Genomic DNA, 72,089 nt, shown 5'->3' with positions numbered 1-72,089 from the left:
CAAACGAAGGGAGAACCGATTGCCCCCTGCCGGAAGGTAAGTTGTTACCAAATTATGTGTTAGTATTACATACTTTAATCTATACTAATATGCAAATCAATATAATTTTAGCTGGTTCTTCGTTTAGTGATGAACATATCATTGAACAAAGTGCAGGCAACTTTACTATTGAAACAAATGAAAAAGATGTGTGTTTCAAGTGTAAAGACTATGAAGAGAAAATATGTGATCTAGAATCTAAATTTAAAACAGTAGAAGACAGGAACGAGCGGTTAGCTGATGTAAATAATCAGCTAAGCGAAAAATTGAAAATATTTTATGAAAAAGAAAAAGCTCATATTAAGCAAATACAAACACTTGAAAAAGCAAATAACAAAATTAAGGAAGAATGGCCACGAAACAAATTTATAGAAAATATAAAAGAGGCACTGAAAGGCATTTTATCAAGCAACCAAATTGATCTCATTTTAGAAATCAAGAAAACAGTAAGATGGTCAATGCAAGAACTTTCTGCAGCATTTACATTAAAATATTTCAGTCAAAAGGCTTACAAATATATAATTTTTAATTTAAAAATTCCTCTGCCATCCATTAGAACCCTACAACGTTATGCAAGCAGGATTGACCTTAAACAAGGCATTCTAGATGATATTTTATCATTCATTGGGTCCTTTGCTCAAACATTGAGTCCTATGGATAGAGAATGTGTATTGTCGTTCGATGAGATGAAGGTGTCTCGTATATTGGAATACGATCCATCGGCGGATGAAGTGGTAGGTCCTTTTGACTTTTTACAAGTAGTAATGATGCGCGGGCTTTTTAAACAATGGAAACAACCTATTTTTATTGCTTTTGATCAAAAAATGACCAAAGATATTTTGATTGACATAATAACAAGGCTCAGTGATAAGATAATAAATGTTGTAGCGTGATATGTATATGTGATATGTTGTTCCAAACATAAAATGTTGGAAGGAGTTAGGTGCTAGGGATGACATCGAAAAACCATATTTTTTACATCCTAAAACTCAAAATAATGTATATGTAATCCCAGATACTCCGCATCTTCTAAAATTGTTGAGGAACTGGTTATTGGATCATGGGTTTGAACATAACGGCTAACACATAGAAACCAGCAACCTTTTACGTATGGTAGCTCAAAGAATGGAGTCCGAAATGACTCCTTTGTTCAAGCTTGCAATGGCACACATAGATATGACCCCCCAACAGCGTCAAAATGTTCGTCGAGCTGCAGAATTGCTGTCTCGCACTACCACTGTAGCTCTTCGAACTTATTACCCTTACAATGAAAATGCAAAAGTTTTGGCTGATTTTATTGAAAAGGTTTAGTGTGTCCAATTCTTACACGTCGTTTGCAAAGTTAGACTATAAAAAAGCTTTCAAAGCGAGTGACGATCAAATTGGTGCCTTGAGAGATATGTTTGAAACTGTATCAACTATGACCATACCAGGAAAGTCAAGTTTGCAAGTATTCCAAAGATCCATTATGATGCAAATCACGTCTTTGCAAATGGTTTTTGCAGATATGAACAAAAACATGATATACAATTCATCTGCACACATAAAGTAAGCAATATTTAAGTATTTAGAGTTTTGTATTCAGTAAAGTTTTTTTTTTATTTTTCAGTTAAACCAGGACGTATTAGAATTTATTTTCGCAAATAAGGCAAATGGGAGGAGCCTATGACCATCCTTCTCCACTAAGCTGTGTATATCGAATACGTACTATTATTTTGGGGAAAACACCTAGTATTTTGCAAAACCAAACCACAACAGTTGAGGCTATGAATAGTGAGCACGATCAGTATATAACAACAGAAAGCGCTGTAGCTGATCCTAAGCCTGACGAATTTTTCGTATCAGCTACCATGTTTGATCAAGCCGAAATCGATTCCCATTTACCAGATGAGAGAGCTATGGAAGAAGCAAATAAATTTTTGTTTCAAGATGCTAGTGCACTTAGTTCCGTCAGTGATACTAGTGTAGAATTGCCTGCTCAAGAAGCCGACGGATTATCATATATTCTTGGATGGTTAGCAAAAAAATATAATGCTCAGTTTTTACACTTAAATCTCGGTGAACACACATTTAAGAAAAAAGATGAGCACAGCTACAGTCAGCCTCCATCTTTTGTTCAACATTTGTCGTGTGGTGGATTAATTGAACCATCTGATGCATTTTTGAGACTGGGGAAAAAAATGGAACAAATATTTTTGAAAATGAATCCAGAAGGAAGTATTATGGGTGGTGAACGTATAACAGAAAGAATAGCTTCAAAGATTAAAAAACACGTAAATGAACTTCCTCTGGATATAATTCGCTGTTTTGCAAAGCAACGAGTGATTGTGCGTATGCGATACTTAAATTTAAAAGCAGCAGCTGAACAGCTGGAACGAAAAAAAAGAAAGTTTACACAGCATAACCAAAGAAGCAAAAAAAATGAAAAAAATCACAAGTTAGACAATATGTTAATCTTCAGTAACAATGTTATAGTATTTTAGTATAAGTTAATAGAATTTTATGTACTTATATACTTTTGTTTTATGTATTATTCCCTACTTGATGTACCTCAGATTCCTGTATTCCAATACAATTACAAGGGTGGATTGATGAATAGACAACCACTTACACAAAAAACCTTGTTTTTTTATTAATTTATGCAAACATATACCATTTTTTTGTAAATCGGATCAGATTTTTGTAAATTTCAATAAAACCTAAACATGATTTAAGTAAATGTGCTGAGCGATTCCATAAATTTCCATGCCGCCGAATAAGTGTATCACACGTCAGCAACGTATAGGAGAAAAATATGACAAACATATTAGTTCTTCATAAACATTCATTCAATGATAAGGGATACTTAAACGGAATTTATTTAAATTAGTTCACCTAGATAATTTTTTTTATTAAATATGGAACCAGTGATGTCTTGGTGATACCGGGGTCCCCCAGCGGTAAGAAACATGTTAGCATGCACTTTAGGACCCTTTCAATAACGGCCACTATATAGGATTGAATTAAACTTTTTCGAACCAATAAGGTTTAAAACTAACTTTTTATATGAGCTTGAAGTGGCATTATTCTTATTCATCTTCTTTTGTGAGTAAAATTTTAATGTGTAGATCAATGATTGTGTGTGATTATTTGGTATATAATGGAAGTCATACCCTGACTATAATGTGAGCCATAAGCTACGGTTAGACTGTAGATCAAACAACGTTATTCTGCCGCACATCTCTCTTGAATACGTTGCTTCCCACCCCGTGGGTGATCCTCTATTATCCTTCGGGACATACATGCGGCATTTTTAAAATATTTACACTGCACTTCTAACAGCAGTAACAACGACAAGTGATATACCGATTAGTGGTGGGTCATACGATTCATTTCACGACCCGACCCGGAGTCGGGTGCGAGCCAGTCGGAATCGGAAACGGAATCAAATCCGACCCGTGGGTGCAACGAGTTCGGGTCGACCCGAATGATGAGTAGGTGCGAGAGAGCATAAGAGATTCCGACCCGTTGGTGCAGCAAGTTCGGGTCGGGTCGGGTCAGATTGAACCTATCTTGCCACGACCCGACCCGAACTCGCTGCACCAGCGGGTCGGGATGAGCCCACCTTGGCCCCACCCGACCCGAACTCGTTGCACCAATGGGTCAGAGTCGCTTATGCTTTTTTGCACCTACCGGAGTCGTTGTACCTACTGAACCTACTTGTACTTTTCGGGTCGACCCGAACAACTCCGGGTCGCTTACTGATGGCTCCGACCCGAGAGGTTCGGGTCGACTCGCCCATCACTATTACCGATGCGTTTATTTTGAATGATTACTCGCAACATTTTTATAATTTAGCTTCATGCAAATAGTAAAATTAGCTATGTTCAAGTAGACTGGACCAAGTGTAACAAGACATCATGTACCGGGTTTCTCTTAGCATGTGTGATGGGAGATGTGTAACCAGACCAACCAATCCTCTTGTTGTCCTACAAAGAAGAATAAAAATATTAATTCCATAATCACAATTGAATCTGCACACACGCGCAGAGCTCGCATATCAAAATATAATATCAATCAACAATGTGAAAGTAGTGGCGGCTTCAACGATAATTGGACTAGTTACCGCTTAAGGCTCCCGGCACCCTAAATCCTTTACTGTGTGAAGTAGCATATTACACTTCTTGGTCGCTTCGTATATCATGTTTATTACGTGCCTCGTGAGCAAAGCGCGATTTTTAGCCAAATGACTGAAACCAACAAGCGTCCGATTGAGCGGTCAGCACGGTTACATCAATACGTCTAGATGACGGATTGACTTGTAAACATTGGGTTTAATGCACACCTGATACCCACCTGATTCCCCATCAAGCGCTGAACTGGCCAGAGTCAGTTATATTATCAGTCACCTAATGCTGAGCGCACCGTAGGATCCACTCTCTGGTCTGGACATCGGTCGACCGACCTGCTTATGTCATTGTATGATTAGTCCATTGTCCGATCAGCCGGTTCACTGCCCGCCCGGTCCGGCAACCATAGTGGCTTTCCGCACTTGCTCCTGCACTCAGTCGTTGCTCCTCAGATAACCATGTTATGTTATAGAATCGACGTTAATCGTTCGATCGTGGGCCATTCATTGAAATCCTACATTCACTTTGTAGAACCAGCATACGCGTTTGAAAACTTTGCCCTCTGCATTATTTCTCACAGTCGCCTTAGCAGCTGATTGTTGTAAAAGAAGAATTACGGCAAAGCTGTAAGGATCGACCATATACCGGGTCTCTATGATCGGCTATGCTGAGGTAAAATATAGAATTATATTCACTGTGGGATATGTTTTAGTTTATTGAAGAAGTACGCAAAAGTTTTGTCTTCCGTTAACTTATCTCTGTTGTTTATGCTAAGCATCAGCTGATTGGCGGCGATTTTGACAGACAAATTGTAAACAAGATATTCAAAATGGGGACCTGTTCAAGAGCTCTGTCGTAACCTGTATAGAGCCTAATAACCTTGGTTAAGCGGATAATCGGTGTGAAATACACGGAGGCGAGAGCGCGTTTAGATTTCGACACAGTTATGGCACTGACACAGTTACACATGTGGAAATGTGTGCGTTCATTTTCGGCCAGCTCGCTCAATTTGATCTGCTCGCAGCGCTGTGCTGATGTCGGTGTCTCGCTTGCACTGCTGCATCGAAAGTTCCTCTGTGTGCTCTCGTTCTTGCTACCACACGAAATCGTCAGTACAGCTCAAGGATCGGCAGCGAGCGGCCGCACGTGCGTCAGCCTAAGTCCTGGACGATTCATGTTATGATTTTGTAATGTGTTTAAGTGTTCAAGTGTTGTGCGAATTCAAATGAAGCTGCGCGAATGATTCGTAATGCATGTTATGTACATCGCGCATGATGGAGCGATCAATTTTATTTTAGTCAAATATTGTGTATCAACTTACGTAAATGTGTGAAATCGTGTAAAGTTGTGTAAATGTTTCAATAAAGTGATGAAAAAAAAAATCTACTCGTGTTTGTTATTTTTGTTTAGCTTTAGATAACAAAAAAAAATACGCAGCAAGTGTGAGCGATCGCTGAACGAAAGAAACGCACACAGCGCAACACGAAAGAAACAAACACAAGCACACGAAAGGATGCTCGCGCATGGGCGCGAGCATTGAGAGAGCGCACCGTGTATTTTATATGGGAGCGGGAGAGAACCGTGGTACTCGTTCCCGCCCCCTTTTTTAAGCCTAGGAAATCTTCCATCGGCTTAACTCTAGGTTTTTACGCACACCATGATAAAAATTACCCGCTCTTTGTCCGTAGGGATCAGCACAGCGCTGCGAGCAGATCAAACTGAGCGAGCTGGCCGAAAATGAACGCACACATTTCCACATGTGTAACTGTGTTAGTGCCAAAACTGTGTCGAAACCTAAACGCGCTCTCGCCTCCGTGTATTTCACACCGATTATCCGCTTAACTCTAGGTTTTTACACACACCATGACAAAATATCCCGCTCGTTGTTTGTAGTGGTGGTAACCGTTCCCTCCCCCTTTGTTAACCCTAGGAAATCTTCCATCGGCTTAACTCTAGGTTTTTACGCACACCATGATAAAAATTACCCGCTCTTTGCCTGTACAAGTAGTGTTGGGTCAAGAGCGAAAGAGGTACCTCAATCGCTCCGCTCTTCTTATTGTGCGCGCTCCCGCACTGCCCACAGGAAAAACAGGTAGCTCCGCACGGAGCGCTGCACACAGGAGCGATTGTGCGATGCGCTCCCAGGAGCGATTGTGCGATGCGCTCCCCGGAGCGATTGTGCGATGCGCTCCCAGGAGCGATTGTGCGATGCGCTCCCAGGAGCGAGAGAGAGACAGAGAGTGAGAGAGACAGAAAGAGAGACAGAGAGAGACACAGAGAGAGAGAGAGACAGAGAGAGAGAGAGAAGCTGCACTTCATTCCTCGCTCTTCTTTTCCACCCTTTTACGCATGGCGAAAGCGCAGTTCGCTGAAATACACGCGCAAAGCTGAAAACAATACAATTTAATCATCGTTGGCCCAAGGCATTGGGTAGAGCGAGAAACATAATTCTTTGCCAGTGTGCACGTGCATAGATGGCCGGTGCACGAGCACACCGAAACTGTGCGGAGACATTTTCTGCGAGAATCGAATGCACAGAACGCTGCGCTTGACCACCATCGAAAACCCGTAACACAACCACAAGCACACAACACAGACAAAAATTTAAAGGCCCCGAAACACAATATCAACACAGCGGTCCGTAGCCGTAAAAATTATCAGGAAAAATCGGCTGGTACCAAGCACGCGTCTCTTTAAAACAACTATGAATTGTGAAGGTCGTAGGTAAACGACGCTCCAGTGAGTTGAGGTTTCTCTTGAATTTGGTTGAGATGAAACGTGTCTGTGCTTGTACTCGGAGCCACTGCTTTGCGATTGTGCGATTGATCGGCATGTGTGTGGTATGTATGCAAGCGATTTATGGACATTTGATTCGCCCCGACTTCAACTCGTTGCACCAACGCATCGGAGTCGCTAATGCTAACTGATGCTAATGCTAAAAGGCGGTTTGTCAAAATATGCTCAGTACTACACCAACTGACTTCCTATAACATGGTACGAAGTGTGCTCGCACAGTACAAAGTGAAGCACTGCACGAAATTTTCTAAATATGCTTGCACTGAGCGAAGTGTGCTCGCACTATGCGAAGCGTGCGTAAAGTGCGGAGTACGCACGCACTGTGCGAAAAGTGCGCACACCGTGCGGATTGTGCTCGCACTGTGCGAAAAGTGCGAAGTGCGGGCACAGTGCGGAGTGCGCGCACAGCGCGGAGAGCGCGCACAGTGCGAAATGTGCACTGCACACTGAGATGTGCGTGCATGTACGCACAGCACACTTCATTGTGCTACTTTACCCAACACTAGCTTGCATAAATCATAAGAAAATATTTTCTTTCAAACAGGTAAGTAAAAATAATTGGCGCATTCCGCTCACAATTCGCAAGTTAAGGCCTGGATTTATGCAAGCCATCATTTTCTGTGCGAAGCTTTCCTCCTGGGAGCGCATCGCACAATCGCTCCTGTGTGCAGCGCTATGTGCGGAGCTACCTCAAGCGCACCCCACACTTTAGATAGCGAGAGCGGTGCGCTCCGCTCTTGCAAAAGAGCTACTTGACCCAACACTAGTTACCATTTTGCACCACGAATTATATCCTATAATCGGATATAGGGTAAATGTACCAATAGTGGTGCAATTTGTGATGGTACAGATGTATTTTAATGGATTTAAAGTGTCAGAAACGACAATTTCTGAATATTTCAACACATAACAGTTGGAATATGTTTTATCTTCGCAATCAAAACAATTTTTACCATAAAACACATCGAATCTACGAAAAAATACATATTTTTGTGATTGCTTCGTTGTACCTATAATGGTGTTACCATAAAACCATAAAACCATAAAACACATCGAATCTACGAAAAAATACATATTTTTGTGATTGCTTCGTTGTACCTATAATGGTGGTATGGTTCCTATAGTCGTCGTATTGCGTTCCTATAGTGGTGGTAAACAAAGATGCCTCAAAACAGTGTATAGTATCAATATAACTTAGTTTTGAGGCTGTTTTCGTATGAATAGCATGTATTACTGCCATAATAATGATATCTTTCGTAATTTGATCGTAAAAAATGTATGAATTTGGTTGATGAAAATATTGACTGTGTTGTGTCCGCACAAATGTAACAAGGGACGGTGGTGTGTACGGCACAAACAGAATATATATTTTGTCACTATCTTTGGTATGGGTACAATTAACATTGGTAATAAATAATATAAACAACACACACGCAATGCGGGGAGAGGACGGCTGGTCCTGCTCGCGCCGCGATCCTCACTGAAGACGTCACCGGATGACAGCCCTGCTGTCAACGGCGAGCCCTCAGGATGAGGCAGCGGTCTGTCCACAACATCTCCCCGTTTTAATTAGGCCGGTACGGCTTAAGCCGACGCAGCGGTTTTAATGTAATTAAAACCGGCGTGGCAAGCGTACGGCTCAAGTGGCGCTGTGTAAAACGGGGGAGAGTGATGACCGGCCTCCGTGTCTAACGCTCGAATGGGATGAGCGTTGCGGGCTGCAACAGGGGGCAGCCGATGTGCTGCGGTCGCTCGTTCCGTTGCAGCCGCTGTGGTGTTGTTGTTGGTGTTGTTGTTGATGGTGCAACAGTAGCGGATAATCCTGCCGCTGTCGATGGCTGTTGCACCTGACGCCGATGATGATGAGGCAGCTCTCCCGGATGCTGCTGCCGATGGGGCGTCACTGTGCGGCTGAGCAGGGGGCGGCCGTGGTGCCGCGCGCGCTTCGACCGCTCAGCCGGAACCGCTGCACAGGGGCGACCGTGATGTCGCTGCCGGTGAACTGCTGTGCAGGGCGCGCAGGATGATGATGACGTTGACGATGATGATGAGGGTACACAGGGGGCGACCGTGATGCCGCGCACGACGACTGTGACCCGGGACACATACGATGTTGCTGCACAGGGGCAACAGTGGTGCCGCCGTCGAGATGCACCTGTGCAGCTGGAGCGCCGGCGATGAAGATGGACAGGGGGCAGCCGATATGCCTCAGCACTGTGCCTGCTCACCGGGCTCGACGATGATGCTGGTGCAGCAAGGGCGGCCGTGATGCCGCGCACGACAATACTGCACCAGTGTGTCCGATGACGCTGCAGCGGGCGGCGGTGATGCCGTGTGACGACGGTCCAAAGCGGAATGTCCCCTCGCTTTGTCCGGTATAGTGCTGCAGCGGAGTGAGGATCCCTTCAGGGCTTCACGCAAGCCCAAGCGTGCCCATCCTGCGCGATGGCGGTTGCGCGATGGTGGAACCGCGATGGTGACCTCCGTGCTGCGTCGGTCCTTTGTAGGATCCCCCCCTACGCGAGGAGGATCCCATCCTCGTCGCCACTGTTGTGTCCGCACAAATGTAACAAGGGACGGTGGTGTGTACGGCACAAACAGAATATATATTTTGTCACTATCTTTGGTATGGGTACAAATAACATTGGTAATAAATAATATAAACAACACACACGCAATGCGGGGAGAGGACGGCTGGTCCTGCTCGCGCCGCGATCCTCACTGAAGACGTCACCGGATGACAGCCCTGCTGTCAACGGCGAGCCCTCAGGATGAGGCAGCGGTCTGTCCACAACATCTCCCCGTTTTAATAGGCCGGTACGGCTTAAGCCGACGCAGCGGTTTTAATGTAATTAAAACCGGCGTGGCAAGCGTACGGCTCAAGTGGCGCTGTGTAAAACGGGGGAGAGTGATGACCGGCCTCCGTGTCTAACGCTCGAATGGGATGAGCGTTGCGGGCTGCAACAGGGGGCAGCCGATGTGCTGCGGTCGCTCGTTCCGTTGCAGCCGCTGTGGTGTTGTTGTTGGTGTTGTTGTTGATGGTGCAACAGTAGCGGATAATCCTGCCGCTGTCGATGGCTGTTGCACCTGACGCCGATGATGATGAGGCAGCTCTCCCGGATGCTGCTGCCGATGGGGCGTCACTGTGCGGCTGAGCAGGGGGCGGCCGTGGTGCCGCGCGCGCTTCGACCGCTCAGCCGGAACCGCTGCACAGGGGCGACCGTGATGTCGCTGCCGGTGAACTGCTGTGCAGGGCGCGCAGGATGATGATGACGTTGACGATGATGATGAGGGTACACAGGGGGCGACCGTGATGCCGCGCACGACGACTGTGACCCGGGACACATACGATGTTGCTGCACAGGGGCAACAGTGGTGCCGCCGTCGAGATGCACCTGTGCAGCTGGAGCGCCGGCGATGAAGATGGACAGGGGGCAGCCGATATGCCTCAGCACTGTGCCTGCTCACCGGGCTCGACGATGATGCTGGTGCAGCAAGGGCGGCCGTGATGCCGCGCACGACAATACTGCACCAGTGTGTCCGATGACGCTGCAGCGGGCGGCGGTGATGCCGTGTGACGACGGTCCAAAGCGGAATGTCCCCTCGCTTTGTCCGGTATAGTGCTGCAGCGGAGTGAGGATCCCTTCAGGGCTTCACGCAAGCCCAAGCGTGCCCATCCTGCGCGATGGCGGTTGCGCGATGGTGGAACCGCGATGGTGACCTCCGTGCTGCGTCGGTCCTTTGTAGGATCCCCCCCTACGCGAGGAGGATCCCATCCTCGTCGCCACTGTTGTGTCCGCACAAATGTAACAAGGGACGGTGGTGTGTACGGCACAAACAGAATATATATTTTGTCACTATCTTTGGTATGGGTACAATTAACATTGGTAATAAATAATATAAACAACACACACGCAATGCGGGGAGAGGACGGCTGGTCCTGCTCGCGCCGCGATCCTCACTGAAGACGTCACCGGATGACAGCCCTGCTGTCAACGGCGAGCCCTCAGGATGAGGCAGCGGTCTGTCCACAACAGACTGAAGTACTGCATAACACCTGTCGTCAACCCATACTCAGAAGAGTTTGCTCGATTTGAAGTCGATTTTTCACTCAGCCAGATAAGCGAATTTTGGCCTTTTGTTTCACAAATTACTTACAGAAAACTAATTTTTGTGGCTTATTTTAATGAAAACAGTACGACATGTCAAAAATGTCGTCGAAAAAAATCTAAAATTAGCTGTTTTTATTGATTTTAGTACTAGGACCACTATAGGAACATGCTGTTTGGCGTACCTATACAGGGTTTTCAATGATATTATTGACATGTTCAGCGAGTTGTTGATTCGTTCGGGCATATAATTGACACTTTCAGCGAGATATTGAATTGTTCGTAAGCAGGCGTTGACAAGTTCAGCAATTCTGTAGTGTTGTCATTTGTTTCGTGTACACACTGTGCCGCAGGGTTCAATTTTTCATTCTGAAAAGTCCTAAAAGTAGCTAATAATCATTCCCCAAGCTGTTTAATTCATGAATTAGTTAAAACAAACATATTTTTACGAAAACCGTTTGTTTACCTTCTGATGAGAATGATCCAAGCTGCAGTCCAAGGGGTACGAAAGTGACAGCTCTATAGTATCGCCGAACTTGTCAACGCCTGCTTCCGAACAATTCAATATCTCGCTGAAAGTGTCAATTATATGCCCGAACGAATCAACAACTCGCTGAACACGTCAATAATATCATTGAAAACCCTGTAATGGCACTATCGTAAAAAACATTTAAAAATAGGTAAATATGGTCAAAAGCCAATGAATTTGAATAAAACAATATCATTTGATAACAATTATGCTAAAAAACTAATAATTGCGTTGTTATGTTATTATAAAAAGAATATAAGTATCGTTATGAAATCCTAAGGATTTTGGAAAAATGTCGATAACTTTCACAAAATAATGGATTTTTCGGTCACTAAAAACGGAATGGCCCCATTTCATTTTTAAATCCTTTGTAAAAGGCTAGAGAACATTTCACACTATCATAAATAACTTAACTACTGTTAATGTATCGTATGAGACGCATTTTAATGCAATACCATTACTATTGGTACTAGCACCACTATAGGTACGTTTACCCTAAATATGATTACTGTTGAAGATAGAATGTACATGAAAAAAACTATCGGATTTCTATTCGACATTCTGCTTAAGGCACTGTCAGATTCCAGAAACCGCATATCTTGGAATTGGCGTTATATGCTGTAAAACGAAACACATTTCACATTCCACTCTCGTCTTTCAATCGCATTATAGGAACATACACACTGATTAAACGTTCATTTAGTAGGCACTGAATATCGATGGAAATCACTGAGGCGATATGGAAATATTCTCAATTTATTTTAAAGTTTACCGAGAAATTGACCAAGCAATTGTAGATAATTTACCTGCTATGATTGCCTAAATTATACGGCTTCACAAAACAAAGCGTCACTTCATCCTTCACACACAAAAACGTACCACGACAGCTGTCTTGAAAATAGCGACCTCTCGATTCAAAAGAATACAAATGGCAGATGTGGGTGATTCGTCAAGATGATCTAGTTGGCAACACGGACGATTGGAATAAACACATTTTCTAGGTGACCCCGCTGAACACACCGAACGAACTAAACAATTCTAAGGCAGCGCTCTAGCAGCAATCGAACAGATTGCTCGTGCCGTGTTCGATTAGCAGCAATCGAACACGACATCGAACATGAAAAATGTATGGGATTTGACATGTTCAATTTGCTGGTTATCAAATCGAACAAGTCACATCCCATATATTTTTCATGTTCGATGTCGTGTTTGATTGCTGCTAGAGCGCTGCCTAAGGCGACGCTCTAGCAGCAATCGAACACGACATCCGACACGAACAAACCCTTACCGTAGCAATAGACGATGCGCAATCTCAGATTGCGCATATATTTATCTGTCAAATGTGTCGGTTTGATATATTTATCGGTCAAAAAAAATTATATATCTCGGACATTAAATCTTGAAAATTTATGCGCAATCTTGGCGCAATCTGAAAATGTATGGAAATGACGTTTATAGCTCATGGTTGGCTACGCGAAATGACATATTTTTTGATAACATGAATATATGCGCAATCTAAGACTGCGCATCGTGTACGGTTATAATCATATGGAGGTGCACTGTCAGACACAAACAAACAAGACAAACATGTCAAATCCCATACATTTTTCATGTTCGATGTCGTGTTCGATTGGTGCTAGAGCGCCGGGTAACGTTTGCACCAAGGTACATTAAGAACATTAGGTAGTGAAAAAGGGCTTACCCGCAAAACAAATTCAGGCAATCTGTGAGCTCGCATGAGACCTTGCACTCCATTCAACTTCATAGCCCCAGAAAGGTGTTATAAATGACAAGGTGAAGTTGTTCAGAGCAAAATGACATTTCTCGACTTGACATTTCTCTTCCGGGGGCTCCGTTATAAAAATCGTGGAGGACTGGCGCGGGGTAATGAAATTTGTATACAGAGAGTGACAGATGTCCCCCACAATGTCGCCCAGCAAAAGCGATAAAAATCAACCTTCTAAATACATTATCCTTGAGCCCCAGTGCTTTTGCCTTTAGGCCCGTGTCTGTGCTCCATCGCATGCGATTTTATCGCACGTGCTGTCAAACGCTTTTTCGTATAAGATAGCGATTATTTGGATGATTTTAAAAATATAACGATTATGACAAATTAAGTTGAGATTGTTCCTACAAAATACCATACATTTGGTTAGACCGATAAAATCGGATGCGGCGTCCGACAAAATCAATTTTGTTTAAATTCCGTTGTACGACGAAATCGCACGTTCGACGTTATTTGTCAATTCTCAAATAAAATTTTGACAGGCCTTCCGATACAGTCGTTGACACCTAATTTTTGCATTAAGGCATCAATTTTTGACAGTGCGCATCGATTTCTGCCTCGAAGGCATCAATTTTTGACAGTGCACATCCAATTATTTTAAAGTTTACTGAGAAATTCAATTTAATTTAAAGTTTACTATTTTTGTCTGTAAGTCATCAAATTTTGACTCTAGTAGGAATAATGACAACTTTACAAGATAATCAAGCAGATTTTTAACAATTGTTATTCCATAACTCATATAAAATACAAAAACTATGTGTTTGGATTTGAACTTGTCATACATTTTGTTTAGGAGAATTTGCTGCTTGGGTCATATTTTGACAGCTCAGTGAGGGATACAGTTCCGATCCGCACGGAATGATCGATTCCGCGGTGACGCTCATCACTACCATTTTTTGTAAGGAGAAGACAGACGCTTCGTGAACTCGAGAAGAGAAAGACGTACTTGTGCGCAACACTTAAAACACCACGGATTTTGTTTAGCCATTTTTTCATTAACTTCACTAAAACTTTGTAATTTGTAACACAACGTAGGACTAAAATAAAACTAGCAAACGTAATCAAACCCGTATAAACACTATGTAATTTGAGTGTTTCTTGAGAAAAAAAATATCAAATTTTAGAAATACTAAAGCTTTTGTTTACAGCTCAAAATACGTGCCAATTTTTTCGTTCCAGTAAAACTTCCAAAACTGGCAAAACAATTGTTTTAATTTAAATTCTATTAGCAAAATTATTCACTACTTACCTTAAGTTCAATCATTTCAGAACACACAGTTTCATAAATTACTTAAAATTTTGTAAAAAAAGCGATTGACTCACAGTCAAAAATTGATGCCTTCGAGGCGAAAATTGATGCGCACTGTCAAAAATCGATGCCTTCGAGGCAAAAATCTTGACACGCTGTCAAAGTTTGGTGCTTTCGAGACAAAAATAGGTGAGTTAGAGTCAAAATTTAGCGACAACGACTGTAAAATCGCATCCGATTGAGCACAGATACGGGCCTAAAGGCTAAAGCACTGGGGCTATGAAGTTGAATGGAGTGCAAGGTCTCATGCGAGCTCGCAGATTGCTCGAATTTGTTTTGCGGGTAGGCCCTTTTTCAATATTTTTTAATATAATTTTTTTTGGCAGATAATTTATCAAACCGATCCGTTTGACAAATAAATATAAGCAATCTGAGATTGCGCATCGTCTATTGCTACAGTTAATACACGATGCGCAGTCTCAAGCTACGGCTAGATGATAGCTACTTGTATGCGGCTACAAATGACAGCTACCAATTTCTTTTGCTCTTAATGTCAAATGTAGTTGCGGAATGTAGCTATCGTTTGGGAGCCCAGCTATGCTAGTTTGGTTAGCAGTCATACTGCGCTTGTCATTTATGATGGATTTGTGTTTATACTTGTAGCGATTGATTGGTTCGTGTTTTATTTCTTGTTCACAAATAATTTCTTTTATTAATTTAGCTCAATAAAACGATTAAGTTCCTCAGTTAGCTGTCTCGAAGCGAATACCCGATGCCGTCACAAGCTCGTTCCGTCTACGGCGGCTTGGATGATGATGGAGGTGCATGTACGGCTGGTGCGCCTGTACATCGATGTATATAGTTTGGCAGGTGTGCCCATCAAACAGTGTACAGCAATTATCCGCAGTACGCGATACTCGATATACGCGAATTCGCAGTACGCAATTCCTCTAAATTTGACAGCTCCATTTGTTTTTTGCAAATATTTTAAATATTTGAAATACTTTATGCTCTTTTTGAATTTCCTTAGTGTTCTTAATGCATTTTGCATTAAATTTGTGCAAAAGATACCTGTTTTATAACAAAAAACTTCAATGCAAAACTCTGTAAGCGAAAGGCCACGGGAGTGACAAAATGCTGACAAATTTTTCAAAATGTGAGCTTTTGTCACTTTTTTGAGCTTTTGTCAAAATTTTGTAACCTGGAGCAGCCAGGAAAAAAAGTTGACAAAAGTTGACAAAATCTGGCGATCGTGAAAAAGCGTAAACAAACAGCTATTTGGCGCAGTTGTGACCCATTGTTATGATAATAATGCTAAAATGCATGATTCTAATTAATTTATGTACCTAGTAAGTGCTTTTTAAACAAAATATCGATGATATTCAGATGTTGGAGCTTTTTGTCGCTCTTGTGTATGTTTTTGGTGCGGCCACGAGAAAAGCTCTTTTTTGCAGTTGACAAGCAATTTTGACAAAGTTGAAAAATTTTTCAACATTTTTTCAGCTCCGTGGCCACGCGCTATGTGACGCTATATTTCAACCCTTGAACCGGTAGTGTAAACTATTTTTCCATAGGAATCCGCTATACGCGAAAACTCGAGATATTTTTTTTTTAAGGCACAAAAAGATGTTATGATTTATTCATATAAATTTGTTGAAAGACAAGATGTTTTTAATCCTCGCTAGGTTTCCTACCGTTTTGGCGCTTACACTAGGTACATGTTACATGAGATGTATCTTTATAGTTCGTTGGAGCTGAAGAACAAGCAGTACTTCGCAAAAAATTTTCAAGGCTTGTGAGCCTTGTGACTTGAGATCAATTCTCTATCGGTTAATATTACCGAATTGTAAAAAAACTCGAGATACGTTATTGCGCTCGGTCCCGTGCGATAGCGTATATCGGATAATGACTGTATACACTGCTGGTGTGCATACACAACAGTTCGTTTGCTCCTTATGTTTTATTGTTTTGTTAAGGACGACAATAAAATTGATCAAACTCAACTTCTACCAGCTATTGCTTCTGAAGTGGCTACTTTAATGATACTTCTTATTGAAGAGGAGGAAGAAGAAAATCAACAGGAAATCGAAAGGCGCTGCTGGATGACCGATCTCTTCCTGGAGTGGGAAAGTGTGTGGAGCCGGTTGTTTGGCTTCGTGCAATTTCTTTTTTGGTGCGTCTGTAGGTGTTCATCAGGTTTTTTTTCCATTTTTCCTGGGCGTTCTCTGGTTTTTCGTCTAGCACTGCTCCAATTTCTCGCCAAGCCTGGTGGCGTATTTCGTGGTTTTTATACTGCCGCTCGGAATCCTTCCACAGACATGGATATGTTCCAACCAGCTGGATCAGGTGCAATACCTTTTCCGTTGCTTGTATTGGCTAAAAACAAAGGAATTATAGGACTATAATGATTATTTATTTGGGAGAACGAATAAACTTACGTTTTTTTTTTTTATTTTTGTATGAACCAATCAGTGTTTCCATGTCGAATTAATCTGTCGATGGTACCTTTGACCGGAGTACCAAATATGTCTGTCTTGGATGTTCCTAAGAAAACTGATAATCATAGCCCCAAATGTGTGCCCAACAAAAACAAGATATTTTTTCAATAATTATTGATTGAGACTATTGAGACACACTGTTTATAATTTTAAATTATTTTATAACCTTTTTTTCATATTAAATTTAAATTTTTGAAATAATTATGCAATTTAAAAATAAATTTTATTTTTCAATGTCACTTTCCAACACTTCAATGTATGGTATAAACATGAGCGATAACAGATATGTCACTGTGTAGCCGCTAGTAACCCGCATACATCGGGTTACGAGCGACAACAAGCTGACAATTCTAGAACAAAGGAAATCAGTAGCTGTCATTTGTAGCCGCATACAAGTAGCTATCATCTAGCCTTAGCTTCAGATTGCGCATTTATTCATTTAATCAAAACATATGTCATTTCGCGTAGCCAACCCTGAGCTTTAAACGTCATTTCCATACAATTTCAGATTGCGTCAAGATTGCGCATAAATTTTCAAGATTATATGTCCAAGACTTATAATTTGTTTTGACAGATAAATATATCAAACCGACACGTTTGACACATAAATATATGCGCAATCTGAGATCGCGCATATATTCGTTTTATCAAAACATAAGTCATTTTGCGTAGCCAACCCTGAGCTATAAACGTCATTTCCATACATTTTCAGATTGCGCCAAGATTGCGCATAACCGTAGCAATAGACGATGCGCAATCTCAGATTGCGCATATATTTATCTGTCAAACGGGTCGGTTTGATATATTTATCTGTCAAAAAAAATTTATATACCTCGGACATATAATCTTGAAAATTTATGCGCAATCTTGGCGCAATCTGAAAATGTATGGAAATGACGTTTAAAGCTCAGGGTTGGCTACGCGAAATGACTTATGTTTTGATAAAACGAATATATGCGCAATCTGAGATTGCGCATCGTGTATTAATACGGTAAATTTTCAAGATTTAATGTCCGAGATATATAATTTTTTTTGACCGATAAATATATCAAACCGACACATTTGACAGATAAATATATGCGCAATCTGAGATTGCGCATCGTCTATTGCTACGGTAAGGGTTTGTTCGTGTCGGATGTCGTGTTCGATTGCTGCTAGAGCGTCGCCTTAGGCAGCGCTCTAGCAGCAATCAAACACGACATCGAACATGAAAAATATATGGGATGTGACTTGTTCGATTTGATAACCAACAAATTGAACATGTCAAATCCCATACATTTTTCATGTTCGATGTCGTGTTCGATTGCTGCTAGAGCGCCGGGTTACCCGGCGCTCTAATCGAACACGGCACGAGCAATCTGTTCGATTGCTGCTAGAGCGCTGCCTTAGAATTGTTTAGTTCGTTCGGTGTGTTCAGCGGGGTCACCTAGAAAATGTGTTTATTCCAATCGTCCGTGTTGCCAACTAGATCATCTTGACGAATCACCCACATCTGCCATTTGTATTCTTTTGAATCGAGAGGTCGCTATTTTCAAGACAGCTGTCGTGGTACGTTTTTGTGTGTGAAGGATGAAGTGACGCTTTTTTTGTGAAGCCGTATAATTTAGGCAATCATAGCAGGTAAATTATCTACAATTGCCTGGTCAATTTCTCGGTAAACTTTAAAATAAATTGAGAATATTTCCATATCGCCTCAGTGATTTCCATCGATATTCAGTGCCTACTAAATGAACGTTTAATCAGTGTGTATGTTCCTATAATGCGATTGAAAGACGAGAGTGGAATGTGAAATGTGTTTCGTTTTACAGCATATAACGCCAATTCCAAGATATGCGGTTTCTGGAATCTGACAGTGCCTTAAGCAGAATGTCGAATAGAAATCCGATAGTTTTTTTCATGTACATTCTATCTTCAACAGTAATCATATTTATATCCGATTATAGGATATAATTCGTGGTACGTTGCATACACAGAAAACTACACTGAACTTCAGTAAAATTTAGTTAATTTTTTGAGCTGAAGGTTCAGAAATCCTTTCAGTAAAACGAATGTTTACTGAATCATTCAGTAATGCTCGGTGCTCACCAAAAGGCCAGCTCGTTTTGCTGAAATCACAGTTAAGCCAATACCATATTAATGATTTTTCAGTAATTGATTGCGATCGTATTTAGTAAATCGACTAAATACTTATTTCAAATTGAGTATTTTATTGATGCGCAGAGATCGCCAGTCGCTCATTTCATAGTCACACATGTGTTTGTTGTTGTACTGGTTTTATACTGTATTTTGCCGCAACAAGTGTAGCTGAAAGCGAAAGCGCTCACAGACACCACGAAATTTTCTCAAGCACAGTGGATTCTAGCAAAGGTGTTACACCAACATGGCTGCCAATTGTTTGAAATTAATCGCGTAAGCCGAAATCTTACCTGTAATTTCACAAGGGTGTCTGTAAGCGCCTACCAAAATAACTTTTTTCACATCATGAGCAAGTAGGCCCCGCATTGTTTTTTTTTTGATGTTCTGACTGACAGGTTAATTTGACAGAATGAATTGATGCAGTTTTCAGTAATTTGTTTTACTAATATTCAGTGAACCGCTCATGGTACAATCGGTCTCATGGTACAGTCGTCAACTTGTACGACTTAACAATATGCCCGTTATGGGTTCAAGCCCCAAATGGAGCGTGCCGCCGTACGTAGGACTGACTATCATGCCAGGGGGGGGGGGGGGGGGGGGGGGGTAATAAGTCACTGAAAGCCAAGCCCACTTGTTGTGGGACCGACAACGGTTGTTGAGCCAAAAGAAGAAGAACAAGAATGTATTTCAAAAGGAAACATTTTCTTGGCATGGATTTCTGCTCATACGCGAGCGATTTCAGAATCAGAAAAATTATGAATACAACATCATAATTCTGAAATAATTATCAACCATTAGTATGACTTCATAATCATTACTTCATTGTCGTCTCAAACACATATTCATAGCAATAAGCTGTAATTTTGATAATTTATTTACGCTGCATATCTCAAAGGTCTAGAAATGGTTTTAACAAGTAGTCTTAACAGAGTTCTGTAGATGGGCCCTTTCAGTCTTACGAGAGTTTTATTATTGTCTCATTGGGTCATACAAGACATTCAAATGTAAAAAGGAGGCTTAATGAAATAACTGTTACGACAACGTTAAAACTGTGATAAGATTTAAATTGTTACTTGGGATTGGCTCGGCATTCGGACGTGGGCAGGCCCGTAGGCGTCATGTGGATTAGGCATGGGCAAAACGATTCTTTTCACCGAACGCGAACGAACTAGTTCGCTCACCAAAAAGAACCGAACGCGAACGACGATTCTTTCGTTCTTTGTTTCATGAGGTTTTTATTCATAAAGAACGCTCGTTATCTTTTTCATTTACCCACCATAGACGCATACTGTAGCCAAAGAAGTACTCATTCTGCGGTTGAAACCAATAATTTAAAAACATTAAACACTCGGCTGTCTGGTCAACACAATCCATCGCAAAACCGACCAAAAACTGTAAAACATGTAAAGCATGTAAAAAACTAATACGAGCAAAAATGTCTCCTGCATATATTGTACCCCATGCCTTATACACACTTAAGGATTCTATTTAAAAAAACTACTTAAATATGGATCAACATGATGAACGCAATCAATTCAGTTCAGTTCATTCGCGAACAATGACTAATCCGTTTGAACGGGCTCGATCTATTGAATTGTATAGGTATAATATCCATACCAACAGAACACAGATCGATAACCAGTTCGAACGCGTTCGATGAATTCAGTTGTGTAGGTACGATTTACACACCAACAGAACACAGATCGAACACCAGTTCGAACTAGAGATGAGTTCGCCGGATCGCTCCCACGGTTCCGCTCCGATTCCGGCAAGTATGATTCCGATTCCGACTCCAGAGAAACGGAATCGCTAGTTCCACCGGAATCGTCCGGAATCGCCCGAAATCGCCCGGAATCGTCCGGAATCGTCCGGAATCGCCCGGAATCATCCGGAATCGTCCGGAATCGACCGGAATCGCCCGGAATCGACCGGAATCGCCCGGAATCGACCGGAATCGCCCGGAATCGACCGGAATCGACCGGAATCGCCCGGAATCGCCCGGAATCGACCGGAATCGACCGGAATCGCCCGGAATCGACCGGAATCGCCCGGAATCGCCTGGAATCGTCCGGAATCGTCAGAATAGTCGGAATTAAATTTCATTTCATGTCCAGTGGCGCGTTAAACGGTGGGCGGACTGGGCGGCTGCCAGTGGCCCCGGCGATCTAGGGGGCCCCGTCATTGTGGATGTTCGACTTCGTATCGATTCTACCCCCCCCCCCCTGGATGATACTTTTACCATCTATTTCAAATAGACTTATTTTTAATTAATTAATTTTTCCCATCGCTTCAAGCACTGTATCACGAGGGCCCCTAACTGCAGAAAACTGGGGCCCCATACTACTCAAAGCAGCACATTAAATGTTCTAAGAAATCTGACAATATTTGCATCAAAGTCGCAAGCGAAGATCGCTGCGACTCGCGCGCACAGCTCAAATCAATACCTCATCATCGTTGGCGCAAAGTATTGGACAGAGCGAAAAATCGTCAATTTTTGCTGGTGTGGGTGGCCTGTGCACGAGACATCCAAACCCAAAACCACGCAGAGCAACTTGCTGCTAAAATGGAATGCACAGAACGCTGCGCTTAACTACCACCGAAAACCCGTTACACAACCCGCTGCGCAAAGCGATCGAAAACTTCTCAATCTCTAACTGCAAACATATTTCACTGCCCATGGCTGTGAAATATTTCGCATTCAAAATTGCTGCAAATTTATAAATGAAATATTTCGAATGTTTCAGCGCTGAAATTTTAGGATTGAAATATTTCTTCGATCGGAATCCAAGCGTTTTCCCTGACATTTCTGCTCGTTTTCTCGATCGCTTTTGGCAGAAAGCGATCGAAAATCCGAGCTACAAAACTGCTCGATTTTGTCGTGCGGGAACACAAGCATACAACACACCCAAACAAAAATTTAAAGGCCCCGAAACACAATATCAATACACCGGCTCGTAGCCGGTAAAAGTAGCAGGAAAAATTGACTAACACCAAGCAAGCAACGGTGCTCCAGTGGGTAGAGGTTTCATTCGAGAAACGATTCCATCGATATCGATGTGTGCGCTTTTCAATTTGGCTTGGATGAAACGTGCCTGTGTTTGTCTGGGGGCCCCTATACTTGTTTTGCAGATGTGTGCCGAAAACAGACAGCTGTTTTCACGCGAAAAATGGTATTCACATCTCAAGCCTGAGATCGTGGAGCGTGCCTGCTTTTTAGCGTGAAGACAAGATAAAAAACCGTTACCGTTAAAGCTATACTGAAGCCAAAACTCAAAGGTGGTTTACGGGGCCCCAACGATTATGTGGACTCTTCGATGAAGGGGCCCCGGCGGTAAGGGCCCCCGTCGGTAAGGAGGTCCCGTCAATAAGGGGCCCCGTCAATAAGGGATCCCGTCCATTTGGTATCTTGGAGTGGATGGTCGGTGCACGAGCTCACCAAAAAAACGCGAAGACACTTGCTGCTAAAATCCAATGCACAGAACACAGAACCGAACGCTGCGTTTAACCTCAAAGAAAACCCGTTACAACAGCCACAAGCACACATCATACACAGACAAAAATTTAAAGGCCCCTACACAGAATTTCAATACACCGGCTCGTAGCCGGAGAAATTAGCAGGAAAAATTGACACCAAGCTCGCGTCGCTTTAAAAAGCCTAGGAAGGTCGTTTGGTCAACGGTGCTTCAGTGGGTTGAGGTTTCATTCGAGAAATGGTTAAATCGATGTTATTGTGTGCGCTCTTGGCTGGGATGAACCGTCCTGTTCTTGTATACGGGGCCCCTGCTACCGCTTTGCGATTGTGTGCCGAAAGCAGACGATTCCGGGCGATTTCAGTCGATTCCGGTCGATTGCGACTGTTCACGTTCCGGCCGCCGCGCATCTGTCAATGCTGGCTGTCGTACATTTGAGCCAGGAATGTCGCGCACTGAGTTCCTCAATATCGTTCGACATGCAATCTAGCTTCTTGTGTTACTGTTTGTATCTATTTGTATTAGGTTATGCACTGAATAAATGACATGAAATGAAATGGAATTCCGACGATTCCGGACGATTCCGGGCGTTTCCGGACGATTTCGGTCGATTCCGGTCGATTCCGGACGATTCCGGTCGATTCCGGGCGATTGCGGGCGACTCCGGGCGATTCAGAACGATTCCGGGCGATTCCGGACGATTTCGACGATTCTGGACGATTCCGGACGGTTCCAACGACTCCGCACGATTTCGACGATTCCAGACGATTCCAGGCGGTTCCGGCTTGTCGGATTGAACCTACCCTTCGGAAGTGGGTCCGAAATTTGTTGGAATCGCCCGGACCCAGTTTCGCTTTTTTTTGCTAAGAACCTCGTTCGTTCGTGCACTTTACCGAACTGTTCGAACGGTACGATTCTCGTTCATTTTACACGTGCCTAATGTGGATGCTCGCATTCGAAGTCGGAATCGTCCGGCGTAATTCGGAGTCGTTTGGAATCGAAGTCATTCGGAGTCGGAATCGTCCGGAGTCGGTCAAAGTCGCTCGGAGCTGTCCGGAGTCCCTCGGAGTCGTTCGGAGTCGGAATCTGCATATCGTTCTGCATATCGTAACTCGTGTGATCGAAAGTGTCCCGTTTTGGGGGTTTACTACAACGCCGTCCACGCGCTTTATCGACGTTATAACAGAATCTACCGTGTGTGTGTGTGTGTGTGTGTGTGTGTGTGTGTGTGTGTGTGTGTGTGTGTGTGTGTGTGTGTGTGTGTGTGTGTGTGTGTGTGTGTGTGTGTGTGTGTGTGTGTGTGTGTGTGTGTGTGTGTGTGTGTGTGTGTGTGTGTGTTTGTGTTTGTGTTTGTGTGTTAATGTATGTGTGAATGTGTATTGGTGTGTGTGTTTGTTTCACAAGGATGTCGTTTCGGATAAATTTGTTAGTAGTTTTTTGTGTTCTGGGTTAGGTTTTTGATGTAATAAGCAGGACCACCGCCCTCGCGATCAGTGTTTTTTCGATATATTAACAATTTTACGGTCTTCTTTCGCCGTGGTCTTCTGAGGACGTCCGGTTGACTTGCGCGTTTCGGTTGTCCAAGCACGTTTCGGTTGTCCGAAGCGCGTTTGCCACAAAAGTGCGCGATCGTTCCATCACGAACTCGATCGTTCTGCGCTTAATGCCAGCAGCCGCCATTCGCTTGACGATATGGCGCTGATAATCGGTACAATGTTTACCTCGACCCATTGTTACTAACATTGCTAGCTTGGACCGTCAAGAACGCACTGGTTAAAAACTTTGACACGACTGATCCGGAGCTCTGCCTGCGTTCTGCTTCTATACGCGATGAATTAAATCGTTGTAGAGCAGCGAAAAAAGCGTATGGATAAAAACTATCAATGGGTAAGCGAGTGAGTGTCTACTCATTTAAATCGAGAACAGAATACTGCCGTGCTCATGAAACAAAACGCCCATTGAAAAGAACAACTGCGCGCCAGCTCAATGCACGCACAAAGTTTCCCATGCACACACAACGTTCAACGCAGAGATGCACGCAGGCCTTTCAGTGGCGTGGAGAAACACCTGTGAGGGAATGCCGAGTTCATTGCTATTGTGCGCGTGTCCATTTTGCATCGCTGCACATGCACATTTATCAACCAGCACACCTGCGTTTTCGTCCGAGGAACAAGCGCTGCTGTCGATGTCGATCACACACACACACACACACACACACACACACACACACACACACACACACACACACACACACACACACACACACACACACACACACACACACACACACACACACACACACACACACACACACACACACACACACACACACACACACACACACACACACACACACACGCACGCACACACACACACACGCACGCACACACACACACACACACACACACACACACACACACACACACACACACACACACACACACACACACACACACACACACACACACACCTAAGTAACGTGGTAAAACAAGTGCACGGTGCGTTGAAAAAACCAGGGTCCTATCTTAATGTCCGATACTGTACCTACGTAATATATATAAAAAAAGCTGCGCGTGCATCCTCAACGCTTCTGGAGCTACGCAAACAATAAGCGCAAATCTTCCGGTTTCCCAGGTTTGATCTGCTACAATGGGAACCGAGCTTGCCAGATATGTGCGAATTGTTTGCTACACGTTTTGAGGACACTTTTGTTCCTGACAACATGCACCCCGAGGCCCTTCATGCTGCAGTTACTAACACATTTGCTGATGCACTTCAACCCATGCTACCGATCATTTATATCTCGTCTGTCACCCGCGCCATAGATCGCCTAAAGATGTCCTACACCGCTGGCCCTGATGACTTCCCGGCAGTGATCCTGAAAAAGCACTGTTGCGTTGATTGCTCCGTTACTAATAAAAATCTTCGCGGAATCGCTACGTTCATGCACCTTCTCTGTCTCTTGAAAGGTCTCATGGTTAACAACAATCCATAAGAAAGGCTGCAAGAATGAGGCTTCTAACCATCCCGGCATTACATAAAGCGTATGACGCTGCGAAAGTGCTTGAGCTGCTTGTATATGAACCGTTACCGGCTTCTGCCCGCAATTACTTCAGTCCGAATCAGCACGGATTTGTCCGCAACTTATTAACAACCACAAACCTTATGCAATTCTTCAGTAGCTGCCATTAATCCATTGATGCTCGCTTTCAAGTAGATGTCATTTACACCGATTTAAAAGCCGCCTGTGACCGGATAACTCACGCCATATTACTAGCAAAACTCGACAGACTTGGCCTTCCAGATCCTCTAGCTACATAGCTGTAATCATACCAAATGGGCCGTACTTATTCCGTTACGATGGGGCCCTATCTCTCTAGATCCTTTCGTGCTTCATCCGGCGCCCCGCAAGGCTTCAATCTAGGACTTTTACTATTTGTCCTTTACATAAATGATGTTTCTACGATCCTTCCGGACCCGCTCTACGCGAACGATACCAAAATCTGTCGCCAATTCCAGGGACCAGACGACCATCGGATACTCCAGGCTTCACTGGGAGACTTCGAAAACTGGTACACGCAAAACTCCTTAACCATTTGTGTCGATAAGTATGTTACCGTTCGCGCTCTCCAGTGCATTTCGACTACACACTAAACGGGTAAACTTTGCAAAGAGCCCATAGTGTCAAGGACTTGGGCGTTTTCGTTGACGCGAAACTCACGTTTGAGCAACACCTTGATCACGTTGTGACAAGATGCAGTCTATTGTTAGGATTAGTCGTTAACATGACTCGCGAGCTCTCTGACCCAATCTGCACCAAAACTATAGATCGAACGGTGTGGCCTGAATTCTTCTGGTTGCGTAGCTATGGCATGATCTGATTTGCTGAGCGTGTTACAATGAATGTGTTGCAATGGTGTGATTTGGCTTTACAATGTGTCTATAGCTGATAGTGTTTATTATAATAAGTTCTGTATATCAGATATGCTACATTCATTACAATACGAACATGTTATTTTAATTCGTATTCAGCATTCAGCTCTTGCACGGTTTTCGATTGCTGACTTCTCTTCACTTGCTTATGTCCGAAAAAGTTTAATCAGTCCTGCGGGGAGACGGTTTGAATGAGATTCGATTCACAGTGCTGCCATAGAAAAGACCGACCAAGATACCGTCTCCAATCCGACCGCCGAAACAAGAAAAAAAAAACAAAAAAAAAAATTCTTACGCGAAATAAGTATTTCAAACTTGTAAATGTCTCCCCCGTTGCCAAATACCGCAATGCTATTAGAAGCCTTTCTTGATGTGATCGCTTCTCGCATTTTTGAATCTATACGGCTTATTTCTGGACCGACCAAGACATAAAGACGATCGAAATCTTCGTGTTCCATCCGTATAAAAATGTTTATGATGAATTTTGCCGTGTTGTTTGATGGACTTCAATTATTGATCTAAATTTTATATCATATGCTTTAAAGATAATCAACGCGAAAGCAAACATCACCAGTGATATATGGTATCATTTCATAAAATCTGTGGGAGCAGCTAAGTGCCGTTATTGTCGACAAGTACTGTCACACTTGAAGGAATCTACATCAAATTTGAAACGGCATATGGATCGTAAGCATCCGACAGTTCCGCTGCAGAGGAGTAACCAGCCATCGATATCAGATTCACAATTTGATGCTGGATCAGAAGGTACTTCGGCTCAAACAAATGTTCGCGGCAAAGAAGATTTTTTTTAAATCCATTAAACCAATGAGCTCAGATGCAAAGAAAGAACTTGCCATTCAATTGCTATTGATGATATGTACAGAATATCATCCTTTTTCGATTGTAGAGGATTAAAATTTCACGCAGTTTGTAAAAACATTAAATTCTAAGTATGAATCACCCAGTAGAAAAAGCATTTCAAACGGAGCATTGCCTGCGATGTACAACGATACTCTGGAAGTCGTAAAGAGAAGTATAATAACAAGTTCATTAATTTTATTAAGAGTAGATTGTTGGATTGACGTTAACAAAACTAGATTTTGCTCAGTAACAATACATTTTATAAACAGTTTGTACGATCTTTGTAGTCATTTGCATGAATGTTAGGAATTTTCAACAAGTCATACCGGTAAAAATATTGCCGCTTGGATTACTAATGTAACAGACACCTTCCAATATCTGAAAAAATCTGTTTTGGAGACTGATAATGCTGCTAATATGAAAACAACTGTAGTCATATTAAATATTCCTAATCTTTCAGGCGGTGCCCGCACGCTCAATTAAGTACTTAAGGACGAGATATAGTAACGCATTTCGAAAAAAGCTCGAAAGCTACCCAAAAACTATCTGAGAGACAATAGGATTTCAATTATCCCTAATTAAAGTTAAAAACCCGTTGTCCTATTCGTTGGAATTATGCATTTGAAATGTTTAAACGTTTCAACCAAGACAGAGTTCCATTAGCTTCATGTGGTTGCTGTGGTTGCTGCATTAAAAATCAATTCTAGGCTAGATGACGAAGATTGAATAATAATAGAACAGGCAATTTTTTTATGTTTAATACCGTTACAACCGAAATTATGGCAGAGAAAATTGTCACTTTCCCCGCCATGCAATTTCCAGTGATTTGCGAGGACGCGCAAGGGCTCGCACGTCATACAAGTTCACCGCCCCAGAGCCCTCGCATTAAAGAGCTTGCGAGCCTAGGCAGTTTTTTCGCCGCTAGTGTTAGCAGTTATAATTATAGCACCCCACAATTATAGAGAGCAGGTATAACATTGCAAATTATAGCTTACTAAACACCTAAATTTTGAGATTTTATTTAGAAAAATTCCACAAAAATTTAAATAGTGATCTGCCATAATTTCGGTTGTAACGGTATTAAACATAAAAAATTGCCTGTTCTATTATTATTCAATCTTCGTCATCTAGCCTAGAATTGATTTTTAATGCAGCAACCACAGCAACCACATGAAGCTAATGGAACTCTGTCTTGGTTGAAACGTTTAAACATTTCAAATGCATAATTCCAACGAATAGGACAACGGGTTTTTAACTTTAATTAGGGATAATTGAAATCCTATTGTCTCTCAGATAGTTTTTGGGTAGCTTTGGAGCTTTTTTCGAAATGCGTTACTATATCTCGTCCTTAAGTACTTAATTGAGCGTGCGGGCACCGCCTGAAAGATTAGGAATATTTAATATGACTACAGTTGTTTTCATATTAGCAGCATTATCAGTCTCCAAAACAGATTTTTTCAGATATTGGAAGGTGTCTGTTACATTAGTAATCCAAGCGGCAATATTTTTACCGGTATGACTTGTTGAAAATTCCTAACATTCATGCAAATGACTACAAAGATCGTACAAACTGTTTATAAAATGTATTGTTGCTGCGCAAAATCTAGTTTTGTTAACGTCAATCCAACAATCTAATCTTCATAAAATTAATGAACTTGTTATTATACTTCTCTTTACGACTTCCAGAGTATCGTTGTACAGCGCAGGCAATGCTCCGTTTGAAATGCTTTTTCTACTGGGTGATTCATACTTAGAATTTAATGTTTTTACAAACTGCGTGAAATTTTAATCCTCTACAATCGAAAAAGGATGATATTCTGTACATATCATCAATAGCAATTGAATGGCAAGTTCTTTCTTTGCATCTGAGCTCATTGGTTTAATGGATTTAAAAAAAATCTTCTTTGCCGCGAACATTTGTTTGAGCCGAAGTACCTTCTGATCCAGCATCAAATTGTGAATCTGATATCGATGGCTGGTTACTCCTCTGCAGCGGAACTGTCGGATGCTTACGATCCATATGCCGTTTCAAATTTGATGTAGATTCCTTCAAGTGTGACAGTACTTGTCGACAATAACGGCACTTAACTGCTCCCACAGATTTTATGAAATGATACCATATATCACTGGTGATGTTTGCTTTCGCGTTGATTATCTTTAAAGCATATGATATAAAATTTAGATCAATAATTGAAGTCCATCAAACAACACGGCAAAATTCATCATAAACATTTTTATACGGATGGAACACGAAGATTTCGATCGTCTTTATGTCTTGGTCGGTCCAGAAATAAGCCGTATAGATACAAAAATGCGAGAAGCGATCACATCAAGAAAGGCTTCTAATAGCATTGCGGTATTTGGCAACGGGGGAGACATTTACAAGTTTGAAATACTTATTTCGTGTAAGAATGTATGTTTTTTTTTTCTTGTTTCGGCGGTCGGATTGGAGACGGTATCTTGGTCGGTCTTTTCTATGGCAGCACTGTGAATCGAATCTCATTCAAACCGTCTCCCCGCAGGACTGATTAAACTTTTTCGGACATAAGCAAGTGAAGAGAAGTCAGCAATCTAAAACCGTGCAAGAGCCGAATGCTGAATACGAATTAAAATAACATGTTCGTATTGTAATGAATGTAGCATATCTGATATACAGAACTTATTATAATATACACTATCAGCTATAGACACATTGTAAAGCCAAATCACACCATTGCAACACATTCATTATAACACGCTCAGCAAATCAGATCATACCATACAAACCCGGAAAAGCTCAGGCCACACCGTTCATATAAAAATAATTGTGACACACTTAACAGAACCAACCGAAACGTACAACATAAGCAGGAACAGTGTATGCATTATAACCCAAAGCAGGAGCAGTGTAAGCATTAAACCCAAAACAGGAACTTAGTGACAAAAACCATTGGTTTTGTCAACAAAAGATAAACGTAACTAGCTTAGTGAAAACAATAACTTTCTAACATATAACCCGGAACCAAAGGTGCGAAGCCTTTAACTTCTTTTGAGTATAAATAAAACCAACTCCGACTTCTCATTTAAAGAGTTTAGTTATGTCCCCCTGCCCAAGATAAGGCCTCTAAACTCCAACGTTTTCAGTAAGGGAAACCACCTAAAAGTTTCTATGATCGCCTGGACGATTAAGTGTCGAAAGTCCGCGTCGAAACAGTATCCACCTCAGTTCTGCTTAATTCGGCAAACGATGACCTTCCTTAAAAGATGTTTGAAGGCCACCCTGGCCAACGCGAGTTCAAAGTTACTACATGGCAACCGTCCCAAAATCGAAAAACCCGTGACCATCTAAAAAAATACCACATGAGTATGGCATAATTTTAGGTTTCTAAATCGTCGATTACCAAAATTGTGAAGGATGTGTATGCTTGTTTAAATAAACATTTGCGGAGCTACGTTAAGGTATGTTTTTATAAACATTATTATTATTATTTTTGGAGATCCCACTGTAGCATCGTCTGCTGCAAATGATCTGTGGCATCGTTTTGTTGCTCGGGTGGTAAATGGTTCAACCATGTCCCCACCCACTGGCCAAACCTGGTAAAATAGTTTCCCGCTGTTGTTGGTGCTGGGGTTGGTGCTGGTGTTGGTGCTGGAGTTGTTGGTGCTGCGGTTGTTGGTGCTGGAGTTGTTGGTGCTGGGATTGTTGGTTGCGGTGGAATTGAGGAATAGGAACAAGTAGGGATTGAGTGGGCTTCGGTGGAGGTTTGTAGATCTAGGTCGTCTTCGTTATCGAAAAGAGAGAAAAATAATAAAAAGATAGCATAATCAAAAAGTTATTCAGCCGTACCGGCGAACTCGTTCGTTCCTGGGAACGTTCGCTGCGACGCTCATTTTCACTCATTTCATAGCCCTCTAGATCAAAAATTAGAAAACAGTGTAGATTTTGTACTGGCCAACCTAGCGGTACAACCCTGTCCACTCATGAGCGACGAATGTTTCTCGTCGAACGAGTTCGCCGGTACGGCTGATTAACAAAAGAAATAAGGTTGCATTGCAATCCAACGACGAGCAATACATATGAATTTTATAACATCCACGCAAACAATGAGACCCCAAATTTTGAGTGATTCAGGCCGAGGGGTATGAGGAAGCTTGAGGAAGCACGGAGAAGCGCGCTGCGATGAGAGTTCGCATTCTGTTTTACACGCGCGCTTCACTAACACCAATACAAATACCGTGCTTTGACGAGCCGTCTGTGAATGTGTGTGTGTCTTCTTTCAGCGAGCTCAACTTGGAGCTGCTCGTCACATCGTGTTGTCTCGCTTACACTACAGCATCGAACCATCGCTCCGTATGTCCCCCCCTCCTACGCGTGCAAAACCACCAGTGCAGCGCGACGCTTTGCCGGAGATGGTTGTGCGTGTTTTGTTCAAAGTCCCGCGCGCAGTGTTTGTGCATTGATGCGCATTTCGTTATAAGTCTCGTGCGCCGGTGTGTTTTGGTGAAGTGTGCAGTGAATAAACAGTGTGCACAGACGCACATGCAGTGCGTGGATCCACAGGTAAGAATTTGCTGAACAGAGTCAACGCAGATTGTCGACAAGTTTCCCGCAGCCTGGCTCGACCCGGTATGACGTCATTGGATTCCAAATGTGTACTTTAGTGTGTACTTTATGTTTCAATAAAGTGTTTAATGTAATAAAAAATGACAGTGTTTGTGTTTAGTTTTAGAATAAGTGCATGAAAGAAAACGAAAACCGAAAGAAACAACTATCTTTACATGTGTTGGTAGCATGGCTCGAAAGAACACAAACACATTGAGAACTGCAGAGCGCACCGTGCGTTACGGGTGGGGAGGGGGAGGGCTCGCGCGAGGGTGTAACTCATTCGTCGAAGAGACACTGTATTTCGACAGCGTCACTCAAATCACTCAAAAAATACACTCATTTTGCCGGACGGGATATGACATAAACAATTAATTTATCTTTGCATGTGTTATTATCATTTCTGATGCCGTCCACAGCACAAGAGTGGAATAAGAAATCAAAAAAGTTTGAACAAAGGTGGAATTTTCCGCATGCAATTGGGTCCATTGATGGCAAACACGTACAAGTGGAAAAGTCAAGTAGTAAAGGATCAGAGTATTATAACTATCAAAATTATTTCAGCATTGTATTACTTCAGCATTGTAGTAGATACCGATAACAACTCTTTACACGCAAATATTGGAGAAAAAGGTTGAATATCTAACGGAGGTATGTGTAACAGGTTGGCTGATAAGTCCCCGGTCTAACAAAGAAAAACACATTTTTTTTGTCATAATTCGTTTTTATTATGCAACATAGTTCCCTTCAAAAGCGATACAACGATTATAACGACCTTCCAATTTGTTGATTCCATTTTGGTAGTACTCCTTCGGTTTTGCCTCAAAATAGGCCTCAGTTTCGGCGACCTGAGAGGTCTTTTTGAGAGGGAGGTCTGAGAACAAGAAAAAGTCGCTGGGGGCCAGATCTGGAGAATACGGTGGGTGGGGAAGCAATTCGAAGCCCAATTCATGAATTTTTGCCATCGTTCTCAATGACTTGTGGCACGGTGCGTCGTCTTGGTGGAACAACAAAATAACAAAAATTGCTTGACAAAAGACGCTCTGTCTCACAAACTAATTGACATACAGACGTCAAATTTTGACACGAATCATTGGTTGGTACTATATAAAAATAATATGCATTTAATACTAGCGGAGCCATCTATGTGTCAGACCGGGGACTTATCATCCAACCTGTTAGCAGATTTACTGCTAGCAGTTCAACCAACCTATAGAGCCACCTTAGCAGTTATACAATCGTTACTAACCAAAAACCGGACGACATAACATTAAGAGTTGAACCAACTCAAAAAACCACCTCAACATAATCGTTGTTAACCAAAACCATCCAACTAAAAACACATCCAAATTAACCAACAATCGAATCAGGTGAGACAGAAAATCTACCATGCAATAAATGCTTAGCACACACAAACCGTAGGACAGGAAGCGCGAACCGACAATTTATAAATAAAACATAACGCGACGGTAATATGAAACGCGCCTCGCAAATCAGAACGGATGCAAAACGATTGCGCAACAATAACGCCAAGTGATAAATAAACAACTGGACATTGACTTTATATTTTGATGAACGAACCTCAAACCAGGAAGGTTAGCAACCACATAATGAAAATAGGTCAATATTAGTCGTAAACATAAAATAAGTGTAAAAACACCTTGTGTCATCACTGTTTAAGAATTCGTTATAACTAAAGCTTATTCGAAACAGTGAGACAGTTCACTAGTTTCATACACATAGATCACTCGTGTTTAGTGTTTCTCCCCATTAGCAGAAGCCGCCGAAGGCTCTGCCCTATTGGTAACCACGTTTGGTTATCAGCTGTTCAGTCGGTTGACCGATCAGTAATACCCCTTCTACGGACGAAGTGCAAGTTTGCACCATAATCGGTTAATACTCCCGCAGCGTTTTAACGCCGCCTGGAATCCGATCCATCGCGCAATTAAAGTCCCGTAGTTTAACCCGTCCGTTGCATAAGTGCAACTTGACCATCTCTTCCTAACGAAGTGAACGAATGATACAATTCATTTGCAATTAAATCAACTACGGTACGTTCTCGCCTCTATACCCCGCCTCGTTCTGCACTCTTCCTCCGCATTCCGCGCATCGATTTTTACCGCACACGGTTCTGGTAAGCAAAGTGCGCGCCGAACCTACCACATATGTTTAAAAACACACGCTTGTACCAGAGGCTGGAAAACAACAGTTTGAACGTTCCGGAACCTGAAACACTGCGAGTTCCATATGCAATGCGAGTACCTTATTTTCTTTTAGGCGATAAAGCATTTGCTTTTACCAGGTACTGCATTCGACCATTTGGAGGCATGCATGCGGAAGGGACAATTGAAAGAGTTCTCAACAAACGTCACTCTCGTGCTCGGATGAGCGTTGAAAATGTGTTCGGGATTTTAGCCAACCATTTCCGCATTTTTAACAGCTCGAATCTGCTAGAGCCAGAAGAAGCTAAAACGGTTATTATGACAACAATATATCCGTAATTTTCATCGACAGAGTGCTTCACGCAATACATACACTCGCCCTTCATCTTTTGACAGGGTCGTCAATGGGCGTTTTGTAGAAGGCGAGAGAGAGAGCTCCAGCTACAATGAGCGAACTACAGGGCATACTCTGTCGCACGCCAAACGACTTGTTGAATATACGTTTACACATTACACATGATCTGAAGTATAATAATCAACTTCATCATTAATGCAATACAACTCTGCTGTGCGTTTTATTAAGCTGATAAGTAGTTATAAAATCGTAGAATGTGAGTAGATTATATTCAGTTACACATTATATGAAGAATATGCCAACGCACATCGTCGCTAATATTGTTTTACTCATGCATTGTTTGGGTGCATTGCCACCCACCATTGTTTAGATGAAATCAAGAGTTTAGATGAAAAGTGAGTCACTCAGACTTTCAATGCTTAATTCAGTACAACGAAGATGGGAGTTCTTGCTATTCGGGAACGGTCCATATGAGGCCTCAACCCATGACGGGCATGTTGTTGCTGTGCCACAGGACCGCCGTGAGATATAAAATTTACAGATAAATAACATAGCAACTTACCGTATCGAGATGCGTGCCGTCCTTCATGGTATCATCAAAGAACTTCATCGCGTCGAAGGCGAACCATCTTGGCCGAAAAACGTCCTCAGCCGCTGATACACGAATGATAAAATTTTGTCATTGAACAGTTTCATATTATTTTAAATTTGATGAGTACCTGCTCCGCTTTGCTGACTTTTACGCAGCTTGGACTTATACGTCCGGTAGCTGGTTAGCAGCTTCCTCCACTGATAACTGGCCTCTTCGACGGTAAGTTCCAAGATTCTACCAATCTCGGTCCACGCATCCCTACACCGAATTCCGTTTTTGTAAAACTCCGACCGCTTTTGCCATAAAGCAGGCCGTCGTTCCACCTCGGCAATTAGCCGAAGGCTTTGCTCAACGTTCTGGAAGCAAATCAATAATAAAAAACTATTAATCTCGACTCAATTACTTATCATTCACCATCCCCATGACCCCGTTATTATGTTGATGGCCCGGAAGATGCAGCACTTTTCTTCCATTATTGGTCCTCTAACTCGAAAGAGCTGTAATATAAAATATTAAAATACACATAAACGTTACTGTAAAAATAAGAAACTTTTTTTTATCGCAGCGGCAACTGCAATAGCTTGCATTGTAGCAGTTGGGGTAGAGGTTGCAGCAAAAATGGTGCAGGAAAGCAGGGCCAGCAGGAATAGTTGGTATTCCGAAATATAAGAAAGATTTCCTGTTGGAAGAAGACCAAAACCGCATAACCTACATTCCAGAATTCCAAACGATTATTAGTGAATGCGGACTAATAAGAAACATAACATCCCGTGGTACAGCCAGGTCAGTTCTCAAAGAGCTGCAATGTACAAATAAAACATTTCAGTTCAATGGTATATTCCTGTAAAAATAAAGACTAGCTAGGTACATAAAATTAGTACAATTTTTACAATCTAATTTTTTTACAATCAACAATTTTTACAATTTTTTTAATCAAACTCCAAAGCAGCTGTCGTTTTAAAAAAATCGCCGGTAGCTGGAGAAGCAGCAGATGTGATGTTTTTTTCCAAGCCGGAAAAAACAGGGTTTTCCATTCCAATCAACAATTGTCTACTAGCAATCCTCGATTTGAAAAACACAATTGTCTACCACTTACAAACAAGTCAAGCCGTTTTTAGTACACTGCCAAAACCCAAAACTTACAGCCAAAACCAAAACAAACCGTGCCGCATCTGACGTGTGTTTTCGAAGACAATTGTGAAATTGAAATGGACAGTGTACCAAAAACGGCTTGACTTGTTTGTAAGTGGTAGACAATTGTGTTTTTCAAATCGAGGATTGCTAGTAGACTGTGGACAGTTGTTAATTGGAATGGAAAACCCTGTAATCGAAATTGAATAATAATTCAATCGTTGCCCATATTTCTAAATTTATTTAGTAAAACCGTTTACCAAATCACAAACACTGAACATATATGATTTAAGGTAAAATAAAGCTACAAAAAACTCCCAAGCATTGCTTTCACTACAAAAAAACCGGTATCAAAAACATAATGATAATATATTACCAATTTTTCATAGTTCCGGCGATTCGGCACGTTCGGCGATTCGTTCTCCATGGCTGAGATCAAAATGTAATTAGATTTTTGTTTAAAAAATCAACGCATCATCTCATATTTATTCGTTTCAATACTTACCGCTATATGTAAACAAACGTATTATTCCAAGATTGCGCTAAGATTGAGCATATATTTTCGAGATTTATGTGTCCGAGATTTAAAATTTTTGATAAATATATCATTGTTGGAACCTTACAACAGCATGATAGAAGGGTTTTAACGACCTGTCGACATTAGCGTTAGGAATTGTTTAGGAGAAAAAGAGATAGGAAAAAAGGGAGAAAAAGCTAGGTGAAAAACGATAAAATGGTCTCGAAAGACAAATTCTGGCATTATCGTAAACGAACCGGCGGAATAAACAGACTAATTTTTTGGCAACAGCTAAAGTTTAATTAAAAACCTTTAACGTGTTCGGCACTTAATTATTTTCCGCTTCATTTTCTAACAATCATATTAGGCCGTTTGACAGATAAATATATGCGCAATCTGAGATTGCGCATCGTCTATTGCTACGGTTAGGTACAACGTTGTTTCAGTGACCTGCTATCGCTTGGTATAACTTTGGTTTCGGTCCGTACGCCTCTCTGGTTTGCTCGAGTTCCCGCATGTTTTGCTCTTCTAAAGCATGCTTCTTGGAGCGGTGAACTCGGTTCTCTTCGCGTCTGAACCGTGATTATTCCTCTGCGCATGCCCGCGTTCTATGCCGTTGCTGCATTGCTCGGTATGCAGTATTCTTACGTTCGGTCACTTGTCTGCAGTCATCGTCGAACCAGCCAGATTTGGTCTTGCCACGGTGATTAAAAGTATTTAGGTAAAGTAAATATTGAACATTAAACATTAGGCAATAAAAATTAATACTAAATTAAACATTAATATACTTAAACCAAACATATATTATACATACGGTATCGTGATGGCATCCTCCATCGTGTCGTCGACAAACGCCATGGATTCGTAAGCAAACCGTCTTGGCACGTACACCTCCGATGCGCCTAAAAGAAAAACAAAATATAAATAATATAAATAATATATCTTTTAATCCTTAAATTAACATCAATTTATCTGCCCCACTGTACTTTGATTTTTTAACTTTACTCCTGTAGGTCCTATAGGAGTTGGGGAGGTTTTCCCACACTGCTTTAGCTTCAGCAGTTGGAAGCCCTACCTCACTACTTATAGCTGACCACCCTCATGTTGGACGTTGCGATTTTTGTAACTGTCCAACTTTTTGTTCCATAAGGATGGACGCTTCCTTACTGCCTCTATCAACGCACGGAACTACTCGATATCCTTAAAAAATATATAAATGTATACATATCACTTATACAAAAATAATAAACGTGTGGGTGTTGGACCGAATATGTAAATACAGTATAGTCAGATATCTAGCTACTTTTATAAATAAGTACCTGTTTTGCGTAGTTCCGGGCTGTTTTTTTTGTGTTTTCCATTGCTAAAATTATATTAAAACCACCTAAAAATTAATTTTACTGATTATTTTTAACATACACAAAAGATGTATATATACCGTTTGCTTTTTGTTTTTCGTTAGTTTACCACCCTCTCGGACCTGAAATCTTTTTGACGTGAAGTTTACGCCTGGCAACCCAGTTTACGCGTAAACTTTTTGAGTTTACGCCTCGTGTGACGTCCGTTTTTCAACCAACAGTGGAAATTATATATAACATTTCATGTTTCTTACAGCAAACATGAATGTAGATTTTTCAAACGTGGCTCTGCCGATGTTTGATTCATCGCTTGAATATGATGAAGTAAATGAAGCTGTGAGCAGTGATATGGATACAATATCTACTGAAAATGAATTAGATGAAAATAGTGACGCAATGGAGCTTGATGCTGATGATAACCAAACCCCTAGAGGGGTCTTTCGTGGATGGTTTAAGAATGTGGGCTTTAGAGACCAATCAGACGCATCAAGCCATTAATTCATTGCTGTCCTTGGTGCGACAGCGAACACCATACAACGTACCAAAGGATGCTAGAACCTTTCTTAAAACACCGCGTGGTACAGAAAAAACAACTAACACCATTGATGGTGGGCAGTTATGGTACCACGGTACAGCAAAAGCCTTCAAAATATTTTAGGTAAGGAAGCATTTGCAAATTTTTGCATGACATGTTACACGAAGCTTTAACATTTTTAAACGGAATAATAATCGGTTCTGTAATTGTTGGTTTTATTTTATAAAAGTAACTCCACTAGTAGGCATCTGCCTTTAAACTAGATTTTTTATGGACGGATTACCCCTCCATAAAAGCGGACCAAAACAATTTTGTCCCATTCTGATGAAAATTTAGGGAATGATCTGTGTCCCTGTGATGGTGATAGCGATTATTTGTGGAAATACTGAGCCGGAATCGGCTGAAGATTACTTGCGTTAGTTTGTAACGGAGCTAAATGAGCTGCAAAACAAAGAAGTATTCATAAATGGAAGAACATTTTCTGTAGCACCACGAGCATTTATTGCTGATTCTCCAGCTCGTGCATTTATTTAGAAGGTAAACATGAACAAGCGTATTTTTAAAACTAATTAATAGTGTTTTCTTCTTTTCTTTTTAAGGAGTCGTTTCCTTCAATGCAGGGGAAGGCTGTTTGAAATGTACCAGTGTAGCAAAAAAAGATCCGATAACAAAAAGGATGTATGTTGAAGTAATTGGCGTTGCAAAACGAACAGATGCTCTTTTCAAACACGATAAATAACCATACACATTGCAAATTTAAAACTCCTTTAATTAACTTAAACAATTTTAACATAATCAAAGGTGTTATTAAAGCAGAACCTCTGCATCTTTTTGATTTTGGCATCATGCAAAACTTATTATCCATTTTTCAATTTATGACAGTGAGAAAACACAAAAAACGGAGTCCCCAGCAACGACAGCAAATAAACCAGCTCATAAAAGACACGAAACTGCTTTCTGAAATACATCGCAAGATGCGTAACTTGAATTTTTTTGTATATTGGAAAGCTTCAGAATTCAGAAGTTTTTTGTTATACATTGGTGCAGGTGTTTAAAAAAACTACTTGAACAATGAAGAATATCTGCATTTTATGCTTTTTTTGCGCTGTAACATTTTTATTTTCGCCTGTTAACAAATCACATTGAAATTATGCAGGAGCATTGCTTAACAAATGTGTGTTTGACTTTGGCCCCATATACGACAAAAGTCTTGTGTCAAGCAACGTGCATAATTTGGAACACGTTTTAGACGATGTTAAACTTTTTGTGTTATAACTACTACTTCAGCATATTCATACGAAAATAACTTACAAGTACAGAAGAACCTACTTCTTCATGGATCACGAAACTTAGAGCAAATGGTCAACAGGATAGCAGAAACAGAACATTTGAATATAGCCACTGAACATATCAGCGTGAAGAATTATCCTATGATCATCACAATAGGAAACAGCGAATGCATCCATATCACATCAGACTTTAAGCATAAACCACTGATTCCTTTCATCTGGTTTTACCACAAAGATAATACTGTAGTGAAATATGAATCTGCAGTTCTAGTTTCACAAGAATTTGTTATCTATGGATCCCAATTTTAAAGCAAAGATAAAGTTTTGTACAACCGTGTTCGTCATATGATCTACATATAACTACTGCAGATCTAAATGACTTATCACATGATTGTATTCAAGTGGACGCAAAAAAAATTCGATCGAAAAGTAGATCCATCGCCTCGTGTAATCTATTATCGGTATCACCACTATTGACTCGAAGTTCACACCTTGTTTTAAATCGTTATAATAGCACTGTTTGCAAAGCTGCTGGTTCACAGCAACAAATTGCTCTTCATTTAAAAATGGCGAAAATTCAAAGCTTTTGTTTACAGTCTTCTTCTTCTTCTTCTTCTTCGGCTCAACAACCGTTGTCGGTCAAGGCCTGCCTTTACCCACTTGTGGGCTTGGCTTTCAGTGACTAATTGATTCCCCCCCATAGCAGGATAGTCAGTCCTACGTATGGCGGCGCGGTCTATTTGGGGATGGAACCCATGACGGGCATGTTGTTAAGTCGTACGAGTTGACGACTGTACTACGATACCGGCTTTGTCTACAGTAGCCGATCTATTAACGGATGGTGCATAAACAACATCCTTGACTTGCTCTAAGGTTACTTGCACCAAGGAAATTCGTGTATCCATCTTGTCGATATTTTTGTTCAAATGCTTCATCTGTTCCAGTATCATCTGAAATTTCCGATCCGTGGAAGTCTCGATAACTACATGTGATGCTGACGTGGAAGTTTGATTACTGTCCTCTTCCAAAGGTGGTATCTCCTCCACTGCGGCGATGAACTGTATCTCCTCATAATGATGGATTGGTTCTGATTGATTGAAATAGGCTAATCAATAGGCACGCTCCATATTAGTGGTGGAGGCATAGAGGATATTTGTTCTGAAGCCATGATATCTACCGGACTTAACTACACGTGTTCGGCACGTTGCCGTTTTACAACCTTTTTCTTCGTTCCAATTGTTGGCTGAAACCCCGCTTCTGATGATGCCATGATAATCCTAGGAGAAAGAAGTATTGGAATGAATTATTTTATAAAGTACTTTCAATTTAGAAACTTTAATTAAATTACACAAACAAGTGAGTAGGAGTTCGTTAATAGTAAGTTTCAATTTCACGGTTCACAGACGGTATTAACTTGTTATTCACTTAGTTATCACGTGAATAAAGTTCGATCATTTAATATGGCTAAAAATATTAAGGGGCGATGTTACGCTAGCGATAGATAGTACTTAGAAAAATGCAACTGTATTAGTTCGATGTATTATAGATGTTGCTATTGTGTTTGTTCATCATGCTTATGAACTCTATATTAAACGTTCTGATTAACCGGCCCAATATTTCTTTAAATGCGTTTTTAGCAAATCTTTATGCCAAGCGGCTAGTATTGAAAAAGGATAAAGTGGTTTCTACATGCAACTCACAACAAAGATCGAATCTAGTCAAGTAAGTACCTGTTCTATATTAATAAATTTAATTTAAGTGTCCCTTTCTTCAGGTAACCTCAGCACAAAACATGGAGCGTGCTCTGACAAAATTATGATGACGTCATATCCAAATGAAAATGACGTCATATGACGTTATTATGTTTTATGTTATTGTAATCCAATGTAAAGAACTCATTGTAAAACATTGCTAAAATGGTTCGAGAGGGCATTATTGTCCATCGATAGACAAATAAACATAAACATAAACATATCAACGGTATAATTGGTTTAAAATACAAACCAAACCAACAGCCGGCGGGAAAACAAACCTAACCTAAAAAAAGTGGGGATAGAAAAAGAGAAAGAAACATTGCGAGGGGAGAGCATTTTTGTCATGATACATAGTCTTCATATGTGTGCGTGTGACGATTTTCGCTTCTCGCCAAACTTTGTTTTTCGGCTAAAAATCCGAGCGCAACTTAGATAGGAGCTGCCTATCAAATTTACTTCGAAAGAACACGGTTTGGTTAGTTGGGCTACGTCTAGAGTTTCACCCAGAAAGTTCATCGCTTTATACGCAAACCAAGTAGGAGTAAAAACATCATGGGCGGCTAAAATTGTAGAATAAAAAATGTTTACCAATTTTGCTGTATGGATTATCAATAGGTAACATTTAACCAGTTGACGTGATTGCATAACTTTTGTTCTAGTTTTCATGTATTGTGCGCGTAAATTCGTCCATTTGGTTTTTGTAGATGTAACATCCAAACCCATTTCCGAACTTACAGACAACCATTCAAGTTCTTGTCCAACATTGTTTTTGTAATTGGAATCAGCTTTGTTCCACAGCAACGGTTTGCTTTGAACGATTGAGATGAGCTCGAGGGTTTGTTCATCGGAGAAAAAACACTTAAAATAAAATGTGTAGTAATGGTGAATGTAAATTTTGTTTAAACACAAGCATAAGTGATGCATGTTATTTTAGTGTTGCTTATCTCTTTTTTCGTTTTATATGATTTTTTTTTGTAGGTTTATCGATACATCCTTTCTTCTCCATTGTTATTGATATTGATATTTGAATTGAGTTGTGACTTTGGATTACTTTGCACATCAAATCACTCTTTTCACGTGAAACACATATTAAAAAAGAAATTAGAAGTAAAACAATCCAAACGATGATACTTCCTTGAGCAGTCCATATTGTTTACAACAGTGTAAAAAAGTCGTTTTCTAGCTTTGACATTTGCTGTCAAAGGTTCGATGGGTTCGATAGATCAGTTTTCTATCACTTGCGGGAATCCAGTAGCTCAATTCGGAAAGGATCGAGAGGGCTAATGTAATCAGGGGGATACAAACACTTGCTCTATTATTGAACTGTCAGCAAAATATGGAGCGTTCAAATAAAAAGCAGCCCACTTAAAAACACATTTAGCTTTTGAATTCAATAAATCTCGTCATTTAATAGTACTGATTTTGTTATATTACATATTATTTTATCAAATATAGAAAACATTTTTTAAGTACATTTCACTTATCCATATAGTTAAAATTGCTAAACAGTTTACTTTGAAGTGTCGAGTAACATAATGAATTCTATTTTCGCATTTGAACAGTGAGAGAAGATTTAACAAAAATTAAATACAATTTCCTTAAACAATTATTAAAAACTAAAACTATTAAGCTATATTATCGTTTTTATTGCTGAAACAGCTAATTTATTCATTATTATTCATTTTTTCTTCATTAAAGGCCGGGCTACATTGATCGTACTCCGTAGTGTAATTTCGATTTTCACTAGCGCATCTGGTGGCGGCTGGTGGAAGCTTTTTTTGGTCATCAAGGTAATGGTCGTGCCGGATCTCAAATTTAAGTTGTTTTTTCACCGTATTTCGATGCGAAAATGGCTGAAATATGTGAACAACATATTCATCTATCAATTGCATAGCTTTTCCAGTCCAGTTACAGTAAAAACAAGGAAAAATAACATATTTTCTGAAGCGGCTTCAAGTTGTTTAGCAAAATGCTTCGGTCAGCTGCCGCCAGATGCGCTAGTGAAAATCAAAATTACGCTTGCGAGTACGATCAATGTAGCCCGGCCTTAAGGCCGGGCTACATTGATCGTACTCCGTAGTGTAATTTTTGTAAACGTGTACGCCATCTAGCGGTGGCGGGTTGAAGCTACATGCTGGTATAATTTATCTGTCAAAAAACGTTTTGGGTCGAGGAGGCTATAATTTTACCCAATGATGGATAGATGTTGGAAGATGGGGAAAAATGTTGCCCAGCACTTTGTATCAATGACGATTTGTCCAACAACAACAATTAACGGCCTACTTTGTTGCAATTTATAGGCGTATATCAACATTTCAAACGGCATACAAGTAGCCTGGTCAAAACTTGATGAGACACCAAGCATGAATAATTTTGACACATAAATTATACCGACATCTAGCTTGCGCTGGTCGCCGCCAGATGCGCTAGTGAAAATCGAAATTACACTACGGAGTACGATCAATGTAGCCCGGCCTTTAAATGCTATTTCTTTTAGAGCATCTGCGTGAATTTTAGCTGATCTGCATCCAACTACTTGAGTACTTGATGCATTGTATTTTCTAGCACTGGCATCGTCCTTTTGTGCCCTTTCTTTCTTCTTTGCTCCAGGCTCTCCACGTAACGTCCATGTGCGTCTCGGGCGTGAGTTGGATGAGTGATTTTTTGATTTTGCTATACTTTACTATTGAGTGATACGACACGTTTTTATTTGGCACGTGTGCCTTGGCTCAGGTGCGTGCGAGAAGTGTCCGTCCCTAGCTAAATCGGCGCATTCGATTTCCTCTCTTCGTTAGATCGGCGACCCGATCCTATGTCCTGGCTAGATCGGCGCATCCGATCTCCTCTCTTCGTTAGATCGGCGATCCGATCCTATCTCCAGGCTCTCACGTAATCAGATCGGCGCAACCGACCTTCTCTCCTAGCTAGCTGCTATCTCCTGATTGATGTGGTTTGGAACTAGGCTAAGTGAGTGGAGTGGAGTAGCGATTACTCAATGCTAGAAATTTGCTCTGCTTTTGTGAATTCTTGACGAACTTTGTCAGCTACATTACCCGCTAAATGATCTCTTGGGACCATATAATCCAGGCAGTACTCCAACCGTTTCAAGGCGATATCAAGCGAATTTTTTATGGTCTCTGGATTGATACACGTGAAACGACTATCTACTCTTCTTTTAAAAATAAGTAAAATATTTTCATTTAAACTTTATTGCACGCACCAGAAACCACCACCAAACTACTTGATAACCGTTACAAAAGTGCCGCGTCGTTTTTTCGCCATCGCGCCGCAAAACCATCGATCATCGAACTCCGCTTCGTCCGATCGCTCGCTCTCTCGGTTTTCGGTTCGCTCGTTCTCCTCTCGCAACTATCCGCAATATCTGTTCTCACGGCTGCCCCTTTGATCGCAGCTACACGTAGCCTTATCGAAAACGGATAATCGTAGCCTTATCGAAAACGGATTATCGTAGCGGGCAAGGTCGCTACACACGAGATACATCGTGTTACAATGTGCGATAGTGAAGATCGGTCACAATCTTTTATCAAAAAGGCAATATAGTAAGCTTTTCTATCATTATAAAACTGTAGGGTCACTTTTCTAGATATTTTGCCACGTGTCATTATGGTTTTAATTGCCGCTTTGACTCCAAAACCGATATCAACTTGCGATGTCGGTAGAGTATTGTTATCTGTGAGCTCGATATCGGTGATCGCTTTAGCTTTTACATTTAAGCATTCCGGTTTTAAAACCCTACAAATTATAGAATGGGTAAGTGTAGTCAACTTGTCAAAAAAAAGAAAGCGCCATAGGTAGGAGCATCACATTGGAATTCTCGCTAAAAAGGTTCCACACATCCAGTTGATGAAATAAAAAGGGCATGTTTTGTCCTCAATAAATCATCAAAAATGGCCTTTTCCATTCAAGCGAATGGTCTAGACCAGGGGTCTCCAAACTTTTCAGTTCGCGGGCCGCATTGCTTCACATATAATGGTGTTGAGGGTTTTTCGTTGCCTGTAGGATTCGTATTAACGAACGTTCAAATTTTATCTTTATAAGAAAATACTAGCATAATATACAAAAATCCTATTGCTTTCTATTATTTAAGCTTAGTCTACGTCGCTAAAAAGCAACAATTACATTTTCTTTAGAAATAGTCACAAAAATTTTCTATTTATTTCAACTTTCACAAAGATGCCTCGGGCCGCTTAATAGGCTCTCGAGGGCCGCATGCGGCCCGCGGGCCGTAGTTTGGAGACCCCTGGTCTAGACTGAACAACTGTTGCAGAACTCCTTTTGAAAGCGGAAAACTCCTTCAGTTTTTTGTCACGCTTGGTTTTGACTGCAGCTACATAGACCTTCAAATGGGGAATCATTTTAGATGCACGCTTAGCCACATTCAAATTTTCAATCCATCGTACAGGACAAAATTTCAGCGCGAATGAATTGGATCTGATAGTTTCTTTATAATCTGCAAGGGGCCACGGAAAGTCCTTGAATAAATAATAGAGGGATGTCAAAACCTCGTCAATGCTCCATTCAGTGTACTTCATATCATTTTTAAAAGCGCAATGAATAGCATGTAAGCCATAACTACCAATGTTTAACAAATCGAATGATGGTTCATTAAACGCTAATTTACATTTAGCCCGTCCATGCTTAGCTGGATCACGTTTTTTAGTAGAGTAGGCTTTCTTTCTATGCACTGTTTAAATCCGTTTAGGAGATCAAATGCACGAGAAGAATCCAAAAACGCTGTTCCAATACATCGACATTCTAGCTGTTCCTTATTTTCGTTAAAAAATCTCACACTAACATCCTTATCTGTTCGCGCCTCGAAACTTTGTTCAATGTTTCATCTAAATTACTACCCGCAGCCCAAAATCGAGTAGTTTCCTGCACAGGAAATGGGGCAAAATTCGCGCAGGGTTTGCGTCAAAACTTCGTCAATGTGTTCCGGTTCCCTGCGCTGGGGTGAGCAGTTTTGGCGCCCTGTTGGGGAACTGGGCAAACTATTTCAGACGGCGGAGCAAAAAACAATCAAACATTACAAAAATAATATTACCCATTTCTTCCTTTTCTTCCTCTCCCTCCTTCACCCTGTCATGCCTTACTTGCGCTCCAGCGCGTGCCTTCCACCATCAGATGATTCTGTATTGTGTAAGAATATTGATGCGTATGTAAGAAGCGAATTTGGAACATAAAGCCGAGCTATCGGAAGTCAAATTGTTGCAAACGCCAGCCGTGTTGTGATGGGAAAAATGAACCTCTGAAGGGATTCAAATCTTCGAATCCCAATCCTGGTTGGGATTCGAATCTCTGAATCCCAATCCCAATGCCTATGTGGTACAGCGTTTTTTGTAGTTTGAAGCGGGGGGGGGGGGGGGGGGGGGTTGTTTAGATGTTACATTAGTTAAAGCGGAAATAAGAGATTATTCTGCTTGACTTTTAATTATTTAACATTTCAGTTCTTACATCATAATTAGTACAGGTAGTCCCTGAGATACGGGAACCTTTATTCAATATCAAATCAATTTATTTAGAAAGTGCTTACCACTTCTTATTCAACGCAACATTTCTCGAAAATTAGCAATATTTTGACTGGATACTGCATGACTTGACTTTGGAAAATCGAGATACGCAGTTTCTTCTCGACCCCCATTAATAGCGTAACTCGGGGAAAGACTGTATGTTACGAACCGAGCTTCTCCGGCAGGCCACGCGATGGTTTGGCCCTCAGCAAGAGTTGCAGGGTCGTAGCGGAGGAGAAACAAACAGCAATTGTGGACGGAGTATTTGATACTTCCCCTACTAACCAGTCTTTCCCGCTAATTGCTTCTAATCCAAAGGTTGGGAAGTTGCAGACGGAAGGGGGTGTTTGACTCGGAAATCCGGGGTCTCTGTCCTATTCCGGATATTGGAATTAAACCTCTTAACTCCAAGAGTTTCTGCGTTTGAATCTATCTTCATTGAAAATATTTGAAATATATTGAAATATACTTTTATACTAAATTTGTCCTTACAATATCCGTTTGGACAGGATAATTCGTGTTACTAGAAACATCTTATATTGACGTGGAAGGATAAATAATGGTTACTAGGATCAGATTGGTGAAAAAAGAAATATAGAATCGCGTGTGTAACACTGTTTGTGTACGGAATAACACTGGTTTTATTATGCTAAACTGCATGTCTCTTGTTCAAAGTATGTTCAAAGTATGCCCTTTGACAGTCCCACGTTTTTAAGAAAATGCACAAACCCATTGCTAAAAACTTTTGGTAGAAAAGTGCCCAATGACCTGTAATAAACAGAAGTTTTGTTATTTGTTTATTAAATTCAACGTACCCCATGGCCCTCTCGAAGCATTAATATTATACATAAAAATTAAAATTTTCACAAAATACAGTACAGTAAGTCTAAAAAGTGTTCGTCTATCTGAATATTTTGCAGAAAACGACGAATTATGGCCGCAATAGGCATGGGGTGGTAAAAGTGATAATGGGGTTTGATTAAGGGTCCATCAATACACACGTTTTGCTAAACAATAAGCATTTGAATAGTGCAATAGCAACCAAAATACAAAAAATAAATATAATAAAATCGTTTGATGGGCGTGCAAAAAATATTCATCCATCAGACTTTCGGTATAAATATGCGTATGAAAACAAAGGTTATGGAATCAAAAAATGTCCTGTCTTGTTTCTATTGCATTTATGACTATTGGTGACTACTTGCACAACGCAAGAACTCATTTAAACCTTAAAAAAGGCGTATTTTTGACCCACTCATCCTACAAGATTTATTCCAAATAATATCTGGGAGAAACATTGCATTTTCGAATAACATGGCCTAGTTCCATTGAAAAATTGGTAATTGATATCATATTGAGAGTCTACCAAATCGTTTTCATCAGTCTAGTTTCAGCAGGTTTGGTGTTTTGGGCAAATGACAATGCTCTGTATGTTTTCACGCTCGACTGTTCTTGAAACATGTGGTACTTTTTAACTACAATTTCTCAAAACTGGGACTCAAAGTACTTAAAAACTGCAAGATTATGTTTCCAGATCTCTTTTCCCATAAATTTGAATCATTTTTTTAGCTCACCTTTCCTCATGGTGCTACCGTTACACGAGATTTTGCTGCTGCATCTAAGTAGACTGATTTCGCTATGGTAGACGTCGGCCGTATGACCTTAGCGATATAAACATGTTTTAATATGTTAGTAGAGTCTAATTTGAAATGAATTCCTGAATTATTTGTTGAACCTTAACAGATTTGGCCACTTTCTGTGTACGGTATTATTCAAACAAAACATTTTCGTAACAACTCACTCATTCAAGCTATTACATGACCAGCTACGATGAAATGCAGCATGACCCATCAACCAAATGTGACCAATCTCTTTTCCTGACCTTATTGGCAATCATAAAATGCACTGATTCCTTGGTAAAATTTGATTTTTTGGACATTGAACCGCTTCTTTCGTTAGATTAACCGTCAAGGATGGCTGCTTACATGGCAGCATTTTCGCCATCATGCTCCAATCATTAGTTAACTGGAGGAGTGCCTCTCTCACCCCCGCCTTTAGTGCCTCTCTGACCGCTTGAAGTGCAATTGAAACAACATAAATGCATTATTTTAGAAGGAAGTCACCAATAGATTGATCATAATTCATAATCATAATCTGAATATTTTACAGAAAAAGGGGAACTATGGCCGCAATTAGTGAATTGGGAAGGACAGCTTTTTCTCATCACTTTGGGTCTGCGATATTAAGGGTTAATTAGGGTCTCAAGTAGATAGTTAGAGAGCTTAGAAGATAACGGGAGAGTCGGGCAGGACACGCATAATGAACGCGAGAAATGCGAGAAGCGCGAGAAGGAATAGACGCGCGAGCGTAAGGCGAGAGAGAGAAGGTATAAAAAGGAGCATCCGATCGGATTAGCTCTCTTTCTTAATACTCCGGTATACCGCGACAATATTGTTCTCCTGCACACGATTAAAGACAATAAAGTAAATGTAATTGTAGAAACTTACAGGACTATCAATACACACGTTTTAAAATAAATCAAATAAGCATTAAAATAGAGCAATAACAACTAAATTATGTAAAAAACTAAAAAAAGTCGTTTCATGGGCGCGCCAAAAGTATTCGTCTATCAGACTTTTGGCATAAAATGCGTATAAAAACAAAGGTTACTTACTTACTTATCCGGCGCTACAACCGCTTTGCGGTCTTGGCCTGCCTCAGGAGTGTCCGAAACCGCTCAAGCTGGCCCTACACGCTGCATTCATGTATGCGGCTACAAATGACAGCTACAAATTTCCATTGTTCTCGATCTGTCAGCTTGTCACCGCTCGTAACCCGATGTATGCGGGTTACGAGCGGCGACAAGTGACGTATCTTCCACCTGCTATGTTTACATTACTGTTTCAAGTGTTGAAGGGAGGGATGATCATCGAATTCAATTTTTAAATTTGAGTGAAATAAAATTTAAAATTACGTGCTTATTTAAGTTACTGATAAAATACATACAAATTTTTAAAAATATTTTTATGTAATTGTAGAAAATTATAAATTTCGCGCCCAAACGTCAACCTCTGACAGCTAAGAGTGAAGCGAAGTGATGCAACCCGGTGACAGTTGTTATGTCAAATCGTAGAAATAAACCGGCTCAATTGCCACTTGAAAACCGAAAAAGCAAAACGTGTTTTCTGTGTGACCCCAAGTGTGAAGTGAGATTTAGCTACATTTACATAATGTTTTATTTGAGGGCAATAATAATATTGAGAATAAAATGAGGCTTAAATAAACGTATACGAAAACAAAAATGTTGGATACATTATGTGGGGATGTGTTGGTATTGTGTTTGGAGATTCCTTGGAAGTTTTCAGGCGGACATTTTCGATTAGCAGTCAACCACGCCAGCACTTAACAATGGAAGGAGCTAAAACCGCCCAAAAATCGAATAAAAATGTAAGTTACACCTTTTCTCATAGAATGACACACTAAATTATTGGTTGTTTTATTATTTTAGCCTATTCAAGATGAGGAAAAAGTCATCGAATTGATCAATTTGGTAAAAACTTATCCGTGCATCTGGTTAGATACTGATCGCCAGTATAAAAATAACGAAATAAGGCATCAAGCCTGGCAACAGATAGCATCCGTGCTGGAGGAGGATCCACAGTGCGTTCATGCTAAATGGAGGAATTTAATGAATTCCTACCGGCGGACTAAAAAGGAGATCGCTTTGAGTCAGACAACAGGTTCCGGTCAGTAAATTTTGCTATTTTATTACTTCATATTTGTTAAGATCGTTTCTATTGTATAAATATTCAGGTTCCAGCGAGCTATTCAAGGAGGTTTGGTATGCCTACGAGCATATGTCGTTTCTACATGAAACGACAGCTCCACGTCGTACAATCAATACTGTAAGTAGATAGTGTTTATGTATCGTTTTGTGGAGGAATGAATTAATATAGCGATTCTGTTCTCATGTCAGGCAAATCTTGAAGGAACTTCTCGGGAACCTGTTGTTATCTCGACCGCTCCTGCAACCACCGCTTCATGCAGTTCAACTGCCTCAACAACAGCCACGACAACTGCCACAACATCCTCCACTGGCTCCTCTAGTGGCATGCTAGAGGGTCGCACAGCGTCCAAAGGACGCAAAAGAAAGTTTAGCGAAACGACTCGATCAAGTCAGATTAGCGAATGCTTGACAGCCATTCAAAGCATTGCTAATACTGCTACTGCTGCTGCACCTTGTTCAAAAGCCAGGGCTCTGGGCAACTTTGTAGAGGCACAAGTTGCCACCTTCGAAGACAAACACCCAGAGTTCTGTGCTAAACTTATCAGGTCCATAACAACGGTCATGAATGATCAAATTGATCAATTTTATGCGGACCAACATGCCTCCTCGATGCATGATCATGCATATCTGTAGGTTTAAAATTTAAGTGTTAACATAGTTTAAGTTTTTGTTGGAATTTAAGAATTTTATGAATAAGTGAATTATGTATTGTTATGTATTATGTATTGTTAAGATAGTTTAAGTGTTTTTGGAATTAATGAATTTTATGAATTACTGAATTGAGCCTTGTAATTATTTTCCATGAACTGTGAAAATCCGAAATTTCTGTTTTTACTGTCCAGGAGTAACGGTCCAAAAAGGCCGTATTGCTTAAGATAATTCCTGTTTATAAAAAAAAAACTTATTCGTATCGTTCATAGTAATAATGACATTTATTTTGTATGTACGCCTTACATTTCTTGTTTGCATCGGTTTAGCATAACGATAGGAACTTTATTAGTTTCAGTTATTCTTTGTTGGTTGTTGCTTGTAAAGAATTCTACTATTCTTTAAAAAATAATATTAGTATATAGTTCACCACAGTTAGCTTTTGACTTGCGAGGCTTGTCTCAAGTAAACGGTGCTTTTATTTATAAAGAATGCTACAAATCACAAATAAATGATTTTTATTTCCACGAAAGGAAAATATAAAACGTGTTAGGAAAAATAGGAAACATTCATAAAGATTTCGCAATGCACACAAAAATCAAATACAAATTTGCTTTCGCTTAATACCATAATTCTAATTAGTACGTGGTGGTTTATATGCTTCTGAAAATTACACAACTCTGCGCGGTTGCGGTAAATCAAATGGTAATGGATCATTAAACTTTAAATGTCGTGCTAAGTGTAATCGCATGTTTTGCAACACTCTAGACGGCCTCAACGGAACGTGTCGAAGAGGTAACATTGTAGTAGGGTCAACGTTAGACTCTTGAGAGGAAGAGGATCTAGATGCCGTATTTCTTGTGGGTGCAAGAAGAGTTGTATTATAATTCCAAAGCAAGTGCCGACGTCTAAAGTGGTGTAGATGAATTGTTGCCAGAACGATTTTTTCAGCTACTTGTGGTTCTAATTCCGTTGGTTTTGCTAAAACTCGCCAGACTTTTACATCAATGCCAAAACCGTTTTCTACCGTTCGACGAGCTCGCGAATGCCTGTAGTTAAAGTGGCGTTCTATTGAGTTTGCGGTATGCATTCCAGCAAAAGGCTGGAGACAATATTCTTTCAATGCAAACGCTTGATCACCCAAAAAAAAAATAGGGAACCTCGATCTCGTAAGGAATTTGTAAAATTTCAGGATCGGGTATATTTAGCTCCCGGCGCTCCAGTTTCTGGTATATAGCACTGTTTGCTAACACTCCACCATCAGAAATTCGACCCTGGCAACCGACGTCAGCAAATATAAAATTTGAATTAGCATCCACTATGCCTAGCAAAACAATGCTGAAAGTGCTTTTATAGTTGAAAAACTGACTCCCGCTATTAGCTGGTTGTTTTAAGGTGACATGTTTTCCATCAATGGCACCAATTACATGAGGAAAATTCCATTTTTCCTCGAATCCTTTTGAAATCTTCAACCATTCTGTAGCAGTAGACGGCAACTGTAAAGAAAAGTGATTTGAAAAAAATATTATTAAACAACGTTTTGTTCTTCTTCTTCTATTTGGCGTAACGTCCTACGCAGACATGCCGGCCTATATACAGGTTTTCGGGACTTAATTCATTACCACGTAGTCGGTCAATCCTAGCTTCGGGGGGACGGTCCGTTCTAGGTTTGAACCCATGGCGGATATGTTACTGAGTCCTTCGAATTGACGACTGTACCAGGACCGCCCCGTTTTGTTATAATCATTACAATAACTCATACATATTCGCGGATATTATTGAATACGTTTGTAGCGGTGGCTTACGTCCCGACACTCATTTTCGTGACTTACTAGATAGGGTAAATGTACCAATAGTGGTGCAATTTGTAGTGGTGCCGATGTGTTTTAATGGATTTATAGTGTCAGGAAGGACAATTTCTGAATATTTTAACATAAACCAATTGGAATATGTTTTATCTACGCAATCACAAACATTTTTATCATGAAATACATAAAATATACGAAAAACTACATATTTTAGTGACTGCTTCGTTGTACCTATAACGGAGGTATGGTTCCTATAGTCGTCGTATTGTGTTCCTATAGTGGTGGTAAACAAAGATGCATCAAAAACGGTGTATAATATCAATGAAACTTAGTTTCGAAGCTGTTTTGGTATGAATAGCAAGGATTACTGCCATAATATTGGTTTCTTGCGTAATTTGATCGTAACAAAATGTATAAATTTGATTAATGAAACTATTCACTAAAGTACTGCATCACACCTGTTGTCAACCTACACCCGGAAGAGTGTGCTTGATTTGAAGTCAATTTTTCTTTCAACCATATAAGCGAATTTTGGCCTGTTTTTGGTAAATTACCTACACAAAACTTATTTCTTTTGCTTATTTTAGTGAAAACAGTACGACATGTCAAAAATTTCCTCAGAAAAATCTAAAACGACCTGTTTTTATTGATTTTATAACTATAACCACTATAGGAACATGCCTGTTTTGTGTACCTATAATGGCACTATGGTAAAAAACACTTAAAAATGCATAAATATGGTCAAAAGGCAAATAATTTTAGTAAAACAATAACATTTCATAACAATTATGTTGTAAAACTTGTGATTGCGTGGTTATGTAGTCATTTAGAACGTTAACAGAAAAATGAGTTTCGTTATGAAATCCTAAGGATTTTGGAGAAATGTTGACACATTTCACAAAATAATGGATTTTTCGGTCACTAAGTAACGGAATGGCCCCATTTAACTTTTAAACCCTTTGTAAAAGGCTTAAGAACATTTCACACTAACGTAAATAACGTAATTACTTGTAATTTGCCGTATGAACCGCATTTTAGTGCAATACCACCACTATTGGTACTACCACCACTATAGGTACATTTACCCTAGTTGCTTTAAATTGTTGCTATACTGCGACATTGGAAAAACGGGCACGAGAAATGTGTTGCCTTCCCTAGAATTTCTTGTGAGCACCGTACATTCCCGCTACGAACAGATTCAATGATACTAGCCATTATCACTGTTATAAACTATGTATTAAAACGATTAAATCTCTCTGTTTGTATGACAACCTAAAACATTAGTGTTAAGTTCCTTTCTTTCATTTGTTTCGTACACAAAGAGGTACACAATAAACAACACAATACACAATAAACAAAGAGGTACACGTTATTCTAACATTAAAAATACAAAAACAAAACATTCCCGCCGTTTCCTTCGCGTGTGATTTCTGATTTTGCCAGTTGTCAAATGCCGGCGTGTTCGGCTTACGCGTCAATGGTGAGTTACCAGTATCAAATCATCTCGTCCACGTTAGCCTACAACATTAATGCCCATAAAGGGATATGCGGTTATGTTAGCAATAATAGTAGAAACATCCAATCCAGACAGATAAAATTTTAAATGAAAGTTCCCCAGCACGTTGGAACGAACATTGGGAAAATTAACTGTGCTATAAGACAAAGTTCGTTCCTATTTTTATGGTTAGTTAGTAAAAAAAAAGATTGTCCAGTGAACCTTACGTTTTACTGAGTTTTGTATTTTTAGTAGGGTACAATCTCAATGTGCAATAGTTTTTATATTCAAAAACGTTTTGACATAAATTAATTTCCGTCAATATAATTTTTATACTACGAATTTAGTCATTTCTAGCATAATCCTACGCCAAAAAAATTAAATAATTAAGCTTTTTGCGTGTTCACAAGGTTTTAATGTTGCAGCCATTTGTTTTACATCGAACATGGTCAGGGCTGTGTGGATTGATGGACAAACTATTCATAGACTTAACAATAGAAAAAGCACTATTCATTCTTTAAAAAATATATAATACAGGGTTTGTTGGTAACTACGGCATCGCAAACAACAAGCTGTTGTGTAAAACGCAACATGGTTGCGGCAAATAGTTTAGTGCTCTATAAAAATCTGACACAGCCCACGCGCAGACTATATAGATTTAAGTATTAACACTCGTTTACCCCATTCTTTTCGACACATGTAAGCTAAGCTAGTTTTTAACGTATAAGTGACAAGGGCCTGACGTATGCCTTCGGCTATCTTTAGAGCTGCCCTTAAACGAAGGGCTCTGTAACGTTATCTTCGTTTCTCTTCGTTAACTCACCGACCTAGACGGATGCAGTGCGTGCTCGTCCTAAGTACACTAAAAGTTAGCGTTGAATGATTTGCCAAAACGGCTCATAATGTGCCTGCCTTATAATATATATCTACATTTTACTTGGCCATGACATTCAAAATCGTCACTCCGAACTCAATCACACCAAACTTACAACACGCTCAGCCACCGCCACGTGCGCAGCCACACTGCAGTAACAGTCAGCAATGTCACAGTTGTCAGCAATAATCGACCGAACCAGCCAGCTGACGACTAGCCAAGTTGTCAGCAATTAGTTCAGATCTAGTTTAGGACTCCATGAGTAAGGAATACATTTTTTTTTGAAAAACTAGTTTTCTCGCTGGTGTCTTTAATTATTTTGTTCTTTCAATTAAAAACTGATTGAACTGATACAAACTGACTGTCTATTGTTTTGAATTACTGATGATGATTATGGATCGAAATAAGTTAAAATAATAAATTCAGTAGGCGACAAATCATATATAAGCACATTTGGGATGTTGAAATAAGAAATTGCAATTATGTAGGTTTATTATATTGATACCAAGTAGACGTCCAGTTTACAAGCTGTAGAAAGAGGCAAACTTAAAGTAAACGCTAAATTACTGTGATATATCACTTTGTTTCAAAATGAACAGTCGCCTGTTCGTTGGCCTTAACAAGCATAGCAATCAGATTTATTTGATGTATTTTGTTGGGATCACCCTGTGTCGCGATTGCCGATCGGTTGACGGATAAGCCGATCACTCCCGATGATACGCGCTATCAGCGAGAGAGTGACAAGTTTCGGCCTCTTCGCTCCCGACCGGCCCGTACGACGGACGTATTTCAATCCCGTTTGTTATTGTTGTATGAGTGTACTAATTTATATATTATATTACATTGTAGATAATAAATCCATACCATTTTAAAAGTACAAAATATTTGATAAATTGATCAGATATAATAAAAATGAATTAAAATAATGGGTGTTCTTGTGTGGCTTATTTAGAATTAGTTATTAATTTATGTAGCAAGCACTGACGCAATAAAAGACCCATTTATTATTATTATTATTATTATTATTATTATTACCAAAAGAAATATTCTCAACCTGTGGTTACGTTAGTGACATGACCTGAATAGTTGTTTATTGCAACAAGTTCATTTGTTAAATAGTATAACAGCAGTTTTTAGGCAATATATTAGTTTTAGAAAAATAGACTATAATAACACGAGCACCAGAAAACGAAACCAAACTTAAAATTACTATATATACAAACAGCTTAGATAAAGTGATCATCTTATAAGTAAGAAGAGAGTATTAGTATGGAATTGTTACCATATTAAATCAGTGAAATAATACCTTAACGTATTCCTTCAATTCATTTATTATGTATGTACAAACATCACGCACAATACGGGATACGGAACTGCTAGAAACCTAAAACAAATGGTAATATTATTATCATTTTATATCGTTCAAATATTGCATAAAACTTACCCTAAACAAAAAAGCAAGAGATTCATATGAGTCTCCCGAAGCTAAAAAGCGAAGCCCGATGCATAATCGTTGCTTCGGGCAGATCGAAGGTCGCATCGTTGTATCTTGTCGCTCAATTTTTGGACCAATCCGATTTAAAAGATAGTAAAATTCTTCGCGATTCACACGTAGAAAACTTTCTAGCCGGTTGTTTGGTCCTTCGCCATCTATCGCCCTAAACAGTCCGGTCCAAACGCTTTCCCTCTCCAGAAATAGATCGGTCATCCAGCAGCGCCGTGCATTTTCCTCTTGCTGCAGTTCTTCGTCTTCCTCTTCTATGAGTATCAACATGAGAGTAGCCACTTCAGCCGCTAAAGTTGGAAGAAGTTGATTTATTTCCATTTTTCCACTGTAAAAAAAGAAACTTTGTGTATCACGGCAAAAACACAACCGGAGTGATCTCCGCATAATATAAACACAACCAACTATGTTTGACAACCACAATATGACAGCTGAACATACACGGATTGAAAAGGTCCCAAACGATAGCTACGTCGTGTAGCTACATTTGACAAATAGAACAAAAGAAAATGTGTAGCTGTCATTTGTAGCCGCATACATGAATGCAGCGTGTAGGGCCAGCTTCACGGTCTCGCGCCTTCGTCTACCAGTCCGTTATCCCGGCCTTAATGGCGGACGCCTCCACGCCATCTTGCCACCTCAATTTGGGCCTACCACGCCGCCTCTGTCCTTGTGGACGGCCTAAAAAGACTTTACGGGCTGGGTCGTCCGTTTCCATGCGTACAACATGGCCAGCCCACCGGAGCCTGGCGAGCTTAATACGCTGTACGACAGTGAGGTCGCCGTACATCTCGTATAGCTCGTCATTATATCGGCTCCTCCATTGTCCTTCCACACATACGGGGCCAAGTATCCTTCTGAGCATTTTCCTCTCGAACGCGGCTAAGAGGGCTTCGTCAGATTTGGACAGTGTCCATGTCTCAGAGACGTATGTGAGTACTGGTACTATATAGGTACTATATAGTCCCAGCTTCGTCCGTCGCGACAGGTTCTTTGAGGTGAACTGCTTTTTCAGGCTGTAGAATGACCGGTTGGCAGCCAGCATCCTTGCGCGCAACTCAGCTTCCATGCTATTGTCGTTGCTGACCTTTGACCCACGATAGGTGAATTGTGGGACGACTTCAAAAGTGCGTTCACCTATCTGTACATCACGCCTACGTAGATTCGGATTATTTATTGGTAGGTCCGCTGATGTTGCCACCATCAGTTTGGTCTTTGCCTCGTTTATCTGCAATCCGAGGTTCTCTGCCGCCTGCTCAATCCCTTGGTAGGCTTCTGCTACATAGGAGAGCCGCAGACCAATGATGTCTATATCATCAGCGTATGCCAGGATCTGGGTTGACTTATAGAAGATGGTTCCCGTAGTCTCCACCCTCGAGTCGCGGATGGCCCTCTCTAGCGCCAAGTTGAATAGGAGACAGGCAAGCCTGTCCCCCTGGCGCAGACCCTTGGTGGTAGCAAAAGGTCCTGAGAGTTTTCCATCCACCCTCACCTGTTTCTTATTGCATTTATGACTATTGGTGACTACTTGCACAATTCAAGAACTCATTTGAACCTTTAAAATGGCGTATTTTTGAACCACACATCCTACAAGACTTGTTACAATTATCCTCTGATAGAAATATTCCATTTCCGGACTACGTGGCCAAGTTCCATTGAAAAAATGGCAACTGATATCATATTGAGAGTACTAAATCATTTTCATCAGTTTGGTTTCAGCTGGTTTGGCTTTCGGGCAAATGACAATGCTCTGTATGTTCTCCATCACGACTGTTCTTGAAACATGTGATACATTTCAAGTCGTATTTTTCAGAACTGGGAGTCAAAGTACTTAAAAACTGCATTAATATGTTTCCCCATCTCGTCTCCTTTCATTTTGAACCATTTTTCTAGCTCACCTTACCTCACTGAGCCCTAGTATCATGACTCCATGATACTACCATTACACGAGATTTTGATGTTGCATCTTAGTAGACTGTTTTCGCTATGGTAGACGTCGGCCGGATGACCTTGGCGATTTAAACATGTTTTAATATGTTAGTAGAGTCTAATTTGAAACAAATTCATGAATTATTTGATACAACTTAACAGATTTGGCCGCTTTCTGTGTATGGTATTATTCAAACAAAACATGTTTGTAACAACTCACTCATTCAAGCTATTACATGACCAGCTACGATGAAATGCAGCATGAGCCATCAACCAAATGTGACCCATATTTTTTCCTTTTCTTATTGGCCATCACAAAATGCACTGATTCCATGGTAAAATTTAATTTTTTGGACATTAAACCGCTTCTTTCGTTAGATTAACCGTCAAGGATGGCTGATTACATGGCAGTTTGTCACACTATTAGTGTCAGAAAAATGGCCAAACTCTGATCAAATGAAGGAACGAGCCCTTCCACACATTTTGTAACCTTCAAAAATGGGTAGGATAGCTTATGCATAAGTTAAAGATATGATTTTCGCCATCATGCTCCAATCATTTAACTCCCCCGCCTTTAGTGCCTCTGTGACCGCTTGAAGTGCAATTGAAACAACAGAAATGCATTATTTTAGAAGGAAGTCACCAATAGATTGATAATAATAAATTTAATTCACGTCTATGTTGTGTTTGTCCAGCGTAAATAATTAAAAAGCTAGATGGACGAATACTTTTTTTTGCGCGCCCATCAAGCGACTTTTTTTCAGTTGTTTATGTATTTTGGTTGCTATTGCACTATTTAAATGCTTATTTTTTAGCAAAACGTGTATTTTGCAAACCTCATCATTACTTTTTTCGCCCCATGCCTATTGCGGCCATAATTCGCCTTTTTCTGTAAAATATTCAGCTAGACGAATACTTTTTGGACTGATTGTATGAGTTAAGTTAAAAAAAAAGTCAATAAGTCAGTCAATAAAATAAGGTTGTGGAAGGACGCACGGCACGGATATTGTTTAGTAGCTTGGTGCGTGACATGTCTCGTTGATTACGATCACAGATAACGTTGAACTTAAGGCACTTTCGAAGAAACAGATCAGATGAACTGAAACGTGTGCGACGCTCCTCCACGTCAAGTAGCGATCTAGCTCGGAGCGATCTCGGCGGGACATTGATGTTGAGCTTATATAAAAGCACCGCCGAATCGACCCGATTGTCAAGAAGTCCCGCAACAAACATACTCTGGGCGTTGCAGTGTCGCTAGTTCAGCAATTCGAGGCTTAAGACATCTGGTAAAGGTTCTATCGGTTTTGGTTGTTTTAGTTTCTAACTCCCATAAAAAAATAATGGCAACTGTTCGAGCAGCTACGCGAATCGTGCAGATTTGAACTGCGGATCGGATCACATCCGTGCCCGTTCATGTACACATCGCTATCGATCTTCAATTAATAAATAGAGGGCGAAAAGGCTTTTTCTCTCTCTTCATCACCAGCAATTTCTTACAACGGCTTCGGTAATTATTAGCAGCAAAAACCAAAGAAAGAATAGGAAACTTTATCCGAAAACTATTCGCGACGAAACAGCAACAATTAAATAAACAAAATCGGCTCATACTGCAATCCGTTGCTTTACACAAAAGTTGATGTGCAAAACGTGTCATTATAATTGTTTTATCTCTCTTCCCTTCCTCCCCACGCGACGATTGAATCGAAACGGAGAACAATATTACAGACCAAGTCGCACTCGTGCAAAACCCTGAATGGGTTAAAAGACAAAAAATCAATAAGACCAACATTAGTGTAATAAGTATGTTTAATCGAAAATAAGTTGTCCATAAAATACATGAAGTAGTACAACAACACGTAAAAAAAGGTTTAAATCACGGAGACCTTATGCTAAGTGACGAATTTTAAAAATGCTCTAGATTCCATCGCCTGATCTCCTTCACGCACCTTGTCATGTTCATACCTTGAATGTGACGCAATCCCAATCCCAAATGTAATCCCAATCGTAATCGATTTAGCAATCCCAATCGCTAACAAAATCCCAATCAGAATCTCATTCTCAAGCAGTATCCCAATCCCAATCAGAATAACTCCCAATTATCAGATTCCCAATTAAAAACTCATTCCCAAACCGAATAGTGTTGGGAGATTCAGGATTCGGAAGATTCAAAGATTCGATCGGATCGGATCGAATCCCGTTTGTAGGATTTGAATCCTTAAAAGATCTGGTTGCGTTTGGGGTTTGATTGCGATTCGATCGGGATTGGGATTTGTATGCGATTCGATTGGGATTCGTTTGAGATTCGTTTGGGATTCTTCTTGGGATTTTGTTTGCGATTGCGATTTGGTATTCTGATTAGGATTATAATTGCGATTGCGATTTGGTTTTCTGATTAGGATTATAATTGGGATTGGGATTCTGAGTAGTGTTGGGAGATTCAAGATTCGTAAGATTCGAAGATTTTATCCCTAGAATGATTTGATCGGCTCGGATCCCGTTTGTTGGATTTGATTCCCTAAAAGATCTCATTGTGATTGGAATTTGATTGCGTATCGATTGGTATTCGTTTGGGATTCTGATTGAGTATAGGATTGCGATTCGATTGGGATTCTGATTGGGATTTTGATTTGTTTGGGATTCCGATTATTGGGATTATTGTCGAATTATTGTCTCCAAAGGTAGCACAGCTGATGCGGCCATTCTTACAGAAGACATAGTCGAAGAACATATCGAAGTGACAAGAATGGACGTCTGTGGCTGTATGGCGTATGTTGTACCATATATTGTTGACGTTGCAAACATCAGAGGCAATTGTGCTCCAAATGCAGCCGACACAAAACTTGACTCCGACCGTACATTTACTCGGATAACCGCACCTATAGGACGGCTTGTTGGACACTTTGCCGAATGTATTGTTGAATGCACGACGGATGAACCATGCGCCACAGCTGCTTCAACGGTTTTTAGCGGTTCACGTAGTTCCAACTGTTCGCCATCCGAAAAAGTGCGCATGCTTCGCTGGTGTCGACATTTTATAAATCAGAACAGTTAAATATTCTATTATTAGCCGGCATCGCGAATAAATGAACACATTTCAACAGTCGTTTAAAGTTTATTGTGGTTTAACTGAGTTCATTTATTGTTCATTCCTGTTAAAATAAACGATCGTCAAAACCGTTAACCACTGCTCGATATCGCATATAGGCAAACACGGGGGAAAAAATCGAGTAGTATAATTCAACGACTGTTAATTTGCATCGGTTACGCTCTTGACAGTCGTTTGTTTAACGGCAGCATATGACCAGTCGATAAAATTAACAAATGAACTCAATGCGATCGCGATGCCAAATTCTAGCAATTTTTTACGACTTTGGTTAATTTTTAACGACTGTTAATTTTAAACCAATTCTTTCGCGATGCCAGCTATTATCTTGAATAAAACGCTACAACGAATTAACCAAGCCATTACTCACCTTTTATTTTTCTTACTTCACAGGATTGTAATAAGTTCGGAAGTTAGTTACGGTCGCCATGTAATGTGATGAGCGGACATACGGTACATACTGTACATCGAACAACGTCGCGGTAGGTCAGTTTTTACTGACATGAGCCGAGGTGGAATAATACATCGATCGAACGGACTTTTCAGCACTTGATCGTCCAGGCGATCATAGAAACCTTTAGGAGGTTTCCCTTACTGGAAACGTTGGAGTTTAGAAGCCTTACCTTGGGTAGGGGGACATAACTAAACTCTTGAAATAAGTTGGAAGGCGAAGTATTAGGAAGCGTAACGTCCTATCTTGGCAGTCCGAACGAATCTGGCTTGCCACGGTCGGAATTGGTTTTATTTATACTCAATAAGTTTCGTACATTTGGTTTTGGAATGTGTTTTTGTCCTAATTAAAGGTTATTGATATGAGGTGCAATTTATACATTGTATTGGAGTGAGGTGTCTGTCATTATGTGCCTATGCTGCGTTTTTAGTGTTTTTACGAAGGTTCTGGAAAGTATAAACTGTTCTAGCTAAAGAACTGGTGCGTTCGTCGATCTTTGCCTACACTGCGCTTTTAGCAATAAAGTTGCTATGCGTTCTCTGTTTGTCCACTTTGCTGGAGAAACGCTTGAATTGCTTATGTTGCGCGTTTCGATTGTTTTCGATAAATGTGTCTCGATGGTTTGTTCTATGGACGGTATGGTCTGGGTATGTTGCTATGGTGTGGATTGATTTGCTGATGTAATATAATGAATGTGTTGCAATAGTGTGATTTGGCTTTCCGAAGTGTGTTACTATGAGTCTATAGTTGATAGTGTGGTTTACAATAAGTTTTGTTTAGCAGATATGCTACACCTCCACCCTTTTTGAATAATGTACGATTGAGTTTATACGAAAGAGTGCATTATTCACTAAAAATGTTTTAATCTGTTTTTATGTACTGTTGTGGTTTTTCCTGTTTGATTGTGTTTTATAATGCAGTTCGTATTTGTAATTTCTACGACTGTAAATGGTCCTATATAAGCTGGATCTAATTTCCTTCTATTTTCGTTTGTTAAATAGACATAATCTCCTATTCGTATGTTTAATTTGTTTACATTTTCATTCAATTTTGCTTGACGTTGTAATTTTGCTTGAATAAGTTTTTGTTTTGCAATTTCATGTGATTTTTGTAATTTAAACTTCATTTCATTGTAGTATTGTTCTATATTGTATAATGGCTCTACTTTTGTTCGATATAATTCTTGTGGTAAATTAGCTTGTCTTCCAAATATTAATTCAAAAGGTGTGAAATTAGTGGTGCTATGTACTGATGTGTTATAAACGAATTCGTAAAATTTAGTCCATTGATCCCAGTCATCATGATGCTCATTGGTGTAACTTCGTAAATATTCATTTAAACTTCTATGGTTTCGCTCTAAAGATCCTATTGTTTGTGGATGATATGCTGCTGCAAATGTTTGTTTGATTTGTAATATTTTTGATATTTGTGCCAAAATTTCATTGTTATATTCGAGTCCTTGATCTGATCTCATTTCTAACAAGTTTCCAAATGTAAGAATAAAATTTTCTACTAATGCTTTTGCTATAGTATTTGCTTCTTTGTTTGGAATCGGGATGATTATGATATATTTCGATAATTCGCATTGGATCGTAACTGCGTATCGATTATTATTTGCTGTTTTTGGTAAAGGGCCTACGGTATCAATCGTTATGATGTTAAAAGGTTTGGAGGGTGTTGTCGTCACAACAGTTTCCTCTTTAGTATGTTTTAAGATCTTATTAGTTGCGCATGCTTTACAACTTTTTACATACTTGATGATATCCGCTTTCATATTTTTCCATTTGAATTTATCCTTTATCTTACTATACAGCTTGAATTGTCCTATATGACCTCCTGATGGTGTTGTGTGGAAATTGGACATTATTTTGATCTGTTCTTTTGTATCTTCTACCAGTCTAGGTGGTGTAAATACGACGATGTGAACGTCTGTTATCATTTTGTTAATTATTTCTTTTATGGTCGACATTGAGTAAAATTCGAATAATCTATCATTCGATGCAATTGCTAAGTTCTTGTGATACTTTCTAGCGATTAGGCATGACTCATGCAGTACAAACTCTAGTGTTTGACTTTGCTTCGCAGAAGTTATGGGTATTTTAAATTTTCCCAGCGCTTTGTAATAATTGTGATTGTATATCACGAGCTCAATAAATTCATCTTTTTCATTAATATTTGATTTCATTTTCATCATTTTAGTTGTATCAGATGGCCTGTCTGTTTCATACATGTTTGTTAGATTATATTCTTCTATTATTTCTTCCTTTTTCTTTTTGTTTTCTTTGTTTTCTACAACGTTGTTTTTCTTTATCATAGCTCTAGTATTTACCATTAAAATAGGATTTGATATATCTGATTTATTTTTAGGAATTGATGCTTTAAGCTCATCAGAATCAGTTATAATTCTGGATAAAGCATCTGCTACTACGTTGATTTTACCTGCTAAAAATTCTATTTTAAAATCAAATTCTTCTAAATCTAGTCTCATTCTTGTTAGTTTAGATGTTGGGTTTTTCATACCAAACAGGTATACTAATGGTCTATGATCTGTTTTTACGGTGAATTTTCTGCCGTATAGGTATGGTTTGAAATAATTGATTGCCCAGTGAATTGCTGTAAGTTCCTTTTCTATGATAGGCTTATTCTTTTCTCCTTGCGTGAAGCTTTTGCTTGCATACGCGATTGGGTGATCTTTTCCATCTGTGATTTGAGAAAGTACTGCTCCACATGCTACATCTGAAGCATCAGTTGTTAGTATGAATTCTTTAGTAAAATCCGGATACTTCAAGACTGCTGGAGACAAAAGGCTTTCTTTTAAACTAGTAAATGCTTTTTGGCATTCATCTGTCCAAATAAACTTGACATTTTTCTTAATTAGGTTATTTAAAGGTTTAGTCATTTTTGCAAAATTCTGTACAAATTTACGATAATAATTACAAAATGCAACAAATCTTCCTACTTCATCTGCATTTTTAGGTATGGGGAAGTTTCTTATTGTTTCAAACTTAGAATCGTCTGGGTATATACCTTTATCTGTTATCTTATGACCTAAATAAGTAACTTCTGTTTTGAAAAATGAACATTTTTCTGGATTTAATTTTAAATTGTAAGACCTTAACCTATCAAAAACTTTAACTATGTTACTGATGTGCTGCCGTGCACTGCAGCCAGTAACGATTATATCGTCTATATATACAAATGCTAGCTCAGGAGTTAATCCTGCCATAGCGATAGCCATCATGCGTTGAAAGCTGTTGGGGCTAATGTTTAAAACGAACGGCATACGTTTAAATTGGTAATGCCCTGATCCGGTTGAAAAAGCTGTAAATTTTCTTGAATCATTTTCTAAAGGTATTTGATGGAATCCTGACATGAGATCAAGGGTGCTAAAATATTTTGCTCTCCCTAACTGATCTAATATTGTATCAATTCTTGGCAATGGAAATTTATCTGGTATAACCTTTTTGTTCAGCTGCCTGAAATCTACTACAAGTCTCCATTTTTTGTTATCATCCGTTGATTTCTTTGGAACCAATAATATAGGTGAGTTATATGGGGAGACTGAGTGCTCAATTATGTCATTCTTAAGCATTTTGTCTACCTGATTTTGTATTTCATCAGCCTGTGAGTATATTTGTTTATAATTTGGTATATACGTAGGAATATTATCCTTTAATTCAATTTTCTGAGGGTAAAAGTTATTTGTAGTAATTGGATCATCCTCTACGCAAAATATATCGTTATATTCAGTTACAATTTTCTTCAAATTATAAATTTCCGTAGTGGGAATTTTATCTACTTTAATTTTTTGTAACAGATTTTGCAACCTATTATTATTAATTTCTCCTACTTTGTTATTCACTTGTTTCACTTCATAATTTGCTAATGGTTCTGTAATGGGTTTAAATTCTGCGTTTGTTATGTAAATATTACTCTGCCTTGTATTGATGAATTTAATTAACTGATTATCCTTTGAAATAATAGTGCTACCACAGAATACTCCTGGTTGAATTTCTTGTGCGAAGACTATGGTATCCTCTGTAATGTTTGGAAGATATACTTTACGTACCACTTCACTTCTGATTGGTAAAATAAATCCTTTTCCATCATCTTCTTCGATGTTGTGTTGAATTTCTACACCCTGACACGTGAATGTAAGCATTTCTAAATGATAATTAATTGAACATCTGTATAGTTTGTAAAAGTCTCTTCCTAATATGCCATCTGCTCCTATGTTGAATTCTTCTGGAACTAATACAAAATCATGTTCCAATTCTAGATTGTTGAAATATATAGTGCATGTTGTACTTCCTTTTGAATAAATTGGTGTGTTAGATATCCCTGTTAATGATATTGAATCTGAACGTATTGAGCCATGATTTTTCTTTAACTTGCTTGCTTTAAATAAAGAAATTGATGCTCCTGTATCAACTAGTAATATTGATGTTTCATTATTTGCAATGCTCAATCTAATCTTTATATAATCAACTCCATTTAGCTCTAATGAGTAAATTGATCTAGGGTTTGAGTTGACTCCTGTTGGTCTAAAAAATTATTTTCCTCCACTTCCTGTATCTGAGCTGTAGTATGGTATATGTTTCGTTGTTGTTGCCCTGTTTCTCCATTTTTTATTGCCCTTAGGTTTTTGTTTGGTTTGTTCTGATTACCATTGTAGTTGGAGTTGTATCTTTCATTATTGTATCCCTGAATAAATCTGTTGTTATAGCGAATATTATTTCGCTGATTGTTGTTGTAGTTGCTATTGTTATTATTTCGATTATTGAAGCTATTATTATTTCTGTTATTATAGTAGTTTCTGTAGGGTTGTTTTGGATTTGGACCATAGTTGTTTTGATTATTCCTATTCTGATATCCTCGATTATTATTTATATTGTTAATTGAACCTTGATAAGCCAATATGTGTGCTTTATCCTGCCTAGATTCACATTCGTTCACTATTTTAGTCGCTTCGTTTATTGTAGCGAATTTTCCTATAATAAGAGCTGTTTTTGCTTCTCTATTTGATACCTTTTCGATTAATGAGTCTATACCCTCTTTTACTGCCAATTCACTTGCCACATCTGTTGGTATTTTCTTTTGTAAATCAAGTACTTTCAATTTCTCTGTGAGCTCTTCTATTTCGTTACATAAGGACTTGGTATCCTTTGTTTTTAATGCCTTCATGTTAGCAATGATCTTGCTTGGCTCTATTTTCTCCTCACATCGCGATTTGATATCTTCCGCCACTTCTTCTACCGTTGTTAAATTTGGTTTTATTCCTGTTTCGGCCTTTCCTGATAATCTTGTGTATATGAATTCAACTAATGTTTCCTCCTGATCTGCCGGGAACATTTTTTTTGCAAAATGTATTGCTCTAAGAAAGGATTTAACTTGATCCGCTGAACCATTAAATAATGGTACTATTGCCGAAGCATCCTTAAGATTGAACGGGGCCATTTTTGATTTTTTATGCAGCTTTAGTAAGACAAATATGATCTGAGCTAAGAGTTTAAATGATAATCTACTGGTTGTTAACAGTGTTACATTGATATTTTTATCCTCTGAGCTATTTGTAGAAAAATCAGATGACTTGTTACATGAATCGTCGTTAGTTTTTGATGTGCTCATAGCAATGATATTTTGTATTAATGCATTAGAAATTTTGCTAAATTCTAATAGTTTGTTAAAAGTATATTTGTATCTATTTTTTTCGATGTCATTTTGAATTTCTTTGAATGTTTCTTCAGCTTTAATTCGTAGTTGTGTTCTTGTACAAGTTCTTTGATTAGGATCCTGTATTTTTTTAAATATATATTTCAAAATTTCGATTTTATCGCTTATAGTAGTCATTCCTTTTTCATATTGGTTTTAATTACTTCCTATTTTCTATTTCCTAGCTTTAAAACCCATTAGATTATATTTCAAAGTTACAATACCTTAATGAAATGTGCGGCGTGCATTTTGTTGCTGCTGATGATGATGCTATGCTGTTTTTATACTGGTGCTTGGTGTTTAATCGGTGTTTGGTACATACTCGATGTTTGATGTGAATTTTTTTTTTTACGATGTCATTAGTCTTCACTCGATGTCTTGTCGGGGTTGGGACACTTGTCCATTCTCGCCTGCCAATCCAGATTGGGCAGTGAGCTCGCCTTGTCTTTTCGTCTTCCACGGTGGGAACGGTTGTTCCTTTCAATCACGCTGACCACAACTTGTTTCGCGCTGCACTTTATTGTTCCATATCACTTGCTCCACGAATCGTATAGATTACCAAAATTAGATAGGCAGTTGCATGTTATTGATTGCATCACGTTTTGCTAGAGTTTTCAATATTTTGAAAATGGTTTTAATTACTTTTTGCATGAGTATGATAGCAAGAAGTATCAGCACAATATTCAGTTTTAACTCATGGGTTTCATGCTGCTCTGAGTGAACATTTTGTGTTTGAATAATGGTAAGATCATTATCGCCATTGACATTAGCTTTAGGGTTTGATGCGTCGTTACCCATTTTATAAATCTGTGCTGTACTGTGGGTTATTGTGAAAAAATATCATTTTTTGAAGCTTTCATCGTTTCTCATTTCAACGTTACTCTACTTGGTAAATCGATCGCAAGAGCGTTCATACGTTTTTACACATTGGGATAGGTTCTCACAACACTGTGTACGGATAATGTTTGTTCATCAATTAAACATTCATTTTGCACTTACACTGCACTAAATGTTTTTATTTTTCATTCTGCACTGCACTGAACTTGGTTGTAGCTGTTCTTTCATCGTTATTGTTTTTTTTTTTTGTTACCTATGGGTTACTTGCGCCAGCTGCGTTGATGAATGTTCCGTTAAAAAAAATGCACATTTGACACTTTTTTTTTTTCACTTTCAATCGATTGCCGGTTATGGTCACAATACTTTTGGTTCGTCGCACGACACTTACGCTTTACGTTACCGTATCACATTTTACTTCAAATAATTTGCTTACACTTCTGCCTGTCGATTGCAGATTAAGGTCACGGTCGCCATGTAATAAGTTCGGAAGTTAGTTACGGTCGCCATGTAATGTGATGAGCGGACATACGGTACATACTGTACATCGAACAACGTCGCGGTAGGTCAGTTTTTACTGACATGAGCCGAGGTGGAATAATACATCGATCGAACGGACTTTTCAGCACTTGATCGTCCAGGCGATCATAGAAACCTTTAGGAGGTTTCCCTTACTGGAAACGTTGGAGTTTAGAAGCCTTACCTTGGGTAGGGGGACATAACTAAACTCTTGAAATAAGTTGGAAGGCGAAGCATTAGGAAGCGTAACGTCCTATCTTGGCAGTCCGAACGAATCTGGCTTGCCACGGTCGGAATTGGTTTTATTTATACTCAATAAGTTTCGTACATTTGGTTTTGGAATGTGTTTTTGTCCTAATTAAAGGTTATTGATATGAGGTGCAATTTATACATTGTATTGGAGTGAGGTGTCTGTCATTATGTGCCTATGCTGCGTTTTTAGTGTTTTTACGAAGGTTCTGGAAAGTATAAACTGTTCTAGCTAAAGAACTGGTGCGTTCGTCGATCTTTGCCTACACTGCGCTTTTAGCAATAAAGTTGCTATGCGTTCTCTGTTTGTCCACTTTGCTGGAGAAACGCTTGAATTGCTTATGTTGCGCGTTTCGATTGTTTTCGATAAATGTGTCTCGATGGTTTGTTCTATGGACGGTATGGTCTGGGTATGTTGCTATGGTGTGGATTGATTTGCTGATGTAATATAATGAATGTGTTGCAATAGTGTGATTTGGCTTTCCGAAGTGTGTTACAATGAGTCTATAGTTGATAGTGTGGTATACAATAAGTTTTGTTTAGCAGATATGCTACAGGATAAAGTCATAGGGCAATCTCCACCCACAAATAACAGCCACACTCAGATACTTAGATAGGTAGTATTTAAAGGTAAGTTAAATTTTTTCTACCAAAAACATTCAACTAAAGTTACCTTGTAATGTTTTGGAATAATTGTTTTACTGTTTTACTTTTAACTGTTTCAGATCACTCCTACGCGTAAATGAATTTATGCCAGTGTGAGAATGTAAACATCTGATTTGACAGCATCTAATAAGACTCCACAAATTTTAATTCATTTGTTGCTTAGTACTTAGTTCAGAAATGTAAGCTGTAGAATGTAATGTAGTGAGCTTCCAACGATAGCGATCGTTTGATAAGTATTGGTGCTGTGTTATCGAACACAGCATCAGATAGTGTTATGAGCATAGAATAAAGAGACCACAGGATAATTATTCTTTGAGATAACTAAACATGTTTTATTGAGTACCACAAACTGGCGACAAGGTTTTTTTTTCTTTTGAGAAGATACAAAGGAAACGCGTTCTGTGCAAACTAGTACAAATGCTGAGAGATACAGGGTTTCCTACGATTTATTGGTTGGTTCCCATTTTTTTTTGGTGCGTTCTCACAATTTATTAACCGTTTCCAAGATTTTTTGGTCCAATTGTATTGATATCCAATCGGAGGATACCAATAAATTATGGGAACGAACCAAAAATCAATGGGATACGATGAATAAATCGTGAGACGAGTCCAAAAAATTTTGGGAACTGACCAATAAATCGAGGGAAACCCTGTAAAGTACACACAGGACACATGATGTAAAAGTATTCGATGTAATGTTCACCCGGGAGTTTATGCCTAGCTGTAGCTGGAAGGGTCGAAGCCCAACAGCTAAAATAGCATTGGCGAATTATAAGGCAATTATAATTTTTTTTAAAGAAATTGGCAGCACCCCTTTGAACACAATTTCAGAAGGATACGTTGCTAAATTTTTTAAAACAAAATTGCTGCATGCCAAAGAAAGGCTGAACCTTGCTGGAAATAGAAAAGTAATGTGCATCAAACGTAAAGCAGAACCACGGCATTAGTTAAAAAGATGTGCGTAAATCAATGCGAACTCATAATACGAAAATTAATTCCAAAATAAAATGAGCTGTGAATTTGTAATGTTAGCATAATGTTTTCTAATGAAATAAAATGAAGGATTTAAACGTACATTTATTGTTTATTGCGTAGTCAAACTTAATTAAATTACACGATTATTTTTATATATTCTTCTTCTATATGGTGTAACATCCTACGCTACGCGAACATGCTGGACAGGCTTTCG

General features: G+C 39.7%; 2 long non-coding RNA genes across 2 annotated transcripts; one reads left to right on the top strand and one right to left on the bottom strand.

Moving 5' to 3' along the window:
• The first annotated feature begins 18,513 nt into the window (after positions 1–18,513).
• LOC120950317 (uncharacterized) lies at positions 18,514–70,858 on the top strand. The gene is made up of 3 exons (XR_007452004.1): positions 18,514–18,735; positions 41,674–41,758; positions 70,792–70,858. It is a non-coding gene; the product is annotated as an uncharacterized LOC120950317 (long non-coding RNA).
• Positions 57,196–58,909, bottom strand: LOC120950316 (uncharacterized). Its single transcript, XR_005751119.2, has 2 exons — positions 57,378–58,909; positions 57,196–57,317 (listed from the first exon to the last, which is right to left on the bottom strand). It is a non-coding gene; the product is annotated as an uncharacterized LOC120950316 (long non-coding RNA).
• Positions 70,859–72,089: the final 1,231 nt, after the last annotated feature.

Source organism: Anopheles coluzzii, chromosome 2, assembly GCF_943734685.1.
Source record: "Anopheles coluzzii chromosome 2, AcolN3, whole genome shotgun sequence".
In the NCBI taxonomy this organism is placed as follows: Eukaryota; Metazoa; Arthropoda; class Insecta; order Diptera; family Culicidae; genus Anopheles; species Anopheles coluzzii.
This window is presented reverse-complemented; position numbering and strand designations above follow the sequence as displayed.